This window comes from Centropristis striata, chromosome 13 (genome assembly GCF_030273125.1).
Source record: "Centropristis striata isolate RG_2023a ecotype Rhode Island chromosome 13, C.striata_1.0, whole genome shotgun sequence".
NCBI lineage: Eukaryota > Metazoa > Chordata > Actinopteri > Perciformes > Serranidae > Centropristis > Centropristis striata.
The window spans coordinates 4,759,714-4,831,618 of NC_081529.1; the positions used below are offsets into that span (position 1 = coordinate 4,759,714).

Consider the following 71,905-nt stretch of genomic DNA (forward strand, 5'->3'; position numbering starts at 1 on the left):
AATCAAAAGGTTACAATTTACTTTCATAAACTTCAAGCACACAGTCACAGTGAAAGGGTCAAAAACTCCAAGATGAAAACACACAGATCAAGACTTTATTGCCTATTTTACTCTAAATGGGACCAAATGCACACCATGTTGTATTGAAGAAGACATGAAATTAGTGATTGAGACCATAAAGTCACTAGGAAAATTCACTGGGGTGATAAATCAAGAGAGAAAATGGGTTCAATCGAACTTATTTTTGCAGCCAGTAGTCGCCCCCTGCTGGCGATTAGACAGAATTCAGGTTTATTGCGCTTCACATTGACTTAACTTTTAAGACTGTTTAGTTTGTCTAAGCAGAAATCTTAAGGTGTTAAATGGTTTGTTGCGGGTGTTAAAACTGTGGGTAGCTATTCTGACAATCCAGCCGTGCAAGAGAATCCCACTGGGACGTTCCTGGTGGTCCCTGTTGAGTTACCACTTACAGCTCTGCTCTTCAATGGGGTTGAGATTCTCATCATCCTTTGTTTGCTCCCATCAGTGCCTGATGGACATGCTGCATCTCCTCCTCTCCATCCTCTTTCATAGATGTTCTGCTGTGTATAAGAGGATCCTCAAAGCTGATCCTTTATGTTAATAATAGTGATTAGAGATAAAGGCATTTGGCTATTTAAGAGTCTTAATGCTGCTTATTTCACCAGATCACAGTTTCGAGAAATCCTCATCCTGTTCACAGGTGAATCTTGATGTGTGAGTTGATGTTATCAATGTGTTAAAAGTCAATACTGAAGCAGTGCACTTTGGTGAAAGTGTCATCCACATACTGGTTCCAGATGTCAGGCAGAGTGGAAACCATTGAGAGGCCATCTGTTTAAAATGTTCCATGTACAAGTTAGCGACAGTGAGAGCTTGTAAAAAATTCCCTTTGAACATGAAATAAGTGGTATCAGGACACAACCCCAGATGATCTGATCCAAGTTGAGCTTTGTTCTAACTTTCCAGCTAAGATTCGCTGTCTGATTGCCTTCACTGTTTCCTCAGCAGGGGGTAAAAAGTGCATGACATCAAAGGATATCCGATTCTGTAAGGGAGCGCTTTCAAGTCCTTGAGCGTATTGACAAAATCCATATTATTCATAATGTGGTTATTAGTGCATCCAACAAAAGGTCCCCATACACTCTTGAGAAATGTAACTGTGTGAAAGGTGATGCTGCCAATACCAGGGTGGACTTTTTTTATGTCTCGGCAGTCTATAAAACTTAACTCTTCACTTTGTTAAAAAGACTTTATTCCTGGTTTAATGTTAACATAAAGACAAGGTTGAGTTAAGGTAAGCTCAAGGTTCCTATTTCAACTCTAGAGTTTAAGGTGAGGGCCTCAGGTGTGTTTTTAACAGCAGAAAACATAACAAAAATCTGCTGTTATCTGCTGTTTCACCTGTGCTACACTGAACAGTGTGTGTGTGCGTGTGTATGTGCGTACAATTTTGTTTTTTCATTTGTGAAGTAAAGTGGGATCAAGGCCAGAGCTTTAACAGCCTGTGTGCACGCCAACACGTAAAAAACGTGTAACTCATAATGGCTTCTCAGGAACAGAGTGTGGTGCAGGAGGCATTACTGAAGCAAATCCTCTGTGTTTCTCTACCTCAAGGCCATGCTTTTTTCTTCTTCCTCTTCTTCTTCTGTTTTTTTTCCAAGCTCCACTTTCAATTCAGCTTTTTCCTCCATGGATTTATCTTTCAAAGACATTTTAATCAGTGTGCTTCACACTTTCACTTAAAAATTTCAGTGGTATATGAAATTAAACATCTAAAAAAGATGTCTTGTAAAGAATGCATTGTGGTATTGAGTAAGAACACTCTACTCCTTACCACTTTATTCCTGTACTAAATCCTACCTTTATCACCCCTATAAAGTTCAGTTTTTGATGAAAATTGGACCTATTTAAACGATCAGCCCGAGGACTAAAGTGCATTTATGGCATGTCTAACACTTTCCTAGTTATCCCATTTGTGCCCAAATACTATACTTAGTATGATAATGGAAATGCCATAATATTTGTGTCTGTGTGGTCTTCTGTCTAGACATCTAGTATGGACATACTTCAAGTACAAAAACATTTTTGGATCAAAAGAACCACACTTTTACGAAGATATTTAGACAGTAATGTAGAAAAAAAACTTAACATGGTGTTTATTTAATGTTTTCCATTTAATTTTTTATTACATATGTTTGATATTCAACTTGTTATAAGTTATTACCAAAAATCTGTGAAACCTGAAGTCTGAATATAAGTTAAAAATTAATAAATTAAAAAATAATAAATATTCACTGAACTTGTTTAAGTATATAACTATAAATGCAAAAATACACTTTTATTTAAATTTTTACTGGATGTTTTATATTCTGTGTCTATTGTGCTGAACCAACATAAACCCTCATCGCTGCATACTTCTGTACATGCTTAAAATGTCTATTTCGCACCTCTTATTTGTAAAAGGTGCACTTCTCTTGTGTTTTTAGTGTCTTTACTGCTATTATACACTTTTGTACAGCACTTTGGTCAATATGACTTGCTTTTAAATGTGCTTTGGACATAAGTTTGACTTTACTTGACTTCACAAATAAAGGGGACTTAAAAAAAAAAGAAAAGAAAAATAAATCCTCTTTTTAGCCATATTGCACATCGTAAGAGGATTTCTGTCCTCGGATCTGCAGTGGTGTCTACGTTTGATTGCTAAAGGGCCACTGGATGGTAGGAAATCTTCAGGCAGGTGTAGTGCAACAAAAATGTAATGAGAAAGGTGCAGCTCATTACGTGAAAGCCCCTGAAGCTGAATGAACCCAATAGATAATGACAGTTTTGGTCAATAAAAGTGACCAAACAGTTGCATGTTGAACACATTATCACACCATAATCAGAAAGAATCAATACACACTTAACCTCTAATGACCTTTGACACAGGAACAACCAGTTCTTTCAATCAGTTCTTTGCCACGTGTGAGACACAATTCCAATCATTATGCACTGTATTTGAGGTACCAAATGTATTGTGAATGCAATCCACGGATATTCTCCATCCTTTGTGGTGGAATCTTCCTCTCTCCTCCGCTTTCTCCTCCTCCTCCTCGCCGTACCCTCTCCTCGTCTCCTCCCCTCCCTCTGTGAACAAGGAGAACACACTTCACAAGCCTGTCGCTGCACCTGTCAGCTGAATGCATCTGTGTGTAAACGTGTAGGCAGGTGTGCATGCGTTCGGGTGTTGCACATGTAGATGTGTGGGTGTGCTTGCTTTGGCTTACGTAAATGTGTGTGTGTGTGTGTGTGTGTGTGGTAGTGCATGTGGGTGTGACACACACAGCGGTCGCTGTCTGATGCATCTTTAGCCTGGCTCCAAATCAAAAACACTTGTACTGTATCCCCTCGGGGAGCTAGACAGACAGCGGCAGACTGGCAGCAGCAGAGAGTAGGAGAGAGGGGAGAGGAAAAGAGAGCGAGGAGGGAGAAGAAAGAACAGATGCAAAGGTGAGAACATGCAAGGACAGGGAGATGCTTGTAAAGAAAGGGGAGGGAAGGAGGGATTGAATGTATAAATGTAGGAGGATGAAAGAAAAGACGTCAGATGTAAAGAGTATAGAAGAAAAGAGGAGGAGAAGAAAAGACATAGGAGACTCTGAAGGAGGAGAGGAAAGCGTATTCAAAGAGGTGACAGTATTAAGGGTAAGAGGTGAAACTGAGTCATGTTGGTGTTGATGTCTGACATCCCCACTGTGCTGGTTCCTCTCTTCCCTTCACATACACCACAGGTGAAATGGATTGTGGGTGCATGTGTGTGTTCACCTTTTTCTCCTTTTTTGGCCTTCAGTTGACACTAAGTTTCTGTTCTTTGGCACCAGATGTCAGAGATTATTGATAATGATTTTTAAAATGGGTGAATCTGGGAATAGAGGAACTTTTAAAGGCTTTGGAGAGCTGTAATGGTCAGATGCTGTGTGATGAAAAAGTGATCTCTCTAAAGGCACTATTTACTTCAACAGAAGTGCTTTTTGGATGATTGAACAGTGTCTGAAATCCCCTCCTCCCACAACTTTTCAATGTCAAAATCATGGGGGCTGCGCTAGGCAATTTTTTAACTTTCCACAAAAAAGAAAAGAAAAGATGATCCAACATTTACACATGGCTATGAGAAAGCAGGGTTTGAACCAGTTTGAAAATGCAACACTGTTAATTCAAATTATATATTAGAATATACCTTTATACCCATATTCAAACAATTATTGGTTATTGCATCTCTTTTGAGACTGAACTTAGGTTAAAATTTCCCCTTTTTTTTTCATTTAATGGTGCTGGCAACAAAGTTAACAAGCTATAGAAGCAACTTGCTAATCACAAGGTAGGCACGCCCCCTAAAGTATAACCTCATTTTTAAAATCTATTTTCCTCTAAATGGGACCATCATTTTCAAACACAACACTATGCTTTATAGAAGAAGAGTTGAATCTAGTTATTGTAACCATAACCTTATAATGAAAATGTTAAGTTGTATAATTTTGAATAATAAATCAAGTAGGGTCCCTCTATATAATCTGACTTCTTTTTGCAACCAGAGGCCTGTCCCCCTGCTGGCCATTAGAAAGAATGCAGGTTTAAGGCACTTCTACATTAGCTTCACTTTTCAGACATACCAGGCAATGCCACTTCTTGTTTTTAGAGTCTATGCTGTAAACACACACACACACACACACACACACACACACAGACGTAGACATTACATGGTGGATGATGATCTTTTACGAACTTCACTGTAAATGCATATTGATTTCACACATGTACAACATTTTTAGCCAGCGTGCTGTTGACATATTCTCACATCATTCCCTGCTGTTCATTAATGGGTGCTGATATAATGTTTAACAACTCATATAAACACACAGCTGTCAAATCCTCTGCATTTACCCAACAAACACAAACAAACACAACCCCATAGCCAAATATCTCTGGCCAAGGGGCAGATTGTCCACATCTGCAAATAAGTAATTGCATGCCCAAAAAAAGAACTTATTTTCTCTCTGCCCTCTCCTCCCGCCTTTCTCTTCCTCCATTCCTCCAGTCATCTAAATTTATATTTTTCTAATTAATTCTCTTGATTCATTAGGGATCGTGGAGAGCAGAGGGGGAAAATGGGTAGGAAAGTGAGGGATGAGGGAGGAGTGGAGCATCTTGCCATCTGCATTTCTTCCCTGCAGGGCAAAATGATGAGTCTCCAAACTGCAGCAAAAGTACTCTGTACTGAAATAATAAAGAGTGGAAACTAAAACAAGACGAATCAAAGGAGCAAAATAACTAGAGTGAACTGTGCTCAAGGCGGCCTGACCCTCCCCTGCGTCTCCTCTAACCCTTACTGTTCTCTTCTACCTCTTTGTGTTTTCTTTCCCCACTTCCTTCCCCTTCTTGCTTCCACAACATTTTGCATGTGTCATGTTTTATTTTGAGAGGCAGCAATGGAAATGCAAGCGTTCAGACAAAGGCTGAAAAGCTAAGAGAAGTGCATGGAGAGACATGGTGGGATGGACAGAGACATGCAGCAGACGGAGAGAGAGATATAAAGAGAAGAAAGGCATTAAAGATTCAAACTCTCAGATGGAGACAGACAAAAACTATGGTGACATAAAAAGAGAGGGCACTTCATAAAGCTTCTTGGCTTCCTCCATTTGCAGAGAGTTCAAAGAGAAATTTAATGTAATGATGCAAACAGCATACCCCGAGCTCTTTATTCTGTATGCTCTTATTTGTGAAAGCCTGACAAAAGGGCATATTGGCACTGCTTTATGATCTTACCACTGGAGACAGTGAGGCAGGCATTTACCCTGTTTACTATTCTCTTAGATTTCTCCAATGTGTTAGTTTCATTTTCAAAGTAACAGCCAAAGCCCTCTATTTATTTGACTATTCAGATGTATTCATGAGCAAGATATTGAAAATAGTATAAATAGCTTATCTAAATATGACCATTACCAGGATATATATTCAGAATGCTGCTGTCGATTGATGTTCACAAAGTAATTATTCTAATCATTATTGTCATATTTACATTTTTTTAAATTATGCTTAAGTTTAATCCAGCCTTGATTACATAGTTTTCCTTAATAATCATTCATTTGAAAATGTATTTTAGTTCAGTTTTGTTTTTTATAAAGGACACAATGAAAATCACTCACAGAACTTATCTTGGAAGGGAGAAGTGTCCAAACTACACAACCTTTCCACTGGGGTGCCTCAAGGATCAGTGCTAGGCCCCCTACTCTTCTCAATTTACACCACCTCACTGGGCAAAATCATCCGCCATCATGGCTTCTCAAACCATTTTTATGCCGATGATACCCAGCTGTTCTTTTCCTTCCCACCAAACGACCCCACAGTCTCGGCCCGCATCTCTGCTTGTCTAGTGGTCCCACCCCGTCCCACATTATATCAGCCAATCAATCTTCAGCTTGGATCCATGCAACTTGTACCCACAAGCTCTGCATGAAACTTGGGTGTCATGATTGACAACCAACTGACCTTCAAGGTTCCTGTATCCTCAATTGCCCAATCTTGTCGATTCGCCCTGTACAACATCAGGAAAATCAGACCAAGCAATCGACACAACTCCTGGTTCAGGCCCTTGTGTTATCCCGCTTAGACTACTGCAACTCGCTACTGGCGGGTCTTCCTGCTGCACCACCAAGCCTCTGCAGATGATCCAGAACGCGGCTGCATGTCTGGTCTTCAACCAGCCCAGGAGAGCACATGTCACTCTCTGCACTGGCCCCCGGTCGCAGCCCGCATCAAATTCAAAGCCTTGTCTCTTGCCTACAAAATAGCAACGGGCACAGCCCCTTGTTATCTGAACTCCTTTGTTCAGATTCACAAACTCTCCCGTCCACTAAGCTCCTCGAGTGAAAGACGTCTGGCTCCTCCACCACTGAAGGCCTCTGCGTCTCAAACCAGACTCCTCTGTAGTGCCCCGGTGGTGGAACCAACTTCCAAACTCCATCCGTTCCACTGAGTCCTTCTCAATCTTTAAGAAGAGACTGAAGACCCAACTCTTTACTGAACACCTTCACTCTTGATCTACACTGATGACTACGACAAGTATCGCACTGACCGATCTTGCGACCTATAAAGCTCTTGAGTCCTAATGGACTCAAACTGAACCCACGGCTCTTACTCTTGCTATGTTTCTTGACTTCATCCTTGCTTGTGTTGTATTACTCTCATTTGTACGTCGCTTTGGATAAAAGCGTCTGCTAAATGACATTGTAGAATTGTAGAAAATCTAATATCCCAACCGTATAAAGTTGGCTATTTAACCGCACATTCAGAATTAAATTCAAATAAACAAGCCTGTGTGGACAAAACATATAATTATATTATTATAATTATAAAAATCTCTTACAGAAATAATGCCATAGTAAGATTAATTTGTTTTCAAAATCAAAAATACTGTCATGATATCAAGTTCAGATGAAAGTAACACTTGGTTCAAAATAGGATCCTGTCTCAACCTCAACAAAACTGAAACGTAAATGAGTCGGATGAGGCCAGTTTTTTTCTCTCTTTTTGACCCCTGAATCCATGGCAACCTCCTCCAAGCAAAGGAAACATAATGACGATGCAGTTTAGTTGCATCGGAACATCATTTATAGGACACCAGGCTGCCTGTCTTTGAGTGGGCAAAAAGCCAATCATAGTTTAGTAAAATGAAATGGCAGCAAGGGTCAGATGGATTTCAGAGGTGTGCCACCCCAGACCCCTCTATGGACTCTCCCCTGGTGTTTACATGATTGTGTGACTAATAGCAGCATTATTGAAACAACAGATGTGAACATTTGTTTCAGTAATTAACTTAAAATATCTGTTTGTATTCAGGTAGGACCCTTTATGTGCATTGACTACTGTTTTCTTGTTGTGCAGCCCTGTATGAATAAATAAACCTAAACATGTCTCAGTTGAATAATCTTTTATTTCAATTTTAGCTTAAAAATATCTGGGATATAAAGACTTTCCTAAAAGAAAAAAAAACTTGACTTTTGCCCTTCAAACCTTGAATTAAAATGTCTTTTCATGTTAGAGATCTAAAATAGGAAAGTGTTTACAGCAGTAAATTGAGTAATTCAACTACCTTTTTTTATGCTTGAATGTGCAATCTCCTCTCTAGGGACAAACAGCGGAAGACAATGCCCAGGTCTTACACAAACCACAGTGTCTCTTAAGTAATAACTTCCACATTCACTTGAGGGGAATTTGTCAATAGGTCTTTGGTGAGCAGCAAGCCATATTAGGATGAACGTTAGTTGGCTTTTCCACCAATATAAATTGGAACACTTCTTTATTTGACAATTATTGTTGTCCTTTCCTGACTCATAGGGGCTATGCGATTGAAAGCTGAACAAAGAGAATATATTTTATGTTCAACTTGATGCAACTTTGTTGTTTATTGGAAATATATACTAATTTTGAATATGTTACCTTCAACACATTTGAGAAAAGTTGGGACAGGTGCATGTACATCACCATTTCTTTTACTGAGGACACTAATCGTTCAAGTTTTGAAAGTGAAATTCTTTCCCATTATTTTTTGGTATAGACTTAAGTTACTCAACAGTCTAGGATCTCACTTTTCGTATTTTGCCATTCAAAATGTGCAACACGTTTTCAATAGGAGACAGGTCTGGACTATTTTCCTTTGAAGCCATTGAGTTGTAACTTGTTCCACACAGAATATGTAAACAGGGACATAACTGAAAAAGATGTTGTCTGAATGGCAGCATGTGTTGTTCCAAAACTTGAATGTATCTTTCAGCATTAATGGTGACTTCATAGATGTGCAAATGACCCATAATGCCATGGGCACTAACACACCCCAATACCATCACAGATGTTGGCTTCTGAACAATCTGAATGGTCCTTTTCCTCTTTAGCCAAGAGCACCGAAAGTAATCCTGAGGGGTCGAAGGTCATCCACTGTTGGTATTCAGTCTTGTCCCTTATGTGCAAAGATTTTCTCCTGATTCTCTGAACCTCTTAATAATGTTCTGGATGAAAGATGGTGAAATCCACAAATTCCTTGCAATTGTTGGTTAGGAAAAGTTGTTCTTCAAATGTTGGATTATTTGCCCATGCAGTTTTTACACAGTGGTGAACCTTCCACCCCATCCCTGCTTGTGAACAACTGAGACTTTTCAAGGACATTAATTTTATTCCCAATCATGGTGGATGGGTCGAATAAACATTGAGTTTCACCCAGGAGAAAGGGGTTCATGTCCCATGGACAAATGCTCATGTGGGTCGTTATGAGTGGTATTGACAAACAACCTATTCTGCCATTTAGGTTGGAGATCTTGTTACACGTAGACACTATAGGTTGGACTGGAGGAGCAGTGGATGAGGCATTCATCCCCCACAGAAATTTTGCAGTAAAAGCCTAAATGTGGTGGCCTTTCATACACTGATCGTAATCATTGCATATTTTATTCACGCTGTGGTGGATTCTGTTAACACAGCCATGTGCTCTTATTTTGAAAGCTACATGTGTTTAGCGACAGAAAGTAATTCATAGGTTAGTAATTAATACTTACAGTGTACAGAGTTTAGCTTTTTGGGATTTAAACAACTTTTTATTGATAAAGACAATGCCCAGGTCTTACACAAACCACAGTGTCTCTTGAGTAATAACTTCCACATTTACTTGAATTCTATCAATAGATCTTTGGTGAGCAGAATGCCATATTAGGATGAATGTTAGTTGGCTTTCCCTCCTATATAAGTAGGAACACTTCTTTAGTTCTTCAGGAATTTCCTGGTCTGCTGCAACCAGCCATGATGCTCCAGGCTGCTGTGTTCAGTGTCCTATTCTGCTCTGTCCACAGTTTTACTAGACAGGTAGGCATTGAGCAGACACTTTAAATCAATGCGACACATCTCTGCTCAAACTCTACTCTGTCTACACTTACATAAAAGCAAATTTTAAAAATGTTCTGTAATTTAGTGTTTCCATTCAAACGTATCTAACTAACTTTTACTTTGTGTGTTATTACAGGCTTCCTTTGAAAAGAGTGAGGAGTCCTCCTGTAAGACATGGCTGCTTCTCAGAAAGGGAAATTTTGCAAATATATTGTCGTACATTATGTAAGTGATAGTTGAACAAACTGTTTCTATTCCACAGGCAACTCCACTGAGGACGATGCTTTCAGTGTCTCTACGCTGATAGAGAAGGCCAACATCAATGTTGGTATGTTCATTTCCATTGCAACTCATGCTTTTCCTTTGGGTTATCATTCCAGCCGCAAATGTAGAGTAAAATATAGAACAAAAATATTCATTAAAACATTGGAAATGGGCGTTCCCGGTGGCGCACCTGGTAGAGCGCGTACCACAGAGGCCCAGTCCTCGTGAGCGGGCGGCCCGGGTTTGAATCCGGCTCAGCGCCCTTTCCCGCATGTCTTCCCCTCTGTCTCCCCCTTTCACTCTCTGTATTCTCAGTAAAAAAATAAAAAAAAAACATTGGAAATGATAGGCTGATAATGCTGGTGTTACAGTACATGCATGGAAGTATTCAGCAGAAATATTGTATTTTTAACAGGACCATCAGTGTGGAAGCAGAGCTTCTATCAGATTGAGATGCCATCAACAGAGCAGTTAAATTAAGAAAATAAAGGCAGTAGGCTCTACAATAAAAATGGAAACATTTTCTTAACATTCTCATAACATTTTTCAGGAAAGAACTTTGATGACCCCCTGGTGATGTTTGGAGACATAGCAGTGCCAACCGGTCTTGAGAATGCTGATCCCTGCACAGCAAGAGGTTGCAAGTGGCCTAGACTCAGTGATGGCAAGGTCTACGTACCCTACCGCATCTCCAACGACTACTGTAAGTCCCAAAGCCAGGACTTTATTAGTGTCCTAAGTGTATTAAGGTTCAGAATTAATCATAAATCATATTTTATTTTACGAGCAGTGGCATTAGAAGTAGTATAATTTGCTGCTTTTTGTAGCAGCAGCAGTAGTAGTATAGTAGCTAGTACTAGTATGAGTAGTAAAATTACTAGTAAAGTGGGAGCACACTTGTAATGATACTAAACCCCTTAATTATGATGGCAGAGTGCATTTGAAGATAAAAGTAAACTAATAGCGTATAATAAACAATACTAAAAAAATGTTTTGTTTTGTTTTGTTTTTAACTGTTAAGCCCAAAGACAGAGACAGGAGATTCGAAAAGCCATGCAGTCCTTTGCTGAGTGTACGTGCATCCGCTTCTTCCCTGTGAAGAGACAGGAAGACTTTCTGGACATCCTGCCTCGCACAGGGTATGGAATGTGCAATGCTCATACTGCATATGTCTGCATAAATATACTCATAGACCTTATACATCAGGTTTCAGAGCAAACACTGTGTCCCAGATCTTGTGAAGCAACGTGGGATACTATCATGGGGCTGCTTTAGCAATTTGACTGTTTGGTGTTTTTTACTGCTCTCTTTCAGGTGTTGGTCATTTGTTGGGCGTCGTGGTGGACGCCAGGAAGTGTCTTTGGAGCGTCCTGGTTGCATTTACGGGCACGTCATCCTACATGTGCTGCTCCATGCCCTGGGCTTCGACCATGAACAGACACGGTCCGACAGGGACCTGCACGTTCGCATCCTGCTGCAGAACGTCAAGTCCGGTGGGTCTGGTTACATAATTATAGCAGAAAAAACTATGGTGCTTTGCTATGTAGTTTGCCATGTCAAGATATACAGACGTAATGGCATCCTTACCAGACAACAAAGTCACACTCTGCACATGCATGTTAGTGCATGTGAGTACCCAGTGTATTAAAAAGTGATGCCAAGGGGTTGTGACTAAGCGTATATATGTGAAAAGTAGGAATGAGAATAAGAGACATGTGAAAACAATCCAGGCCCAGACTCAGAAACCATAGATAGGAGCTGTAAGGCACCTTTAAGCTCTCAAGTCAAAAGGGTTCATTACAAATAAATAGATAAAAAATATGACTTGCCTAAATTAGAAGATTGTGTGAAGTATACAGTAGCTAAGAATGATGTGCTTCAGGATTTCTAGAATGTGAAACCAGATGTACAGATATGTACATGTATGTTTCCAGCAGATAGAAAAATGACCAAATTAGAGCTGTGTGTTTCCCTGCAGGAAAGGAGCACAATTTCGACAAGTTCCAGACCAACAACCTCTGCACTCCTTATGACTACAACTCTGTCATGCACTATGGAAGGTAGCATCTCAGTTCACACTCTAGATCTAATGTACTATAACAATATAATTATAGAATTATGAAATTGTGTAATAAGTAAACACAACTATTTATTTGTAAAGTATAGGTTCATATTTTTCAAGTTTTCAAGAAATGTGAATTTCTCCTTTAATATGTATTCTTTTGGGCCACATGGAGGCAGTGCAAAACCTGTAAACATGTAAACAAGCTGCATACACCATATACATCAGGTGGACACAAAAATGACTATGATAATGGTTTTTCTATGTCTGTCGGATGTGTCAATAGACAACAGTTGGCTGAAGCTGTCCCCACACTAGAGGACGACTGGGTTGATTTTGGTTCAGATTTGTCCCTCCAAACAATCATGGGGTGTTCCATGTTTGAGGCTGGTCTGAACCAATGATCTGTCCAAACCATCCTGTACTGTGAGAGGTCTACAGACATAGTGTTAATGTCATGTAAGCATGTAGCCCTGTTTGAGAGGAACAATAACGTAACATAAATGTGTAAGCTGTTTGAGACCTTCAGTGTGCACCAGACTTATCACATGTAAGCCATAACATATAATACGGTGATATAATTATATCACATTACATCTTTTCAGCTTGGAGTTAATCTGCCCCCAAGTGGCCAAAAGATTCTTACTGCAGCTTTAACCTTGCAGACTGTCAGTACGTCAGTTTTCAGTGGTCATCAAAAGTACAGGTGTACACTTTAGACCTCTCATCACTGCTGTGCATTTGCACCATAGGTATGACTTCTCTGGGAACGGGCAGCCAACCATCATCCCCATCCCTGACGAGAACGTATGCATTGGTAGGGCCAGAAAGATGAGTCCAAATGACATCCTTCGGGTGAACCGCCTTTACTGCAGTAAGGACCATTTTACCATGAAATCTACAATCTCCTCAACTAAACTGCCTTCTTGTATGTACATCTATCTGCCACCTACTGCATATTCTCACCTGTCTTTCTTCATGACTTCCACCTACCAACAGTACTCACTTATACATTTCCTACTAAAAATTGACACCCTAAGTCATGATCATGACCTATGGAGGCTCATGTTGTAACAGTACCATAAAGACATCGAGCAGCTTTTACAGATTTTGCCATCTTTTTGTATTCATGTCAGAGTGGACTGCTGCCAGATCACACCTGGACCCTGTGCAAAGAAACCATTTCCTCTAAATCAAAGTAAGTTGTGGCTTTGGGGATTTTTCAGAACTTGTTATGTACACACTATCATGTAATCTAATAAAAATATAATATTTGGTTCAGCCAAGCTGTGCCTTCTTGTTGTTGTTTTTTAGTAGCTCTTGATTGATTTAAAAAAAAAACTGTTTTTTTTTTTTTCAGCATTTGAATGGATGATTTATAAAGTGTAATTCAAGGCAATATAGGTTGTGAGCAAACCCCGGTGGTGACCGGCATAAGAATTACTCAAAACAATTATGGTTGTGTGCACTGTGTGTGTGTGCACTGTGTGTGTGTGTAGGCCGCGTGCACATTTTTTTTTTGCATATTTTTTCAATATTATTAACAAATTCCCTCTTATTCCAACAGGAAGCCAAAAGGAATTGATGTGATGCTTTATCTTCAAGCAAAAGTTGAAATGCATCTTATGCTTCATGAATGTGCTTTGATCCAGAATTGCATCAAATTAAACTTGTGTGCTATCCTAATTAGAAATGAAAAGTGCCCGATGACCTCATCGCAAATGTACAGTCCCAGTCAAAAGTTCGGGCACACCCTCTCATTCAATTGTTTTTCTTTTTCCCCCCTCAATATTCTTCATTGTATATTAATACTAAAGACATTAAAACTATGATGGGACACATATGGAATTATGTAGTAAAGAAAAAAACAGAATGTTTTATTTTATTCTTCAAAGTAGCCACCAAACCTATTTGGTTTGCCTAAAACTTTTTTACTACATCATTTCATATTTGTTCTCTCATAGTTTTGATGTCTTCAGTATTAATCTACAATGTTGAAAATAATAAAAAAAATAAACAAAAACCATTGAATAGGAAGGTGTGTCCAAACATTTGACTGGTGCTGTATGCTTACATGAATAACTGCTTTTGAGCTTGATTGAATACTCATCATGAATAAAATGCTATTTCACACATCTTGACCTCAGCCTGTGTCTATTTGCTACATATGTACATGTGACTACCTGAAGAGATGTATGTTGTTTAAAAAAATATTTTAGGAAAAACAAGGTGGACATTCATCGAGAAGAACTCAGTGTAAATCTAAACTCAGGTGTTCAGTAATATTTACATTATCTGTCATTCTCACCTTGCCACCTGCTATTGCGATTGACTACAATTAATTTTACACCCCTCTTCACTTCAAATCAATAGCAGCATGGAGATAGAGAAATGAGCCTTTCTGTCTGTATCAGAAAGAAAGAAAAAAAACTGCTGTGTGCAAGTGCAGATAAAAGTAACACAAAATAGTTCAAAATAGGATCCTGTTTCGAAAAATTCAGTTCCTATATAACAAAACTGAAACATAAATGAGTCTATGTTTTGTTCGACGTATGAGGCCAGTTTTTCTTTTCTCTTTTTTACGCCTGCATCCTCCAAGCAAAGGAAACATAATGACCATGCAGTTTAGTTGCATCAGAACATCATTTATAGGGCACCAGGCTGCCTGCCTTTGAGTGAAAAGTAACAGTAATTAACTTAAAAATATCTGTTTGTATTCAGGTAGGACCCTTTACGTGCATTGGCTACTGTTTTCTTGTTGTGCAGCCCTGTGTGAATAAATAAACCTAAACATGCCTCAGTTTATATTGAATTGATAATAAATAATCCTGCATAATTTATAGAATAATGAGGTGACAATGGTGAGCCCACCTGTGTCGTAAGAGCAGTAATTCTCATTCTGCATGGGAAACTATCTGGTGAAGTTTTCATTTTACAAGTCACCCCTTAGATCCAACTGAAGGACCCCTAAAAGGTATCTAGAGCACTGGTGTGCTGTGGGAAAAGTCGCCCTTTTGCACCTTTGCACAATCCATGAATCCATCCTCTGATTTATAAAATGTGCTCCTGTTTATAAATCTGATGCTGTAGAATCTGATGGTTGAATATTCATAACAACCAATAAAACGTGCATAACATTTAAGAGACTTGCTGGTAAATCTAAGACAAGTTTGTCTGTGAATTTTACAAAGCAGAACATGCAATATTGAGACATTTGACATGTCACAAGACAAGGCCGCATTACCTCTATGGACAAATGTTGCTCTCATTGTGAGAAGTTGTTGCAGCAGACTGGATTAAATGAATTTATAACCTGCCTGCAGAAAAAGAAATAAACAAGCTGACAATTCAGAACTGGATTTATTAATTTCCATAACTTAAATATCAAGTGGCTTTTTACAGTGGTTATCACTTTTAATACTTTCTATATACATTAGAAGGCACGTGATATAAACATAGTTTTAAAAGACTTCATTTTCTGTCTTTTTTTATTCTTCATAGTTGTCCTGCAAAGTGTTTTTAATGTGATTTTTATGATTTGTTTATTAATTTAAACAGATGATGGACACATTCATTTACATACTTATGATTGCTATTGTGTGATTTTAAGGTAACAGCGAATATATGAAAAACAATTTGTGATGTGAGTGCAATTCTACAATGCCATGAGGCTTCAGAGAGTTCACACAACACAAGTAAAGATCAAGTCAAAAGACAACACATGAGTTTCCCAAAGTGCTATCAGGCAGTGCATAAGGACAGTGCAAACAGCACATTGTATATGTCAATTGTATATATCTATGTATATATATGTTGAGGAATGAGTCGGATTAAAGATCCAGATCATGTTAGTATGTGATGGTGGTTGAAGTACTTATATATCTCACATACTTAATTAAAAGTAGCAATATTACAGTGAAAAATATTAGTTATAAAAGTTTTATAACTAAATTCAGGAACAAGGACCACGCCTTAACCACACCCAATTTCCACCACCAGTATACTTAAGCAGACCTCATCCGTTCCCTTCCTCTTGGTCTCCGTTTGTTACTTCGCCAGACAGACGACTACCGCACTATGCTAACGGTTAACGATTTCCCCTGCGCCCGCGGCTTTCGCCTCCCGGCAACCCCACCGCCACCAGCTCTCTGTCTCCAGTGGTCCAAGGTGTGCACGCTGTCAGAGACTTTGGAAAGACGCCACCTCTCCCTCGCGCTCACCTCCATCCCACTTGAGATTTACCCGCTCCCACGCCGGCAGCCATGATCGCCTTACCCACACAGCATACCGTCACTCCAACCGTCTCCCGTCTTCCAACCATAGACTGCATAGTCTCCAACATGTCCCTCCAGACCGTAGCCGGTTTAAAGAAAGCCCTCATGGAACATAACATCCCATTCCAACAGCCGGAAAGGAAGGCAAAACTTTTCAACATCTTCTACAACAAATCGCATCCAACCCCCTCCAGCTACCTCAGCTCCACCAAAAACGTTACCCCACGGCCCACTGGTCGCTCCCACCATGGCAAACCAGAGTTACAACAGCAACCAAAATCCTCGATTTCCTACCGCGAGTGGTTTTCCCCCACCTTTTCCCCTCCCTACCCAACCTTACCCCATCACCCAACGGTGGCACAGTTGGTAGTGCTCTCTCCTCACAGCTAGAAGGTCCTGGGTTCGATTCCCGCCAGGACGCTCTGGGCGTTGGAGGCGTGTCCCCACCTCCAAGTCTCCGGTGGCCGTAGCGCTGGTCGGTGTCGGCTAAAGGGCCTTTCTGTGTGGAGTTTGCATGTTCTCCCCGTGTCAGGGGAGACTAACAGGGACCTCTAACAAAAACATGCATTGATCCTCTGGTCGGTTGGGGCACCTGATGGGGGAGAGGAACCGGTGGGAATAACATGATCCTCCCACGCGCTACGTCCCACCGGGGAATCTCCCCCTGTCAGGTGTCAAGAAGTCGTCTGCTAACTCTGCATGTATCGGAGGAAGCATGTGGCCAGTTAAGGGCTCTCCCCCACCCAGGATCATGAAATAGGACAAACTGGGTGATAAATAAAATGGGTTACAAAACATTACATTTACATTTACATAACATTACATTATTTATTAACGTTACATTATCACCATCATATCAGAAAACAGTCCTACCTAAACAGAGCCATGCGTCATCGGACATCCTGATTCGTTCGACGTCAACACCGCTACCCGTGAGTATCCAATCCTCAGAGGATCTGCTTTCCGATCCCCAATCACTGCATTTTACATCCGAGCCATCTCCTCTGCCTCTAGGCCTCTAGGCCTGACCATACCATCAAGATTCTCGGTCACTGGTCTTCTCTTGAATACCTTAATTACATCCGCCAGTCTGATATCAAAATGCCCGTAAGTGCCTTTCGGGTTGAGGCACCTTTTTGGGGTTCCGTGCCAAGGCTTGCCCCACCCACCCAGGTAATCTCCAAGTTATACCTTTGCATCCAACCCTCGGAGGATCCCGGTCCATCATACCGCTTTCTGATCTCAAACATACCCATTCATCCTTCTCAAACATCCTATCCCCCATCACTCCCATCATCCCCATGACCCTTCCCCTGCTTCCCCTCTACTCTCATCTGCTCATCCTCTTCATCTAACATCTCATCCCTTCCCCCTACCCTCCTACTCATTTAGAGTGAGGCCATCTCTATCTCACATAAAACAATTCAAATTCAAAAATCTATTGGTGTGGTTCTTGTTAATGAAACACAAGTGAAGTCCTGCATTAAAAGGCTTACTTAAATAAAAGTACAAAAGTTTTGACATCAAAATATACTCATACCAGAAGTAAAAAGACTTATTATGCAGAATAACCATTTTCATACATATGCTATATCTCATCAATTTAATTTGCAGCTGGTGAAGGTGGGGAAAGCTACAGATACTTAATATAACTGGAGCTATATTAGCCTAACTAGACTTATAGCTTGCCTTACTATCTAAATCTGCAAAGTAACTAGCTTGGCAAAAGGCATGTTGTGGAGGAAAAAGTACAACATTCGCTTCCAAAATGTTGGGGAGTAGAAGTATTATGTAGCATACAATGTTCCTCAATATTAAACTTAAGTCCAGAACTTGAATAAATGTACTTTCAACAACTGATTTTTGATGGATATACCTATTACATGTATGTCATTAAGACCATCTCAGACAATTTTCTTTCTTTTCAATTTTTTCCTATAGTGACAGTCACAGTTCTTGTTTTTGCAAAAAAACAATATGCAACATGCTTCTGCTTTTTACATCAGAAGCATATTGCATATTGCATAAACAAGAACTTCTTTTTTTGCAAGAACAAGAACCCACATTTCACTGGCCTTGGGTAAACATGTGGCCAAGGCTTTTGTAATGCTGCATCTTGCAGGGCTTGCTTTTTTACTTTAATGGCATAAGGATACAAAAAGAATATACACATGATACAAACTCAATTACAAAATGGTTTGGAATAGTTTGTGCATAAAACAAGAGTATGATCATTCCTTTCCTGACACCTGGGCATAGGGGCTATGCGATTGAAAGCTGAACAAAGACAAGATATTTTATGGTTAGATTGATGAAACTTTTGTTGTTTATTAGAAATAAATACTCATTTTTAATATGTTACCTTCAACACATTTGAGAAAAGTTGGGACAGGTGCATGTACATCACCATTTCTTTCATCAACTCTCAGAGAGTGTTTAGGAACTGAGGACACTAATTGTTAAAGTTTTGAAAGTGAAATTCCTTCCCATTATTTTTTGGAATAGACTTAAGTTACTCAACAGTCTGGGATCTCACTTTTCGTATTTTGCCATTCAAAATGCAACACGTTTTCAATGGGAGACAGGTCTGGACCATTTTCCTTTGAAGCCATTGAGTTGTAACTTGTGCCACACAGAATGTGTAAACAGGGACATAACTGAAAAAGATGTTGTCTGGATGGCAGCATGTGTTTTTCCAAAACTTTAATGTATCTTTCAGCATTAATGGTGACTTCACAGATGTGTAAATTACCCATGATGCCATGGGCACTACCACACCGCAATACCATCACAGATTTTGGCTTCTGAACAATCTGGATGGTCCTTTTCCACTTTAGCCAAGAGCACAGAAAGTAATCCTGAGGGGTCGAAGGTCATCCACTGTTGGTTTTCAGTCTTGTCCCTTATGTGCAGAGATTTTCTCCTGATTCTCTGAATCTCTTAATAATATTCTGGATGAAAGTTTTTTACACAGTGGTGAACCTTGCCCCATCCCTGCTTGTGAACAACTGAGACTTTTCAAGGATATCTCTTTTATTCCCAATCATGATGGATGGGTCGATCAAACATCGAGTTTCACCCAGGAGAACAGGGTTCATGTCCCATGTGAAAACGAAAGTAAACAATGTGACCTAGGCACTATTGGTCAAACCACAGTGTCTCTTGAGTAATAACTTCCACATTCACTTGAGTTCTTTCAATAGGTCTTTGGAGAGCAGTATGCCATATTAGGATGAACCTTAGCTGGCTTTCCCACCTATATAAGTAGGAACACTTCTTTAGTTCTTCAGGCATTTGCTGGTCTGCTGCACCTGTCCTATAACCAGACATGATGCTCCAGGCTGCTGTGTTCAGTGTCCTATTCTGCTCTGTTCACAGTTTTACTATACAGGTAGGCATTGAGCAGACACTTTAAATCAATGTCGACACATCTCTGCTCAAACTCTACTCTGTCTACACTTACATAAAAACATTTTTTTCAAATGTTTCTGTAATTCAGTGGTTTTCATTCAAACGTATCTAACTAACTTTTACTTTGTGTCTTATTACAGGCTTCCCTTGAAAAGAGTGAGGAGTCCTCCTGTAAGACATGGCTGCTTCTCAGAAAGGGAAATTCTGTAAATATATTGTTGTACATTATGTAAGTGATAGTTGAACTAACTGTTTCTATTAAACAGGCAACACCATTGAGGACGATGCTTTCAGTGTCTCCACGCTGATAGAGAAGGCCAACATCAATGTTGGTATGTTCATTTCCATTGCAACTCATGCTTTTCCTTTGGGTTATCATTCCAACCACAAATGTAGAGTAAAATATAGAAGAAAAATATTCATTAAAACATTGGAAATGATAGGCTGATAATGCTGGTGTTACAGTACATGCATGAAAGTATTTAGCAGAAATATTGTATTTTTAACAGGACCATCAATGTGGAAGCAGAGCTTCTATCAGATTGAGATGCCATCAACAGAGCAGTTAAATTAAGAAAATAAAAGGCAGTAGGCTCTACAATAAAAATGGAAACATTTTCTTAAAATTCTCAAAATATTTTTCAGGAAAGAACTTTGATGACCCCCTGGTGATGTTTGGAGACATAGCAGTGCCAACCGGTCTTGAGAATGCTGATCCCTGCACAGCAAGACGTTGCAAGTGGCAAAAATACAATGATGGCAAGGTCTACGTACCCTACCGCATCTCCGACGACTACTGTAAGTCCCAAAGCCAGGACTTTATTAGCTTCCTAAGTGTGTTAGTGTTCAGAATCAATCATAAATCATATTATTTTTTACGAGCAGTAGTAGAAGGCTAATAGTAGCATTAAATAGTAGCCTTGTATGTTGTAGCAGTAGTTGTAGTGGTGTTAATTACCATCAGTAGAAGTATTCTAGAAGTAGTAGTGGAAGTAAAGGTAAAAGTTACAAAAGCTGTAGCAATATAGTAGTAGTAGTATAGTAGGGCAGTCGAAGTAATAGTAGTGGTACGTTTAGTATTAGCAGGAGTAATAACACCAGTATAGCAATAGCAGCAGCAGTAGTAATTATAGTAACACAATATCTAGCAAAATAGCATTAGCAATTGTAGTTGTAGTGGTGATAAATTGCAGTATAATAGTAGTGGTAGTATTAAAGGTAGTAACAATACTAGAAAAAGCATTAGCAAGTAGTTAGCAGTATAATAGAGCGCCACAGGAATGGGTTCTTTAACCCGGAAGTTCTAGCATCATGGGGTCTAAACGTCTAAAAACTCAAATCTAATGAGGATTTTGAATGGGTTTTTGGTTAGATGCCTGAAATAACGTCTGTGGTTAACACAAGCTTAAGAGATGTTTGCGTTTTCTTGTATGAAATAAAATATATTAGTAAATAACCCCACAAAGTTTTTACATGTCCTTAAAAAGGCGGTTGCTACCAAGTGGCTAAATGAGACTACAATGGTTGTCAGGGACATTAAACATCATCATGCAGCACATGGATGGGATCTCTCTCACTAGTCCGCCTCACAGCCTCTATTCATGTTTTTCAGTGCTCTTGCCAACTCTTGTAGATTGTAAATTATGTTAATAAACAACTTATTAGGCTCCGGATTCGCTAGCTTGTTAAAACCACTGGTTAGCGTGTATGAGATAACGAATGTGACGTTCCAAGTCATGCAACCGTGGTGTAGTTAACTGAAGCATAACGTTAGCTTTTTACTTTCATCGGCTGCATTACGGATATAAACATAAAAGAAGTTGTGTTAAATTGTGAAGATCATCCTGCTGAAAAAAGCGCGTCAGCATCAGAAATGTGTGTTTGCCACAGATATTATTTCTGCAATGATCCAAAATCCAATGTAAAAATATGTCATTTCATTTGCTCTCTATTGTAGTGGTAACTATTATAAAAATTTGGAACAAAACTAGCAATAGCATTAGCAATAGTTGTAGTGGTAGTACTTAACAAGATAGTAGTAGTAATAGCTATAGTAGTAGTAGCATTTGAAGATAAAAGTAAACTAATATATTAAATAATACTTAAAAATGTTTTGTTTTGGTTTTTAACTGTTAAGCCCAAAGACAGAGACAGGAGATTATGCAAGGCATGCAGTCCTTTGCTGAGTGTACCTGCATCCGCTTCTTCCCTGTGAACAGAGAGGAAGACTTTCTGGACATCCTGCCTCGCACAGGGTATGGAATGTGCAATGCTCATACTGCATATGTCTGCATAAATATACTCATAGACCTTCTACATCAGGTTTCAGAGCAAACACTGTGTCCCAGATCTTGTGAAGCAATGTGGGATACTATCATGGGGCTGCTTTAGCAGTTTGACTGTTTGGTGTTTTTTTACTGCTCTCTTTCAGGTGTTGGTCATTTGTTGGGCGTCGTGGTGGACGCCAGGAAGTGTCTTTGGAGCGTCCTGGTTGCATTCACCGGCACGTCATCCAACACGAGCTGCTCCATGCCCTGGGCTTCCAACATGAACAGTCACGGTCCGACAGGGACCAGCATGTTCGCATCCTGCTGCAGAACGTCGAGTCCGGTGGGTCTGGTTACATAATTATGGCAGAAAAAACTATGATGCTTTGCTATGCAGTTTGCCATGTCAAGATATACAGACGTAAAAGCATCCTTACCAGACAACAAAGTCACACTCTGCACATGCATGTTAGTGCATGTGAGTACCCAGTGTATTAAAATGTGAAGCTGTTAAGCACCTTTAAGCTCTCAAGTCAAAAAGTTTAATTACAAATAAATAAATAAACAATATGACTTGCCTAAATCAGAAGATTGTGTGAAGTTTACAGTAGCTAAGAATGATGTGCTTCAGGATTTCCAGAATGAGAAACCAGATGTTCAGATATAGTGACATGTTTGTTTCCAGCAGATAGAAAATTACCTTGTTTTGACTGACAATAACTGTAATAAAACAGAGACCAAATTAGAGCTGTGTGTTTCCCTGCAGGAAAGGAGCACGCTTTCGACAAGGTCCAGACCAACAACCTCAACACTCCCTATGACTACAACTCTGTCATGCACTATGGAAGGTAGCATCTCAGTTCACACTCTAGATCTAATGTACTATAACAATATAATTATAGAATTATGAAATTGTGTAATATTCGTTCATATTTTTCAAGTTTTAAAGAGATGTGAATTTCTCCTTTAATATGTATTCTTTTGGGCCACATGGAGGCAGTGCACCATCTGTAAACATGTAAACAAGCTGCATACACCATATACATCAGGTGGACACAAAAATGACTATGATAATGTTTTTTCTATGTCTGTCGGATGTGTCAATAGACAACAGTTGGCTGAAGCTGTCCCCACACTAGAGGACGACTGGGTCGATTTTGGTTCAGATTTGTCCCTCCAAACAATCATGGGGTGTTCCATGTTTGAGGCTCGTCTGAACCAATGATCTGTCCAAACCATCCTGTACTGTGAGAGGTCTACAGACATAGTGTTAATGTCATGTAAGCATGTAGCCCTGTTTGAGACGAACAATAACGTAACAAATAAATGTATAAGCTGTTTGAGACCTTCAGTGTGCACCAGACTTATCACATGTAACCCAGAACATATAATAAGGTGATATAATTATTTCACATTACATCTTTTCAGCTTGGAGTTAATCTGCTCCCAAGTGGCCAAAAGATTCTTACTGCAGCTTTAACCTTGCAGACTGTCAGTACGTCAGTTTTCAGTGGTCATCAAAAGTACAGGTGTACACTTTAGACCTCTCATCACTGCTGTGCATTTGCACCATAGGGATGCATTCTCTCGGAACGGGCAGCCAACCATCATCCCCATCCCTGACGAGAACGTATGCATTGGTAGGGCCACAAAGATGAGTCCAAATGACATCCTTCGGGTGAACCGCCTTTACTGCAGTAAGTACCATTTTACCATGAAATCTACAATCTCCTCAACTAAACTGCCTTCTTGTCTGTACATCTATCAGCCGCCTACTGCATATTCTCACCTGTCATGACTTCCACCTACCAACAGTACTCACTTATACTCTTCCTACTAAAAATTGACACCCTAAGTCATGATCATGACCCATGGAGGCTCATGTTGTAACAGTACCATAGAGACATCAAGCAGCTTTTACAGATTTTTCCATCTTTTTGTATTCATGTCAGGTTCGACTGCTGCCAGATCACACCTGGACCCTGTGCAAAGAAACCATTTCCTCTAAATCAAAGTAGGTTGTGGTTTTGGGGATTTTTTAGAACTTGTTATGTACACACTATCATGTAATCTAATAAAAATACTAGGCCTGTAAACAGGACTGAACGGGACCGAGCCGAGTGGAGCCGTCGGGGGAGGCCAAGTCGGCGGAGGCCACGTCGGGCGCGGCGATGTGGGCTCAGTCCCTATGCGTACCAAATGGCGTGTCTCCTAACACTGTGCTCGGGGTAGGGGTAAAACATTTTACTTGCTGTAGCCAGCAGGGGGCGCTATGACTGTGTGTCAATATATACATGTGGGTGTGTTTTGGGCTGGCCCCTAATCACATGTGTGAAATTTGGGACAGATTGGAGAATGTATGGTCAAGTTATCCAGTCTGGTGTTAGATGGCGAGACGCCATATTTTGCCGGCATGCCACGCCCACATAGTGTGACCATCGGTAAAGCTTTGAATAACTTTTGATCCTAAAGGCCTTGTGATGGTACTGACCAAGTTTGAAGTCGATCGGGTAAAATCTGTAGGAGTAGTTCGTTAAAGTATGCGACGTCGAAAAACGCTGAATGATGCGATATTCAAACCAAGATGGCGGACTTCCTGTTGGGTTTGAGGTATGGCTCCAAGAGGCTTTTTGGTGCGTCTCCACCTGATTCATGTGTGTACCAAATGTCGTGTCTCTACGTGAAACCTAGTGCTGGGGCTAGGTGTAATACATGTAAGTTCCTGTAGCCAGCGGGGGGCGCTGTGTCTGTGGGTCAATATTGACACGTGGGTGTGTTCAAGGCTAGCCCCTCATCACGTGTGAGAAATTTGAGACGGATTGGACAATGTATGGTCAAGTTATCCAGTCTGGTGTTAGATGGCGAGACGGCATATTTTGCCGCCATGTCACGGCCACACATTGTGAATGTCAGTAAAGGTCTTGATATGTTGTGTTCCCCAAGGCCTTGTGATGGTACTGACCAAGTTTGAAGTCAATGTGATTAAATCTGTTGGAGGAGTTATGTAAAGTATGCAAGGTGGCCATTTTATGAAAGGGGGCGTGGATTAAGCATAAGGGGCGGGGTTTTATGAAAAATTGTTATGTAGAAGTGTTACGGGCTGGACTGTGATAAAGCATGAGAAATTTGGAGCAGATGGGACAAAGTATGTAAAAGTTATAAAGATCTGTTGTTTTATGGCGAGACGCCATATTTTGCCGCCATGCCACGCCCACATAGTGTGACTGGCGGTAACGTTTTCAATAACTTTTGATCCCAAAGGCCTTGTGATGGTACTGACCAAGTTTGAAGAGAATTGGGTAAAATCTGTAGGAGGAGTTCATTAAAGTATGCGACCTGGAAATGGCAAAAATTCCATATTCGATCCAAGATGGCCAACTTCCTGTACGTTTTAGGACATGGCTTTCACTGACTTTTTGGTGCGTCTTCCCATGATACACGTATGTACCAAATTTCGTGCGTCTCCGACAAACCAGTGGGAGGATATGAAATGTAGGGGGCGCTAGTGAGTCATTTTGCCACGCCCATTCCCGCGAATACTAGAATACGTAAATTTACTGGGAGATTGACGTATATTCCAAAAACGGTGAGTTTTTGAATATGATAAAGCCCCCAAAAAGGCGATTTACTTTTGGTATGAATAATAATAGACGGACCAATTACAATAGGGTCCTCGCACCTTCGGTGCTCGGTCCCTAATAATATTTGGTTCAGCCAAGCTGTGCATTCTGTCTTTAGATGGAAATGTCCCTCTGTTTGTTTTTTAGTAGCTCTTATTCATTGATTTTTAAAACAATTATGGTTATGTCAAAGTAGTCTTAAGCACTGTGTGTGTGTGTGTGTGTGTGTGTGTGTGTGTGTGTGTGTGTGTATGTAGGCCGCGTGCACATTTTTGCATATTTTTTCAATATTATTAACAAATTCCCTCTTATTCCAACAGGAAGCCAAAAGGAATTGATGCGATGCTTTATCTTCAAGCAAAACTTGAAATGCATCTTATGCTTAATGAATGTGCTTTGATCCAGAATTTGATTAAATTAGCTTGTGTGCTATCCTAATTAGAAATGAAAAGTGCCCGATGACCTCATCGCAAATGTACAGTCCCAGTCAAAAGTTGGGCACACCCTCTCATTCAATGGTTTTTCTTTTTTTACCTAAATATTCTACATTGTATATTAATACTGAAGACATTAAAACTATGATGGGACACATATGGAATTATGTAGTAAAGAAAAAAACAGAATGTTTTATTTTATTCTTCAAAGTAGCCACCAAACCTATTTGGTTTGCCTAAAACTTTTTTACTACATCATTTCATATTTGTTCTCTCATAGTTTTGATGTCTTTTGTATTAATTTACAATGTTGAAAATAATAAAAAATAAACAAAAACCACTGAATGAGAAGGTGTGTCCAAACATTTGACTGGTGCTGTATACTTACATGAATAACTGCTTTTGAGCTTGATTGAATACTCATCATGAATAAAATGCTATTTCATGCATCTTGACCTCAGCCTGTGTCTATTTGCTACATATGTACATGTGTCTACCTGAAGAGATGTATGTTGTACCAGCATTCACCACAACAAAATGTTTTAGGAAAAACAAGGTGGACATTCATCGAGAAGAACTCAGTGTAAATCTAAACTCAGGTGTTTTAACAAGTTGCGATAGACCCCTCTTCACTTCAAATCAATAGCAGCATGGAGATAGAGAAATGAGCCTTTCTGTCTGTATCAGAAAGAAAGAAAAAAAACTGCTGTGTGCAAGTGCAAATAAAAGTAACACTTGGTTCAAAATAGGATCCTGTTTCAACCTTCTAAAAATTCAGTTCCTATATAACAAAACTGAAACATAAATGAGTCTATGTTTTGTTCGACGTATGAGGCCAGTTTTTCTTTTCTCTTTTTGACGCCTGCATCCTCCAAGCAAAGGAAACATAATGACCATGCAGTTTAGTTGCATCGGAACATCATTTATAGGACACCAGGCTGCCTGTCTTTGAGTGAAAAGTAACAGTAATTAACTTAAAAATATCTGTTTGTATTCAGGTAGGACCCTTTACGTGCATTGGCTACTGTTTTCTTGTTGTGCAGCCCTGTGTGAATAAATAAACCTAAACATGCCTCAGTTTATATTGAATTGATAATAAATAATCCTGCATAATTGACAGAATAATGAGGTGACAATGGTGAGCCCACCTGTGTCGTAAGAGCAGTAATTCTCATTCTGCATGGGAAACTATCTGGTGAAGTTTTCATTTTACAAGTCACCCCTTAGATCCAACTGAAGGACCCCTAAAAGGTATCTAGAGCACTGGTGTGCTGTGGGAAAAGTCGCCCTTTTGCACCTTTGCACAATCCATGAATCCATCTTCTGATTTATAAAATGTGCTCCTGTTTATAAATCTGATGCTGGAGAATCTGATGGTTGAATATTCATAACAACCAATAAAACGTGCATAACATTTAAGAGACTTGCTGGTAAATCTCAGACAAGTTTGTCTGTGAATTCTACAAAGCAGAACATGCAATATTGAGACATTTGACATGTCACAAGACAAGGCCGCATTACCTCTATGGACAAATGTTGCTCTCATTGTGAGAAGTTGTTGCAGCAGACTGGATTAAATGAATTTATAACCTGCCTGCAAAAAAAAACACATAAACAAGCTGACAATTCAGAACTGGATCTATTAATTTAACTTAAATATCAAGTGGCTTTTTATAGTGGTTGTCACTTTAAATACTTTCTATATACATTAGAAGGCACGTGATATAAACATAGTTTTAAAAGACTTCATTTTCTGTCTTTTTTTATTCTTCATAGTTGTCTTGCAAAGTGTTTTTAATGTGATTTTTATGATTTGTTTATTAATTTAAACAGATGATGGACACATTCATTTACATACTTATGATTGCTATTGTGTGATTTTAAGATAACAGCGAATATATGAAAAACAATTTGTGATGTGAGTACAATTCTACAATGCCATGACGCTTCAGAGAGTTCACACAACACAAGTAAAGATCAAGTCAAAAGACAACACATGAGTTTCCCAAAGTGCTATCAGGCAGTGCATAAGGACAGTGCAAACAGCACATTGTATATGTCAATTGTATATATATATATATATATATATATATTATGGCATGCCGTTCAGGAAATTAATCTTTGAATATATTGAATGAACTCTCGAATATATGGAATGAACCTTGAATATATATAATGAATTCTCGAATATATGGAATGAACCTTGAATATATATAATGAATTCTGGAATATATGGAATGAACCTTGAATATATATAATGAATTCTCGAATATATGGAATGAACCTTGAATATATATAATGAATTCTCGAATATATGGAATGAACCTTGAATATATATAATGAATTCTCGAATATATGGAATGAACCTTGAATATATGGAATGAACCTTGAATATATATAATGAATTCTCGAATATATGGAATGAACCATGAATATATATAATGAATTCTCGAATATATGGAATGAACCTTGAATATATATAATGAATTCTCGAATATATGGAATGAACCTTGAATATATATAATGAAACTTGACTGACGTCATCAAGGCACTGCCATCTTGTATTTTGCTGCCGCAATAAGTGAGCATGAGTCAGTCTGGGAACTTTGTGGCAGCAACACTGACCAATGAGGACATTATCAACTTATTGTCAAGTGCTTGTATGGGCCACAATCCTCCCGATAGTACCCGTACCCAATACAGTTCTCCTGACGAAGAAGTTCGCTCCCTTTTTAATCTTTTTAATTAGTTCCTCACTCATTAATATGACGGCGGACAGACGGGAAAATAAAAGTCCCGTCAAAATAAAAGTAGCGTTATCAAGCACAATAAAGAAAAGAAAAAAACACTTATCATCATGCACTAGTATAGGCTACTGTTCTCTTTCTACACCCAGGCATGGTTCACATTTATTTTAGTCAGTCAGTTTAGTCATACATAATTATTATTGATTATTAATTATAATCATAACTAATGCCATGGAAGCTATAGCTATGAAAGAGTTTGTTTACTTAACTTTTTTTTTTTTTTCAATATAAATGAAGTAGGACATCAAAAGATTCCCTTTGATTAGATAGGCTAAAGCACACTCAGAACATTGTCATATCATTTAATTACAGCAATAAGCGGCGGGTGAGCCTGACGTTTGGGAAGGCTATCTGACCACATATTATACAGAGCAACGGGTCGCCGGTGCTGCTGATCGCTTCTGAAGTACTTTTACGTTGCTTATCTCATCACCATGGCAACGCAGCAGCTGCATCATAATAAATCCCTGGAATATGGGGGAAGCTTGCTCGCGATCGCAGCTCCTTTGATGAGAAGGTGTACAGAGCACAAAGCTCAGAGCCGGACAATAACCGGACAATAACACCAGTTAACTCCGACCGGGGCAAAAGGTTTTGTTGAGCCGGAACATGAACACAGAGCCTGGTTGAGTCTCCTCCGATCAACTTTTTATGTAATAACTGCGCCAGCCTGTGGCTAAACATCAGCACTGAAGCGATAACTTCACAAGTTCTCATTTTCAATTAATATTAACAGTAACACTATTATTATGATTTGAAGCCGTGTCAGTTTTGACTGTGCGTGATGGGGACCTCTGCTTGTGACTTTATAGATGCTCTTTATTTAGGCAGGGAACGTAATTCAAGTGGAAGTTTATTTTAATCAAGTGAAACTATAAGAGCTGGTTCTTTGGGAGAACGTGATACATAATTAGGCTATTATTATTTTAGTGTGTGAATGCACATAGAGCTATTGACAACGCGTTGCCATGGTGATGAGATAAGCAACGTAAAAGTACTTCAGAAGCGATCAGCAGCACCGGCCACCCGTTGCTCTGTATAATATGTGGTCAGATAGCCTTCCCAAACGTCAGGCTCACCCGCCGCCTATTGCTGTAATTAAATGATATGACAATGTTCTGAGTGTGCTTTAGCCTATCTAATCAAAGGGAATCTTTTGATGTCCTACTTCATTTATATTGAAAAAAAAAAAAAAGTTAAGTAAACAAACTCTTTCATAGCGATAGCTTCCATGGCATTAGTTATGATTATAATTAATAATCAATAATAATTATGTATGACTAAACTGACTGACTAAAATAAATGTGAACCATGCCTGGGTGTAGAAAGAGAACAGTAGCCTATACTAGTGCATGATGATAAGTGTTTTTTTTCTTTTCTTTATTGTGCTTGATAACGCTACTTTTATTTTGACGGGACTTTTATTTTCCCGTCTGTCCGCCGTCATATTAATGAGTGAGGAACTAATTAAAAAGATTAAAAAGGGAGCGAACTTCTTCGTCAGGAGAACTGTATTGGGTACGGGTACTATCGGGAGGATTGTGGCCCATACAAGCACTTGACAATAAGTTGATAATGTCCTCATTGGTCAGTGTTGCTGCCACAAAGTTCCCAGACTGACTCATGCTCACTTATTGCGGCAGCAAAATACAAGATGGCAGTGCCTTGATGACGTCAGTCAAGTTTCATTATATATATTCAAGGTTCATTCCATATATTCGAGAATTCATTATATATATTCAAGGTTCATTCCATATATTCAAGGTTCATTCCATATATTCGAGAATTCATTATATATATTCATGGTTCATTCCATATATTCGAGAATTCATTATATATATTCAAGGTTCATTCCATATATTCGAGAATTCATTATATATATTCATGGTTCATTCCATATATTCGAGAATTCATTATATATATTCATGGTTCATTCCATATATTCGAGAATTCATTATATATATTCATGGTTCATTCCATATATTCGAGAATTCATTATATATATTCAAGGTTCATTCCATATATTCGAGAATTCATTATATATATTCAAGGTTCATTCCATATATTCGAGAGTTCATTCCATATATTCAAGAGCTCATTCCATATATTCAAGAATTCATTCAATATATTCAAAGATTAATTTCCTGAACGGCATGCCATAATATATATATATATATATATATATATATATATATGTATATGTATATATATATATATATATATATATATATATGTCGGATTAAAGATCCAGATCATGTTAGTATGTGATGGTGGTTGAAGTACTTATATATCTCACATACTTTATTAAAAGTAGCAATATAACAGTGAAAAATATTAGTTATAAAAGTTTTATAACTAAATTCAGGAACAAGGACTATGCCTTAACCACACCCAATTTCCACCAATTTGGTGGCCTTTCATACACAGATCTTAATCATTGCATATGTTATTCATGTTGGGGGGGGGTTTGTTAACACAGCCACGTGCTCTTATTTTGAAAGCTACATGTGTTTAGCGACAGAAAGTAATTCATAGGTTAGTTATTAATACTGACAGTGTACAGAGTTTAGCTTTTTGGAAATAAAACAACGCCCAGGTCTTACACAAACCACATTGTCTCTTGAGTAATAACTGCCATATTCACTTGAATTTCGTCAATAGGTCTTTGGAGAGCAGTATGCCATATTAGGATGAACATTAGTTGGCTTTCCCACCTATATAAGTAGGAACACTTCTTTAGTTCTTCAGGCATTTGCTGGTCTGCTGCACCTGTCCTATAACCAGACATGATGCTCCAGGCTGCTGTGTTCAGTGTCCTATTCTGCTCTGTTCACAGTTTTACTATACAGGTAGGCATTGAGCAGACACTTTAAATCAATGTCGACACATCTCTGCTCAAACTCTACTCTGTCTACACTTACATAAAAACTTTTTTTTCAAATTTTTCTGTAATTCAGTGGTTTTCATTCAAACGTATCTAACTTACTTTTACTTTGTGTCTTATTACAGGCTTCCCTTGAAAAGAGTGAGGAGTCCTCCTGTAAGACATGGCTGCTTCTCAGAAAGGGAAATTCTGTAAATATATTGTCGTACATTATGTAAGTGATAGTTGAACTAACTGTTTCTATTCAACAGGCAACACCATTGAAGACAATGCTTTCAGTGTCTCCACGCTGATAGAGAAGGCCAACATCAATGTTGGTATGTTCATTTCCATTGCAACTCATGCTTTTCCTTTGGGTTATCATTCCAACCACAAATGTAGAGTAAAATATAGAAGAAAAATATTCATTAAAACATTGGAAATGATAGGCTGATAATGCTGGTGTTACAGTACATGCATGAAAGTATTTAGCAGAAATATTGTATTTTTAACAGGACCATCAGTGTGGAAGCAGAGCTTCTATCAGATTGAGATGCCATCAACAGAGCAGTTAAATTAAGAAAATAAAAGGCAGTAGGCTCTACAATAAAAATGGAAACATTTTCTTAACATTCTCATAATATTTTTCAGGAAAGAACTTCGATGACCCCCTGGTGATGTTTGGAGACATAGCAGTGCCAACCGGTCTTGAGAATGCTGATCCCTGCACAGCAAGACGTTGCAAGTGGCAAAAATACAATGATGGCAAGGTCTACGTACCCTACCGCATCTCCGACGACTACTGTAAGTCCCAAAGCCAGTACTTTATTAGCTTCCTAAGTGTATTAGTGTTCAGAATCAATCATAAATCATATTTTTTTTTTACGAGCAGTAGTAGAGGGCTAATAGTAGCATTAAATAGTAGCCTTGTATGTTGTAGCAGTAGTTGTAGTGGTGTTAATTACCATCAGTAGAAGTATTCTAGAAGTAGTAGTGGAAGTAAAGGTAAAAGTAACAAAAGCTGTAGCAATATAGTAGTAGTAGTATAGTAGGGCAGTCGAAGTAATAGTAGTGGTACGTTTAGTATTAGCAGGAGTAATAACACCAGTATAGCAATAGCAGCAGCAGTAGTAATTATAGTAACACAATATCTAGCAAAATAGCATTAGCAATTGTAGTTGTAGTGGTAATAAATTGCAGTATAATAGTAGTGGTAGTATTAAAGGTAGTAACAATACTAGAAAAAGCATTAGCAAGTAGTTAGCAGTATAATAGAGCGCCACAGGAATGGGTTCTTTAACCCGGAAGTTCTAGCATCATGGGGTCTAAACGTCTAAAAACTCAAATCTAATGAGGATTTTGAATGGGTTTTTGGTTAGATGCCTGAAATAACGTCTGTGGTTAACACAAGCTTAAGAGATGTTTGCGTTTTCTTGTATGAAATAAAATATATTAGTAAATAACCCCACAAAGTTTTTACATGTCCTTAAAAAGGCGGTTGCTACCAAGTGGCTAAATGAGACTACAATGGTTGTCAGGGACATTAAACATCATCATGCAGCACATGGATGGGATCTCTCTCACTAGTCCGCCTCACAGCCTCTATTCATGTTTTTCAGTGCTCTTGCCAACTCTTGTAGATTGTAAATTATGTTAATAAACAACTTATTAGGCTCCGGATTCGCTAGCTTGTTAAAACCACTGGTTAGCGTGTATGAGATAACGAATGTGACGTTCCAAGTCATGCAACCGTGGTGTAGTTAACTGAAGCATAACGTTAGCTTTTTACTTTCATCGGCTGAATTACGGATATAAACATAATAGAAGTTTTGTTAAATTGTGAAGATCACCCTGCTGAAAAAAACGCGTCAGCATCAGAAATGTGTGTTTGCCACAGATCTCTATTGTAGGGGTAGCTATTATAAAAAATATGGAACAATACTAGCAATAGCATTAGCAATAGTAGTAGTGGTAATAGTTTACAGTATAATAGTAGTAGTAGTATTAAAAGTAGTAACAATACTAGAAATAGCATTAGCAATAGTAGTAGTGGTAATAGTTTACAGTATAATATTAGTAGTAGTATTTAAAGTAGTAACAATACTAGAAATAGCATTAGCAATAGGCCTAGTTGTAATGGTACTAGTTAGCAGTATAATATTGTGCCGCAGGAATGATGTCATTAACCCTGAAGTAAGCATTTTAGCATCATGGGGTCTAAACATTCAAATCTAATAAGGAATTTGAATGGGTTTTTGGTTAGATGCCTGAAATAAGGTCTGTGGTTTACATAAGCTTAAGAGATGTTTGCGTTTTCTTGTACGTTATAAAATATATTAGTAAATGACCCCACTCGTGAATTTTGGAGATTTTACGTGTCCTTCAAAAGGCGGTTGCTAACAAGTGGCTAAATGAGACTACAATGGTTGTCGGGACATTAAACGTCATCACACAGCACATAGACAGGAACTCTCTCACTAGTCCGCCTCACAGCCTCTATTCGTGTTTTTCAGTGCTCTTGCCAACTCTAGATTGTAGATTGTAAATTATGTTAAGAAACAATTTATTAGGTTACGGATTCACTAGCTTGTTAAGACCACTGGTTAGCTTGTCGGAGATTGCCTTATGGATAATGGCTGTGACATTCCAAGTCATGTAACTGGTGTAGTTCACTAAAGCATAACGTTAGCTTTTTACTTTCGTCGGCTGCATTGACGATTTAAACATAATAGAAGTGGTGTTAAATCGTGAAGATTATCCTGATGAAGAAAACGCGTCAGCATCAGAAATGTGCGTTTGCCACAGAGATTATTTCTGCAGTGATCCAAAATCTAATGCAAAAATATGTCATTTTGTTTGCTCTCTATTGTAGTGGTAGCTATTATGAAAAATTGTAACAATACTAGCAATAGCATTAGCAATAGTTGTAGTGGTAGTACTTAACAAAATAGTAGTAGTAATAGCTAGTGTTACAATTTATAACACTAGTAGCAGTGGCATTAGAAGTAGTATAATGTGTGCTTTTTGTAGCAGCAGCAGTAGTCGTATAGTAGCTAGTACTAGTATAAGTAGTAAAATTACTAGTAAAGTGGTAGTACACTTGTAAAGATACTAAACCCCTTAGTTATGATGACAGAGTGCATTTGAAGATAAAAGTAAACTAATATTATATAATAAACAATACTAAAAAAATGTTTTGTTTTGGTTTTTAACTGTTAAGCCCGAAGACAGAGACAGGAGATTATACAAGCCATGGATTCCTTTGCTGAGTCTACCTGCATCCGCTTCTTCCCTGTGAACAGACAGCAAGACTTTCTGGACATCCTGCCTCTCACAGGGTATGGAATGTGCAATGCTCATACTGCATATGTCTGCATAAATATACTCATAGACCGTATACATCGGGTTTCAGAGCGAAGCTTGCAGGCTTTCATCAAACACTGTCCCAGATCTTGTGAAGTAATGTGGGATACTATCATGGGGCTGCTTTAGCAGTTTGACTGTTTTTTTTACTGCTCTCTTTCAGGTGTTGGTCATATGTTGGGCGTCTTGGTGGACGCCAGGAAGTGTCTTTGGACCGTGACGGTTGCATTGACCTGGGCACCATCCAACACGAGCTGCTCCATGCCCTGGGCTTCCATCATGAACAGTCACGGTCCGACAGGGACCAGCACGTTCGCATCCTGCTGCAGAACGTCGAGTCCGGTGGGTCTGGTTACATAATTATAGCAGAAAAAAACTATGATGCTTTGCTATGTAGTTTGCCATGTCAAGATGTACAGACATAAAAGCATCCTTACCAGACAACAAAGTCACACTCTAGACATGCATGTTAGTGCATGTGAGTACCCAGTGTATTAAAACGTGATGCTGTAAAGCACCTTTAACCTCTCAAGTCAAAAGGGTTCATTACAAATAAATAGATAAAAAATATGACTTGCCTAAATCAGAAGATTGTGTGAAGTATGCAGTAGCTAAGAATGATGTGCTTCAGGATTTCTACAATGAGAAACCAGATGTTCAGATATAGTGACATGTTTCTTTCCAGCAGATAGAAAATGACGTTGTTTTGATTGACAATAACTGTAATAAAACAGAGACCAAATTAGAGCTGTGTGTTTCCCTGCAGAGGATAAGGACAATTTCAACAAGGTCCAGACCAACAACCTCAACACTCCCTATGACTACAACTCTGTCATGCACTATGGAAGGTAGCATCTCAGTTCACACTCTAGATCTAATGTACTATAACAATATAATTATAGAATTATGAAATTGTGTAATATTCGTTCATATTTTGAAGTTTTAAAGAGATGTGAATTTCTCCTTTAATATGTATTCTTTTGGGCCACATGGAGGCAGTGCAACACCTGTAAACAAGCTGCATACACCATATACATCAGGTGGACACAAAAATGACTATGATAATGGTTTTTCTATGTCTGTCGGATGTGTCAATAGACAACAGTTGGCTGAAGCTGTCCCCACACTAGAGGACGACTGGGTCGATTTTGGTTCAGATTTGTCCCTCCAAACAATCATGGGGTGTTCCATGTTTGAGGCTCGTCTGAACCAATGATCTGTCCAAACCATCCTGTACTGTGAGAGGTCTACAGACATAGTGTTAATGTCATGTAAGCATGTAGCCCTGTTTGAGACGAACAATAACGTAACAAATAAATGTATAAACTGTTTGAGACCTTCAGTGTGCACCAGACTTATCATATGTTAGCCATAACATATAATAAGGTGATATAATTATTTCACATTACATCTTTTCAGCTTGGAGTTAATCTGCTCCCAAGTGGCCAAAAGATTCTTACTGCAGCTTTAACCTTGCAGACTGTCAGTACGTCAGTTTTCAGTGGTCATCAAAAGTACAGGTGTACACTTTAGACCTCTCATCACTGCTGTGCATTTGCACCATAGGTATGACTTCTCTAAGAACAGGCAGCCAACCATCATCCCCATCCCTGACGAGAACGTATGCATTGGTAGGGCCACAAAGATGAGTCCAAATGACATCCTTCGGGTGAACCGCCTTTACTGCAGTAAGTACCATTTTACCATGAAATCTACAATCTCCTCAACTAAACTGCCTTCTTGTCTGTACATCTATCTGCCACCTACTGCATATTCTCACCTGTCTTTCTTCATTACTTCCACCTGCCAACAGTATTCACTTATACTCTTCCTACTAAAAATTGACACCCTAAGTCATGATCATGACCTATGGAGGCTCATGTTGTAACAGTACCATAGAGACATCAAGCAGTTTTTACAGATTTTGCCATCTTTTTGTATTCATGTCAGGTTCGACTGCTGCCAGATCACACCTGGACCCTGTGCAAAGAAACCGTTTCCTCTAAATCAAAGTAGGTTGTGGTTTTGGGGATTTTTTAGAACTTGTCATGTACACACTATCATGTAATCTAATAAAAATATAATATTTGGTTCAGCCAAGCTGTGCATTCTGTCTTTAGATGGAAATGTCCCTCTGTTTGTTTGTTTTTAGCAGCTCTTATTCATTGATTTAAAAAAATTAAATCAGAATTTATTTTTGGTTTTTTTGGCATTTGAGTGGATGATTTATAAAGTGTAATTCAAGGCAATATAGGTTGTGAGCAAAACCCCAGTGGTGACAGGCATAAGAATTACTCAAAACAATTATGGTTATGTGAAAGTAGTCTTAATGTGTGTGTGTGTGTGTGTGTAGGCGGCGTGCACATTTTTGCATATTTTTTCAAAATTATTAACAAATTCCCTCTTATTCCAACAGGAAGCCAAAAGGAATTGATGCGATGCTTTATCTTCAAGCAAAAGTTGAAATGCATCTTATGCTTAATGAATGTGCTTTGATCCAGAATTGCATCAAATTAGCTTGTGTGCTATCCTAATTAGAAATGAAAAGTGCCAGATGACCTCATCGCAAATGTACAGTCCCAGTCAAAAGTTCGGGAACACCCTCTCATTCAATGGTCTTTCTTTTTTCACCTAAATATTCTTCATTGTATATTAATACTGAAGACATTAAAACTATGATGGGACACATATGGAATTATGTAGTAAAGAAAAAAACAGAATGTTTTATTTTATTCTTCAGAGTAGCCACCAAACCTATTTGGTTTGCCTAAAACTTTTTTACTACATCATTTCATATTTGTTCTCTCATAGTTTTGATGTCTTCAGTATTAATCTACAATGTTGAAAATAATAAAAAATAAAGAAAACCATTGAATGAGAAGGTGTGTCCAAACATTTGACTGGTGCTGTATACTTACATGAATAACTGCTTTTGAGCTTGATTGAATACTCATCATGAATAAAATGCTATTTCACACATCTTGACCTTAGCCTGTGTCTATTTGCTACATATGTACATGTGACTACCTGAAGAGATGTATGTTGTACCAGCATTCACCATAACAAAAGATTTTAGGAAAAACAAGGTGGACATTCATCGAGAAGAACTCAGTGTAAATCTAAACTCAGGTGTTCAGTAATATTTACATTATCTGTCATTCTCACCTTGCCACCTGCTATATGAGGCAATAATATTTTAAATTCTGATTAAATCGTTTTGATTAACAAGTTGCGATAGACCCCTCTTCACTTCGAATCAATAGCAGCATGGAGATAGAGAAATGTTCCTCTCTGTCTGTATCAGAGAGAAAGAAAAAAAACTGCTGTGCGCAAGTGCAAATGAAGGTAACACTTGGTTCAAAATAGGATCCTGTTTCAACCTTCTAAAAATTCAGTTCCTATACAACAAAACTGAAACATAAATGAGTCTATGTTTTGTTCGACGTATGAGGCAAGTTTTTCTTTTCACTTTTTGACGCCTGCATCCTCCAAGCAAAGGAAACATAATGACCATGCAGTTTAGTTGCATGGGAACATCATTTATAGGACACCAGGCTGCCTGCCTTTGAGTGGGCAAATAGCCAACCATAGTTTAGTAAAATGAAATGGCAGCAAGGGTCAGATGGATTTCAGGGGTGTGCCACCCCAGACCCCTCTATGGACTCTCCCCTGGTGTTTACATGATTGTGTGACTAATAGCAGCATTATTGAAACAACAGATGTGAACTTTTGTTTCAGTAATTAACTTAAAAACATCGGTTTGTATTCAGGTAGAACCCTTTACGTGCATTGGCTGCTGTTTTCTTATTGTGCAGCCCTGTGTGAATAAATAAACCTAAACATGCCTCAGTTTATATTGAATTGATAATAAATAATCCTAGCCTGGGTATACCCAGACTGCCTTGCGCGCTCAAATTTAATTTCGAACTGCAAAAGGGTCTGGAATCCATGAAGGATTCCTAGCCCTGTTTTAGGGATCCAATCACAGAGCGGGGAGGGACGGCAAGACGATGACGCGTACTACTCGGCACTTGGAAGCTTGTAGTTTTCCGGATCCAACATGTCTGCAGCAGACGCGAAACTCTCTTTAGCTGTAGATGGTGTTTTAAATAGTTTAGAGTGAAAGTTGAAAGGCGAAAGGTCTCTCGGCGGCTCCGCTGAGATCACCGGCGTTGTGGTAGCGGGGCTATTAGCGTCACTAGCGGCTATTAGCGCTGTTAGCGGCTAATAGCTAATAACCGCTAATAGCTAATAGCCCCGCTACCGCGGACAGCGGAGCCGCCGAGAGGCCCGCAGCAGCTTGATTATTGCCCATAAAATCAGTGGATGTGTGTGGCTGAATGACATGAGGGGGAATAAAGCGTGAAAATAAATAATCTTGCAGAAAGCGAGAACTGGAGAAGCAAAGCAGCAAGCAACACTCTCTCACAGACACACACACAACAAACATCTATTTCTGTTGCTCTACTACGTCATCTGGTATAACTGATCTGATTGGCTAAGAGCTACCTACAGACGCTTTTGATAGACATTCTAAGCGTCCAATAAACGGCTCTGGAGGATCGTAAACCACACCTCCTCTACGGAAAAATACATTGCTCGTTGCCAGACTAGCCCTCATTTGAGAATAGTCTGGTGTTAGCCAGGCTAAAATAATCCTGCATAATTTACAGAATAATGAGGTGACAATGGTGAGCCCACCTGTGTCGTAAGAGCAGTAATTCTCATTCTGCATGGGAAACTATCTGGTGAAGTTTTCATTTTACAAGTCACCCCTTAGATCCAACTGAAGGACCCCTAAAAGGTATCTAGAGCAGTGGTAGTGCCGAGGCACACTGGTGTGCTGTGCAAAAGTCGCCCTTTTGCACCTTTGCACAATCAATGAATCCATCTTCTGATTTATAAAATGTGTTCCTGTTTATAAATCTGATGCTGTAGAATCTGATGGTTGAATATTCATAACAACCAATAAAACATGCATAACATTTAAGAGATTTGCTGGTAAATCTAAGACAAGTTTGTCTGTGAATTGTACAAAGCAGAACATGCAATATTGAGACATTTTCCTCACTGGCTCTTACAAGAGTAGACATGTCACAAGACAAGGCCGCATTACCTCTATGGACAAATGTTGCTCTCATTGTGAGAAGTTGCTGCAGCAGACTGGATTAAATGAACTTATAACCTGCCTGCAGAAAAAGACATAAACAAGCTGACAATTCAGAACTGGGTCAATTAATTTCCATAACTTAAATATCAACTGGCTTTTTATATTGGTTATCAGGGTGGGAATTTCACGGTGGCCACGACGGCCATGGCCATCTTTGCCCCGCACTTTGGCCTTGATGCCCTGTGAAAAAATGTTCAATTTAGGGCCAAGGTGGCTTTTGCTTCCCTGTCAAAGTTCCAGTATAAATACAACGCTAGTGACGCGTGGTGGGCTTATGGAGTTATACCCCGACCCACTCTCTGTCCATCAGATGTGCGCATCAACACATGGCTAATTTAAACATTCAAATGAGCCATGTGTTGATGCGCAGCACTGGTAAGCTAGCAGGACAAGCTGTTTTGATATGTTGTAACTGAAGTATGTGTAGCCTAGTATTTGACAGGACTAAACATTTACGTTTTTATAGAAAGTACTATTGATAGGTAATTACCATTGTATTAGCCTATTTTTGCATCATGAAAACTAGTGATAGCTAGCTAGTTGGGACAGCGCTAACGTCTTCCCTAGCTCAGGGACAAGGGGTCGACATTTAGCTGATGTAGATTTCACCTCAGCAGGTTCCTTTTTTATGGCAGGAGGAGGCATTTCTCTTTCTTTACTCTTAGATGAACTCAGGCAGGGGATTCATTATGCCATCTTTTCAAAATATATGCATTTGCCATCTTTTCAAAACAGGTTCATTTGTCATTTTCCAAAAAGGTTCTTTCTAATATATTTCATATATTGTGCACAGAGTGTATCTCTGATACTTGTTTAGGTCACACTGGTGGCTGTTGTCTTTCTCTAACAGTATTTGTCTCTTCCTTCTCACTTCTATGGCCAGGCTTTGCAAACTGTTTCAGTCTCTCTCTCTCACTCACATTCTCTCTCACATTCTCTCTCTCTCTCTCTCTCTCACACACACACACACACACACACACACACACACACACATTCTATTTATCTCTCTCTCTCTCACACACACACACATACACACACACATTCTATTTCTCTGTCTCTCTCTCTCCCATACTCACAGCCTCTCTTAATGCAATGTTTTACAATATGATATGTTTTTCAATGTTTTTAAATTAAAACAAATGTTTCTTTGTGAATGAGAATATTAAGGTATTAATCTGAAAGGTAAAACCAGCGTAATTTATCCAAATGGCCTTTGTGCCGTGTCATGTGGCCTTTGTGCCCTTAAAAAAAATGTGAACGGGGAGGCCAAATGGCCTTGCAACTTCAGAGAGTTCACACAACACAAGTAAAGATCAAGTCAAAAGACAGCACAAGTTTCCCAAAGTGCTATCAGGCAGTGCATAAGGACAGTGCAAACAGTACATTGTATATGTCAATTGTATATATATATATACAGTATATGTGTGTGTGTGTGTGTGTGTTGAGGAATGAGGCTGATTAAAGATCCAGATCATGTTAGTATGTGATGGTGGTTGAAGTACTCATATATCTCACATACTTAAAAGTAGCAATACTACAGTGAAAAATATTAAATTGTGTCTTAGTTATAAAAGTTTTATAACTAAATTCAGGAACAAGGACCACGCCTTAAACACACCCAATTTCCACCACCAGTATACTTAAGCAGACCTCATCCGTTCCCTTCCTCTTGGTCTCCGTTTGTTACTTCGCGTGCCAGACGACTACCGCACTATGCTAACGGTTAACGATTTCCCCTGCGCCCGCGGCTTTCGCCTCCCAGCAACCCCACCGCCACCAGCTCTCTGCCACCAGTGGTCCAAGGTGTGCACGCTGTCAGAGACTTTGGAAAGACGCCACCTCTCCCTCGCACTCACCTCCATCCCAGTTGAGATTTACCCGCTCCCACGCCGGCAGCCATGATCGCCTTACCCACACAGCATGCCGTCACTCCAACCGTCTCCCGTCTTCCAACCATAGACTGCATAGTCTCCAACATGTCCCTCCAGACCGTAGCCGGTTTAAAGAAAGCCCTCATGGAACATAACATCCCATTCCAACAGCCGGAAAGGAAGGCAAAACTTTTCAACATCTTCTACAACAAATCGCATCCAACCCCCTCCAGCTACCTCAGCTCCACCAAAAACGTTACCCCACGGCCCACTGGTCGCTCCCACCATGGCAAACCAGAGTTACAACAGCAACCAAAATCCTCGATTTCCTACCGCAAGTGGTTTTCCCCCACCTTTTGCCCTCCCTACCCAACCTTACCCCATCACCCAAATGTCTTTAACCATGTTGTTTATCCTAACTATAATGAAACCTTTTTCTCCACAGCTCTAGCACCAGCCTGATCAAACGTTTTCCCCCGCCCCGTCCTGCAGCCTTTCTCTAGTCACGAAGATACACGATGATCTGCGAAAACTGCACGTTTCGTCAGATTTTCAGTTAACATTCGTCTCAGCAGATTCAATCATGGCTTCACAGTGTAACTGGTCAGGTTATTCCAAACCGTTTACACAAGACATAGAATAAAATAACCTTGACTATCTTGAAGTATCATGTCCAAGCTTTATCTCAGTTAATTTTTCTAACTGGAACATACATACATAGCCTTCAGCTTCTTGTGCTGCTCAGAGTTTATGAGTGAGGCCATCTCTATCTCACATAAAAGATTTCAAATTCAAAAATCTATTGGTGTGGTTCTTGTTAGTGAAACACAAGTGAAGTCCTGCATTAAAAGGCATCAAAATATACTCATACCAGACGTAAAAAGACTTATTATGCAGAATACCCGTTTTCATACATATGCTATATCTCATCAATTTAATTTGCAGCTGGTGAAGGTGGGGAAAGCTACAGATACTTAATATACTGGAGCTATATTAGCCTAACTAGACTTATAGCTTGCATTACTATCTAAATCTGCAAAGTAACTAGCTTGGCAAAAGGCATGTTGTGGAGGAAAAAGTACAACATTCGCTACCAAAATGTTGAGGAGTAGAAGTATTATGTAGCATACAATGTTCCTCAATATTAAACTTAAGTCTAGAACTTAATGTAACTTAATAAATGTACTTTCAACCACAGATTTTTGATGAATATACCTGTTACATTTATGTCATTAAGACCATCTCAGACAATTTTCTTTCTTTTCAATTTTTTCCCACAGTCACTGTTCTTGTTTTTGCAAAAAAACAATATGCAACACGCGTCTGGTGTAAAAAGCAGAAGCATGTTGCAACTGTCTACACATTTCACTGGCCTTGGGTAAACATGTGGCCAAGGCTTTTGTACTGCTACATCTTTCAGGGCTTGGTATATTAATTTAAAGGATACAAAAAGAATATACACAAATGATACAAACTCAATTACAAAATAGTTTGGACGCTGTCTAAAATGTGCGTAAAACAAGAGTGTGATTATTTGCCAGTCATTCCTTTCCTGACACCTGGGCATAGGGGCTATGCGATTGAAAGCTGAACAAAGACAATATATTTTATGTTCAGATTGATGAAACTTTGTTGTTTATTGCAAATGTACAGTCATTTTTAATATGTTACCTTCAACACATTTGAGAAAAGTTGGGACAGGTGCATGTACATCACCATTTCTTTTATCAACTCTCAGAGAGTGTTTAGGAACTGAGGACACTAATCGTTCAAGTTTTGAAAGTGAAATTCTTTCCCATTATTTTTTGGTATAGACTTAAGTTACTCAACAGTCTAGGATCTCACTTTTCATATTTTGGGATTCAAAATGTGCAACACGTTTTCAATGGGAGACAGGTCTGGACTATTTTCCTTTGAAGCCATTGAGTTGTAACTTGTGCCATACAGAATGTGTAAACAGGGACATAACTGAAAAAGATGTCGTCTGGATGGCAGCATGTGTTGTTCCAAAACTTGAACGTATCTTTCAGCATTAATGGTGACTTCACAGATGTGCAAATTACCCATGATGCCATTGGCACTAATACACCGCAATACCATCACAGATGTTGGCTTCTGAACAATCTGAATGGTCCTTTTCCTCTTTAGCCAAGAGCACAGAAAGTAATCCTGAGGGGTCGAAGGTCATCCACTGTTGGTTTTCAGTCTTGTCCCTTATGTGCAAAGATTTTCTCCTGATTCTCTGAACCTCTTAATAATGTTCTGGATGAAAGATGGTGAAATCCACAAATTCCTTGCAATTCTTGTTCTTCAAATGTTGGATTATTTGCCCATGCAGTTTTTACACAGTGGTGAACCTTCCACCACATCCCTGCTTGTGAACAACTGAGACTTTTCAACGACATCCATTTTATTCCCAATCATGGTGGATGGGTCGAACAAACATTGAGTTTCACCCAGGAGAACGGGGTTCATGTCCCATGTGAAAACGAAAGTAAACAATGTGATCTAAACATCACAGAACTTCTGTGAATCACATTTTACTGAACTAAACAGACTGAAATGGACAAATGCTGTGGGTCGTAATGAGTTGTATTGACAAACAACCTATTATGCCATTTAGGTTGGAGATCTTGTTACACGTAGACACTACAGGTCGGACTGGAGGAGCAGTGGATGAGGCATTCATCCCCCACAGAAATTTTTGCAGTAAAAGCCTAAATTTGGTAGCCTTTCATACACAGATCGTAATCATTGCATATTTTATTCATGCTGTGGTGGATTCTGTTAACACAGCTATGTGCTCCTTTTTTGAAAGCTACATGTGTTTAGCGACAGAAAGTAATTCATAGGTTAGTTATTAATACTGGCAGTGTACAGAGTTTAGCTTTTTGGGATTTAAACAACTTTTTATTGATAAAGACAATGCCCAGGTCTTACACAAACCACAGTGTCTCTTGAGTAATAACTTCCACATTCACTTGAATTCTTTCAATAGATCTTTGGTGAGCAGTATGCCATATTAGGATGAACATTAGTTGGCTTTCCCACATATATAAGTAGGAACACTTCTTTAGTTCTTCAGGCATTTGCTGGTCTGCTGCACCTGTCCTATAACCAGCCATGATGCTCCAGGCTGCTGTGTTCAGTGCCCTATTCTGCTCTGTTCACAGTTTTACTAGACAGGTAGGCATTGAGCAGACACTTTAAATCAATGTCGACACATCTCTGCTCAAACTCTACTCTGTCTACACTTACATAAAAGCAAATTTTAAAAATGTTCTGTAATTCAGTGGTTCCATTCAAATGTATCTAACTAACTTTTACTTTGTGTCTTATTACAGGCGTCCTTTGAAAAGAGTGAGGAGTCCTCCTGTAAGACATGGCTGCTTCTCAGAAAGGGAAATTCTGCAAATATTTTGTCGTGCATTATGTAAGTGATAGTTGAACTAACTTCTATTCCACAGGCAACACCATTGAGGACGATGCTTTCAGTGTCTCCACGCTGATAGAGAAGGCCAACATCAATGTTGGTATGTTCATTTCCATTGCAACTCATGCTTTTCCTTTGGGTTATCATTCTAGCCGCAAATGTAGAGTAAAATATAGAAGAAAAATATTCATTAAAACATTGGAAATAATTGGCTGATAATTCTGGTGTTACAGTACATGCATGAAAGTATACAGCAGAAATTATGTATTTTTAACAGGACCATCAGTGTGGAAGCAGAGCTTCTATCAGATTGAGATGCCATCAACAGAGCAGTTAAATTAAGAAAATAAAAGGCAGTAGGCCCTACAATAAAAATCGAAAAATTTTCTTGACATTCTCATAATATTTTTCAGGAAAGAACTTCGATGACCCCCTGGTGATGTTTGGAGACATAGCAGTGCCAACCGGTCTTGAGAATGCTGATCCCTGCACAGCAAGAGGTTGCAAGTGGCCTAGATACAGAAATGGCAAGGTCTACGTACCCTACCGCATCACCCGCGGCTACTGTAAGTCCCAAAGCCAGGACTTTATTAGTGTCCTAATTGTATTAGTATTCAGAATTAATCATAAATCATATTTTATTTTACGAGCAGTGGCATTAGAAGTAGTATAATTTGCTGCTTTTTGTAGCAGCATCAGTAGTAGTAGTATAGTAGCTCTAGTATAAGTAGTACAATTACTAGTAAAGTGGGAGTACACGTGTAATGATACTAAACCCCTTAATTATGATGACAGAGTGCATTTGAAGATAAAAGTAAACGAATAGTGCATAATAAACAATACTAAAAAAATGTTTTTTGTTTTTGCTTTTAACTGTTAAGCCCGAAGACAGAGACTGGAGATTCAAAAAGCCATGCGTTCCTTTAGATATTGTTCCTGCATCCGCTTCGTCCCTGTGAAGAAACGGAAAGACTTTCTGGACATCCAGCCTCTCACAGGGTATGGAATGTGCAATGCTCATACTGCATATGTCTGCATAAATATGCTCATACACCTTATACATCAGGTTTCAGAGCAAACACTGTGTCCCAGATCTTGTGAAGCAATGTGGGATACTGTCATGGGGCTGCTTTAGCAATTTGACTGTTTGGTGTTTTTTTACTGCTCTCTTTCAGGTGTTGGTCATTTATTGGGCGTCGTGGTGGAGGCCAGCTTTTGTCTTTGGCGCGTCCTGGTTGCATTCACTTTGGCACCATCCAACACGAGCTGCTCCATGCCCTGGGCTTCAACCATGAACTGTCACGGTCCGACAGGGACCAGCACGTTCGCATCCTGCTGCAGAACGTCATCTCCGGTGGGTCTGGTTACATAATTATAGCAGAAAAAAACTATGGTGCTTTGCTATGTAGTTTGCCATGTCAAGATATACAGACGTAATGGCATCCTAACCAGACAACAAAGTCACACTCAACACATGCATGTTAGTGCATGTGAGTACCCAGTGTATTAAAAAGTGATGCCAAGGGGTTGTGACTAAGCGTATGTATGTGAAAAGTGGGAATGAGAATAAGAGACATGTGAAAACAATCCAGGCCCAGACTCAGAAACCATAGATAGGAGCTGTAAAGCACCTTTAAGCTCTCAAGTCAAAAGGGTTCATTACAAATAAATAGATAAACAATATGACTTGCCTAAATTAGAAGATTGTGTGAAGTATACAGTAGCTAAGAATGATGTGCTTCAGGATTTCTACAATGAGAAACCAGATGTTCAGATATAGTGACATGTTTGTTTCCAGCAGATAGAAAATGACCTTGTTTCGACTGACAATAACTGTAATAAAACAGAGACCAAATTAGAGCTGTGTGTTTCCCTGCAGGAGAGGAGAACAATTTCAACAAGGTCCAGACCAACAACCTCAACACTCCCTATGACTACAACTCTGTCATGCACTTTGGAAGGTAGCATCTCAGTTCACACAATTATGAAATTGTGTAATAAGTAAACACAACTATTTATTTGTAAAGTATAGGTTCATATTTTTCAAGTTTTAAAGAGATGTGAATTTCTCCTTTAATATGTATTCTTTTGGGCCACATGGAGGCAGTGCAAAACCTGTAAAAATGTAAACAAGCTGCATACACCATATACATCAGGTGGACACAAAAATGACTATGATAATGTTTTTTCTATGTCTGTCGGATGTGTCAATAGACAACAGTTGGCTGAAGCTGTCCCCACACTAGAGGACGACTGGGTTGATTTTGGTTCAGATTTGTCCCTCCAAACAATCATGGGGTGTTCCATGTTTGAGGCTCGTCTGAACCAATGATCTGTCCAAACCATCCTGTACTGTGAGAGGTCTACAGACATAGTGTTAATGTCATGTAAGCATGTAGCCCTGTTTGAGAGGAACAATAACGTAACATAGATGTGTAAGCTGTTTAGGACTTTCAGTGTGCACCAGACTTATCATATGTTAGCCATAACATATAATAAGGTGATATAATTATATCACATTACATCTTTTCAGCTTGGAGTTAATCTGCTCCCAAGTGGCCAAAAGATTCTTACTGCAGCTTTAACCTTGCAGACTGTCAGTACGTCAGTTTTCAGTGGTCATCAAAAGTACAGGTGTACACTTTAGACCTCTCATCACTGCTGTGCATTTGCACCATAGGTATGCATACTCTTGGAACAGGCAGCCAACCATCATCCCCATCCCTAACAAGAACGTATCCATTGGTAGGGCCAGAAAGATGAGTCCAAATGACATCCTTCGGGTGAACCGCCTTTATTGCGGTAAGTACCATTTTACCATGAAATCTACAATCTTCTCAACTAAACTGCCTTCTTGTCTGTACATCTATCTGCCACCTACTGCATATTCTCACCTGTCTTTCTTCATGACTTCCACCTACCAAAAGTACTCACTTATACAAAAATTGACACCCTAAGTCATGATCATGACCCATGGAGGCTCATGTTGTAACAGTACCATAGAGACATCAAGCAGTTTTTACAGATTTTGCCATCTTTTTGTATTCATGTCAGGTTCGACTGCTGCCAGTTCACACCTGGACCCTGTGCAAAGAAACCATTTCCTCTAAATCAAAGTAGGTTGTGGCTTTGGGGATTTTTTAGAACTTGTTATGTACACACTATCATGTAATCTAATAAAAATATAATATTTGGTTCAGCCAAGCTGTGCATTCTGTCTTTAGATGGAAATGTCCCTCTGTTGTTTTTTTTGAGTAGCTCTTATTCATTGATTTAAAAAAATTAAATCAGAATTTATTTTAGTTTTTTTGGCATTTAAATGGATGATTTATAAAGTGTAATTCAAGGCAATATTGGTTGTGAGCAAAACCCCAGTGGTGACAGGCATACGAATTACTCAAAACAATTATGGATGTGAAAGTAGTCTTAATGTGTGTGTGTGTGTGTGTGTGTGTGTAGGCGGCGTGCACATTTTTGCATATTTTTTCAAAATTATTAACAAATTCCTTCTTATTCCAACAGGAAGCCAAGAGGAATTGATGCGATGCTTTATCTTCAAGCAAACTTGAAATGCATCTTATGCTTAATGAATGTGCTTTGATCCAGAATTTGATTAAATTAGCTTGTGTGCTATCCTAGTTAGAAATGAAAAGTGCCCGATGACCTCATCGCAAATGTACAGTCCCAGTCAAAAGTTCGGGCACACCTTCTCATTCAATGGTTTTTCTTTTTTCCCCTAAATATTCTACATTTTTATATTAAAGACATCAAAACTATGATGGGACACATATGAAATTATGTAGTAAAGAAAAAAACAGAAAGTTTTATTTTTTAGATTCTTCAAAGTAGACACCATTTGTTTTGATGGTCTTAAACCATCAAAACAAAAGCCATGAAATTACAGAAAATTACCTCTTGACAACTGAAAACCATTCCAGGTGAGCGCCCCATGAAGCTGACTGAGAGAATAAAAGAAGTATGCAAAGCTGTCATCAAAACAAGAGGTGGCTGCTTCAAAGAATCTAAAATATAAAACCTATATTGGTTTGCCTAAAACATTTTTACTACATCATTTCATATTTGTTCTCTCATAGTTTTGATGTCTTCAGTATTAATCTACAATGTTGAAAATAATAAAAAATAAAGAAAAACCATTGAATAGGAAGGTGTGTCCAAACATTTGACTGGTGCTGTATTGATTGAATACTCATCATGAATAAAATGCTATTTCACACATCTTGACCTCAGCCTGTGTCTATTTGCTACATATGTACATGTGTCTACCTGAAGAGTTGTATGTTGTACCAGCATTCACCATAACAAAATGTTTAGGAAAAACAAGGTGGACATTCATCGAGAAGAACTCAGTGTAAATCTAAACTCAGGTGTTCAGTAATATTTACATTATCTGTCATTCTCACCTCGCCACCTGCTATATGAGGCTATAATATTTTTAATTCTAATGAAATTGTTTTGATTAAAAAGTTGTGATTCACTACATCATGTAAAATTTACACCCCTCTTCACTTTGAATTAGTAGCAGCATGGTAATAGAGAAACGACATTGACAACATTGAATATAAAGTTCATCTTTATGGATTAAATTAATGTTGAATTTATCGTGTTGTGGGTTGTGGATTCATGGAACAGATATCAATAGCGTTTATCGTCTTTATTTCTGATGAGTGCCATAGACAAGTTTATGAACATCACTGTAAACAGGAAGCATACTGTTGCTAAACACATGTAGCTTTCAAAATAAAAGCACATTGAAGTGCGAACAGAATTCACCACAGAATTTAAGACTGTAAAAATATGATGCCTGAAATAAAAACTGACAAGAAGCCTTTTTCTCCTTAACAATAATTCCCTACATGTTTACAATCATGTAGGCAATCAATAAAATATGCAATCATTCGGATCAGTGTATATGATGGAACAGGGGCATTAGAATGTGCGAGAGGCCACCAAATATGGGCGTCCCCGGACCCCCCAGCGGGCTACCTCTCTCCAATGGCTGGCTGCTCCATGAGATAAACATTGACAGTGATAAGTGTAATAACCACAGACTGTATATAAATAATGGACGTAGTGACCGTGATGTCACCCATTGGTTTGTGGCCCGTTGGAAGCATCAAGTTCAGCGTTACACTCGTCGCCATCTTGTGTCGCCATCTTGTTTCCAATACGGGGAGCAGACCATATTTGGACTGTGGAGGAGGAGAGGGATCTGATCACTGACTACAGCCTCTCTACACCTCAACCTGACTGAGAGAAGCTGCTGCTAATTCATGTTAGCATTAACTGTAGCATTAACTGGTATGTTCATTTTGGCTAGCAAAAACAAAAACTACATGTATGTTACTTACCTCAGAAAAATGAACAGCGACTCCTTGGAGTGTCTGTTAGTCCAACCAAACGCTGAACAAGACATTTTTACTGAACAAAACGTTGAAATAAACTGTCATTAAGTGAAAATACAGTAAAAGGGTCAAAGTTATGAGACCAAACTGGTAAACGTCCTTTTTTATTTCTATATAATGTTATATCGTTAGCCTCATAGCATAATTGCCTAAGTCATTTTTTGGCCAAATTGTGATATCTGCCTAACTTTACTCTCCTACTACTGCTGCATCTTTCTGCCTCATTGCCTATGTTCCCAGCCTATCAGAACACATGTTAGAGTCCAAAATCACTTTCTGCCTTAGTCATCTCTTTGACATTGTGTGGCATTTTTGCCACTGCATACAAACATGGCCAACCGCATGAGGAAGAGGGCTCTGCTGACCACAAGTGAAGTATTAAGTCTTCTCTTTGAATCATCTGGTAAGGTAGTTCATGTTTCTTCAACTTTCTAGACTTTCTGTACTTTCAGTCAATCAAAGGGATAAGGAGAAGTGTGTTTTTACTTTTAATCACATTTCTGCGACAAGGTATAATGAAGTGATGTAAACGCTAGCAAAACACTTTTAAAGAGAGACTTGTAAAGAGATTTGTTTTGGCTAGAAATTAGACATTTTGTCAAGATATAAGATAAGTATTCTTGGTGACATTTTTAATTTTTAGTAAGGCAAATATGCTACGAGGCTAACGATATATAACTTTATTGACATGTTGCCATGGATACGCATTGTTCTGCTGAGACAGCTCGCCTTGTTAGTGACCTGTCAATCAAAGGTTATACGAAATACGATTCTTTATCTTCTATTTTCTTCTAAATGGGGCCATTATTAGAACTATTAACATCAAATTGTCTTGAAGAAGATACCATAGTGTTGGCCTAAAAAAATTCTGAGGTAATAAATAAAGTGACAAGTTTTCTCATTTTGCACTGAAATGAATGGACAGAATTTTTTTGCAGCCACACTTAGCACCCCCTGCTGGAGTTTTTGGTAGAATGCAGCTTAAGGCACTTCCTGGTTTGCCTCCCTGCTCAGACCCGGAGGTTGCAGCCTGGTAATAACATGCATTATAGAGGCTATTTTGCACGGATATGAATTCAGATATGTTGAGATTTTGGCTTGTACTTTGGGCATGAAAAGTTTGAAAAACACTGATCTTGAGTCTCTGTGTCATAGATAACACTGACAGACACGGAGGCTGTGCAGCTGCTGCTAAAACTGTGGTCACACAAGGACAGGGAAGGAGAAAGGTAGGCAGAACAGATTGGGAATGCACAGATTGGTATTCATTGTTCGATTGTGGTTCAATCAGTGCTGTCATACCCCTCTAACACTTGTGCGCACACACACAAAGTGATGTTACCTAAAACAGAATGCCAAGTAGGGCTGGGTGGCATTTTATTTGTGCGTGTGTATTTGTTGTGAAGCAGCTGTCAGGGACCTGAAGCTGCAGTCAGCTAACAGGACATCCAAAGAGCTGCTCGTCTCAGTGGTTCGGGTTGGAGGCCTTTTAATAAACACATTTTGGCAAAGAAACCAGAAGAAGTCCCGGGTGAGTGACAGGGAAACAGCTGATTAGCAGATAAGGAAAATTGATCTTGTGTCAACTGGGGTCATCATCCATTAACATTCATCAGTGTGATTTATGTTCTGGCACTTGCAATATGTGCAATAAGTTAATTACAGCTTTGAATAGCTTCCAGAATTAATGACTTTAGGAAATACACATGAAAATATTCTCCTATGAGAAGTGTGTGAGGCTTTACGGTATGCACAACCAACCATGTCTCTATTGTTGGTGAAACCAGATCATATTTTATGGAGAAAATATTTCCTGGTTTTCCCTCTGATGTCTGACAGCTGCTGCCAGCTAGTTAGCTCTGTAAGCTGTGATGCTAAGACTGGGAGTTTGGAGCATCAGGGGACTGTTGGTGTGTACACCGCTAGCACAGGAGGTCAGGACTGCTGGGGGAAAGAGGTTTTAAAGCTTGGTACAAGAAGCACTTGGTTAGGATTTGAGGAAAAATCACTTTTTTCAGATTATTGGGCTGTTGGGCCAATGGGATTTCAGAACAATGGCATGGAACCCAATTTGGTTAGGTTTCGGCACCAAAACTACATGGTTGGATTTAGGATAAAAGATTGGATTAAAATAAGTGGATTTGTTACTTTAGTTCACTTCCATACGTAATAATAATAATAATAATACATTTCATTTATAGGCGCCTTTCATGTCACCCAAGGTCACCTGAACGTAAGTTCATGTTGCGCTGTGTGCGGTGTAGGTACCAGATCGGCTCGGGGTCCTTCTTCTGTTGATTATGTCACACAATATGATTGGCTGTAAGCTTGAACGGGAGTACAATGTACAGCGGACAGTTGTGATTGGCTGTATGTCATGGCAACCGGCTATTGTCATAGCAATGCTTGCCTGTGGCGAGACCAACGTTCAAGTTTTGTGTATTTGTGTGCTAAGCAGCAAAAAACTGCTTTTTATTTTGACTATAAGTGTGTGGTGTGTGGACTCATGTAAATGTGTTTCTGCTGGATATGTGTGTGTGTGTGTGTGTATATATATATATATATATATATATATATATATATATATGTACACGCACACACACACACATATATCTGTCTGTCTTTCTGTCTGTCTATCTATTTATTCATAAGTCGAATGCTTGGGACTTACTTTGTCCCAGTCGCGTTGCTGTAGATAACGTTTTGTGTGACGTCATCAGCAGCAGACGAAGGACCCTGAGCAGATCTGACCACCGGGCCGATCTGGTACCTACAGCATTAGTTACTTTTGTTTTCACATGGGACACAAACAGCGGTGTCCTAGATCAAAGTCTTATATATTTTTGATCCACTATGAGCTCTTTTCTTTGTGGACTTTGTCACTCTTTATACTATATCACCTGAGTTCTTTCTTTGCTCTTATCATAACTACAACCACTAGAGGTCACTGCCTAACAATAAACGTAAATATGTGTTGTAAAAAGCTACTTGTACATGCGCCTATAGCAGTGGTTCCCAAACTGGGGGGCGTGACCCCTAGGAGGGGCACAGGGTTATAAAAGGGGGGCGTGGCAAGGTTAAATTGAAATAATTTCATTGTTCTCCAATGCTGGTAAAAGCTAAATCAGATCATGACTCTACTCCAAATACAAAAAACAAAGATGAATAAATATGACAAGACCATTCTTGGGTGTTGTGTAAGTAAACTAAAGATATATAATGTACAGTAAATAGTACAATATTTCTCTCTGAAACATAATGTAAAGTATAAAGTAGCATAAAATGGAAGTACTCAAGTAATATGCCTCAAACTTGTGCCTCAAGTACAGTACTTGAGTAAATCTACTTTACTTTCCACCACTGCTAATATAAATGGACATGTGGAATTAAAACCTTGAGATATTGACTAAATTATGCTCCTTCTGTTGACAGACAGTTACATGTCTGAGTCTAATTCATGTCTAAAGCTGGGAGATGCAGCTAAAAATTGGTTTTACCACTTCTACATATTGCTGAGAACTTAATTGAAGGGCTGTATTTAAAGGCTGTGGGGGTCGGATGAGGCCCATGGCCGCTGATTGACCTTCGGCGTCCTGGATGTTGCTGAGACATGGCATTGCTGAGGGTATTACTCACAGTGTAGTCACAAAAGGACAGAGAGGTGGCTGGACAAGACACAAAGGGACAGACAAAAAAGTGTGAAGGACAATGAGTGAGTGGTGGTCAGTGATGGAAACTTGGTTAAGGTTTAAATAAACTATAGATATTGATTGTTGGATCTGTGTTTTCTCCCTTATGTCTCACTATTTGTTTTGTGCATCGCCTCTATGAAAATGTATATCCTGATTTGAATTGAAGTATTTGTGTGTGTGTGTGTGTGTGTGTGGGGGGGTGTGGGTGTGTGTGTGTGCATGTGATGACAGCAGTGACAGTGGGTCCTAACATGATAATCGCCTGCTGTATAAGTAGAGAGGCAACCATCTGCAAGCTCCAGCTTTCTCCGAAACACTCGCTGTTTAAGATGCAGAAAGCCTTTGTCTTTCGGAAGGTCAACGCTCTCTACCTCTCTCTCACTTCTCTGCAGAGCAGCAAACTAATGTGACAAACTGTTCTTGATGCTCGATGACGCAAAAATGGCTCTTAGTGTGGGCGTAAAGGAAGGGATGGGGAAGGAAGGAGGGACATGAGAGGAAAAAGAAATAAAAGGGGGAAATCGGGAGAATAAAGGAGGTTGAAAGAAAGGATCAAGAGACGACAAAATAGAGGGGAAAGAACAAGGGATGGCTGACACAAATAAGTGTTTCAGCTGTTCATGCGATCGACACATGGCTTTCATCATGTAAGTGCACATGCTCACTGATGATGTCCCATCAATGGCTGCTAGTGGAGACACTGACCTGGAAAGAGGTGATCTGACCAGGCGCTAATTCCCAAGAGAGTACCCTGCTTAGTGTGTGTGTGTGTGTGTGTGTGTGTGTGTGTGTGTGTGTTATCAATCTCTTTTTCTCAATGGCTTCACCTGTAAGGCACAAGTAGGAATGCAGGACTTCCCATATGGTATAAATATGATTTTCTGTAGCCCTGTGATTGACCTGTTTCTTGCCTCAATGCACACTTGACGGTCGTATAAAATCACATGTTTCATTTCATTTTATTCCGCTTCCCAGCTCACCTGCTTCTGGTCTTTGCTTCTTTTTTTCACATTTCATTTGCCTTTACATTTCACGTGAACTCGCTCCCTGAAGCAGGCCTAGCTCAAATGGATTCGCTGCTGAAAGAACTGGTAAAGATGGAAAGAAGGGGGAAAAAACAAAGATTGGAAGGAGATATAATTAGCAGCACAAAAGAAAGAAGTTGTGGAATGCCTCAGGTGATTGCTTGCGTGGCAGTGCCTGCACTCATGTGCAGTTTTCATCTCTGCATTTGTTTGTTTGTTTTGTTTGTGGAAGCTACCTCCCAAGATAATATAGAGATGCAACATAATATGGCTTTGACTGTCTTTCTTTTCACGCAGCTACAAATTCATACACACTCTCACACACATGTTCACCCATCAATACGTTCAACAACTTTTGACCCAAGTTTTCACTGTGACTATTGTTGATTTTCATTGGATATTTAATCCCTCTGCTCTGACAGCAAAGCAGCATCCTCCTGGTCTGCAGAGTGAAGCCAAGGTAGGACTGCCTTAAACCTGCATTCTTTCTAATGGCCAGCAGGGGGCGACTCAACAGGTTGAAAAAAAAAGAAGTCCAATTCTATAGAAAATAGAGACAATTACCCTACTTCTCACATGATTTATTACCCTGGTAAACATTTTCCATGAGTTTATGGTCTCAATTGCTAATTTTAAGTCTTCTTATATACAACATAATGTTAATTTTGAGTAAAATAAATGATAAAGTAGGGTATGCTTCAGGAAGGGGGGCTACTATGATGCACTGTGTTTTCATCTTACAGTTTGATCCTTTCACAGTGAAAATTGTGACATTCTGGTCGCCTATAAATTGACAAATTACAGATGCACCTTACGGACCAGGCTAGCTAGGTATGAGCTGCCTATACCTATATGGTCACTTCTGGCTCCAAAAAAATCTAAATGCAGACAGCCATAATGCCAAATTCAAGCCGTAGTCCACAAAGCAATGGTTACTTCATGCTGGTTACGCCCACTTCTTTCATACAGTCTGTGCTGATGGCCAACACATAAAATCCACTTGATGAAAACTAAACTCAAATCCTCAAACTCATTTTTCCTAAGTCCTTTTTCTGTTACTCAAGAGCAAAGCTCTGATCAGTCAAAATAAAGCACATTTTAAAAGGTAAACTTTATTTCTTGTTAATGCTTATAGGATTTTAAAGAAAAAGTTTTATTTATTTAGAAAAATGGCTCTCTAAAACTTCTGTGAAAGAATGCATCAATGCCATATACTTTGAAGTCCCTGTTTTCCAGCCGTATTCTTGATAAGCCCTGTCATCAAGAAGAATAACTTTCAAAATTAATATTGATCAGCTCGGAGCGTGTAGAAGGACAAAATGAAATAAGTTCTGAGAAAGTAAACAAAATCCTAAAAGGCATTAAAATTCAAAACTGTGGCAATGATTGAAGGAGCCTTCCAGACATCATTGGTCACATTTAATGAGAAAATCAATTTGTGGATATGTCATCTTAAATTAAATATGACTTTCTGAGAGCTTTGGCCTTTTCTGGATTTGGGAAATAACAAGCCTAATTTGCTTAAATTATTGCTCTGATTGCATGATTGGATCTCAGAAAAAAGGAATCATTCTATCACATAGCTTCTGACTCAGACCTGTTGGAAGGTAGATTGTGCGCTTCTATCTTTTTCTTCTGCTTCCTGTGTTCCTGTGCATTTCATTTACCATCTATGTTCTGTGTCATACTCCTTTACTGAATGCCTTTGTGTTTGGACAGACTTCAGACCCTATTGGCTTTGCTGTTTATGTTGTGATATACCCTCCAACCATCTTTGCTGATCCGGAGGGAGGACGCAAGTGTGCTTGTCCATGTTTATTTATGTGTGTATATTTGTGTGTGCGTGCCTCTCTGTGTGGTGTTAGCTCTCGAGAGCTAAAAGAAGATGCTGATTGGCGATAACCAGTGTGAATGACTAATTAGAGCTGGTGGCAGGCAGAGAGACTGCCTCTGCCACTTCACTGTGAATGGGCCTTTGATGCTGAATCCAAGCCCTCTGTGTTCAAATAACACATGTGCAGCCACACACACACACACACACACGGATACTCGTGCAAATCAGAATGAGGAGGACGCACATTCAGCCACACACACTGACCCACATTCGTACAAACACATGTCCAAGAACTGGCATACTTTTGTCCATATCAAGCCTATTGAATTGGCAGGGCCTATTTAGTCTCAGTGGTAATCAGGCATATTCTTTTCTATTCTATTCTATTCTATGTTCTGTCATCCAGATTCCTTTGCTGTGCCTGAAATCTTTCCCTGTTTACTACACTAAATGTGTTGCTGATTTATTTGAGTGGCCAAATTCTGAGTGTGAAATGTATGCACTATGTTGTGCCACCTAAAATAAAATATTGTTTCCATAACATGTATGCAACTTTTAGTTATTAATGCAGCAATGCAATGTGCCACATTTAAAGGGGACCTGTTATCCAGTGTCTTGAAAGAAGAAAAGCTTCATGACCTCTCTATCCACTTTCCTCACTCTGATTTTCTTAATCAATTCAAATATTTGTATCCGTAATCACAAGACTTTGAGGGTGACCATGTGTCTGTCATTGTTGTGCTGAAGGGAAATGACAGCGTATCAGCAGAAACAAATAATGCCTCTTTAAATATATGATCGCTGATAAATTTTGCCTCAGGGCGTCTTGTATGACTTCTCTGACATTCTTGTCTACATTAATCATTCATGTATTGATTGATTGTGACAATAAACCCATGCTATGTGGGCAGTGGCTGAAGGCAGAGCAGATATGTTACACTGTGTGGGGCTAGAGGGGAGAGCTGCCAAGTCTCATGTGGAGCCCGGAGGTAGCAGAGGTGGGACCAAGTCAAGACAGATAAGTCCAGAAATCGAGTCTTTGGTCAACAAGTCCCAAGTCAAAACAGACAAGTCCTGAGTCAAGTCCCAAGTTCTGAAGTTTTTGAGTCCTAAACACATCATAATGCACCTTCACTAAGTATTTATATTACTATGTATTATATGTTAGTTCACAGAAAGGTGTCTGTGGCTCAGTTGGTAGAGCGGTTGTCCACTGATTGAAAGCTGGGCGGTTCGATCCCTGACCATAGCAGCCTACAGGTCAAAGTACCCTTGGGCAAGATACTGACACTGTTTAGGGTAGCCTCAGCCACCAGTGTGAGTGGGTGAATGAGCGCAGTCTGTAGTGCAAAGCGATTTGAGTGTTCGCAAAGCTATTAGAAAAGCGATATATAAGTGCAGGTCCATTTACTATGATAAAATTTGTATTTATTTGTTCCTTGTGGTTTCGTCCAACAACGTAAATAGAAGCCGCCAGATTGGTCCAATCAAAGCCAATTTGGAAATTAAGTCTGAACTTGCTGGAGATGAAAAGTGTTAACGTTCTGATTCAGGAACTGAAAGGAAATGAAGTGATTACTGGAACACTGAGAGACTGGCACTTTAACATTTTTAGTGTTTGTGCTTGGGAGAAGGTATCAAGTATTGAAGTCAAAAGGCCAAGTGAGGTCACACATTATTGGTGTTACTGTAAAGTAACAAGTTGAGTTGCAGCTCTTAAGATATCAAATGTGAGACAACAGCCTTAGACTGACTCGATTTTTAAGTCATGTGACTCGAGTCATGTTCACATCTCTGCTCTATTATTTTTAGGGTTGCATTTATATACAATAAATACATACATGGATGCTACTCTGATATTTATTCATTCATTAATTATCCCTAACCGCTTATCCGCATTCGGGTCGTGGAGGGCTGGAGCTGATCCCAGCTGACATTGGGCGAGAGGCGAGGTACACCCTGGACAGGTCTCCAGAATATCACAGGACAGACACATAGAGACAGACAATCACACTCTCATTCACTCCTATGGGCAATTTAGAGTCACCATAAACCTAAGTGCGTGTTTTTGGACTATGGGAGGAAGCCGGAGTAGCTGGTGAGAACCCACACTGACACGGGGAGAACACGCAAACCCTCTTGCTGTGACGCAAGAGTGGTAACCACTACACCACCGTGCAGCCCCAGTACACTGATGTGCTCACTATAAAGCAATCCAAGTAAATATCATGTATTAGCATGTCAGTTCCTTTAAATCTTGTTTTGCAGATGTAATATTCAGCATTTTTGACGAATCAGCACTATGGAGAAATATTAGAACTATTAATATAAACAATGAGATTTTATTATCACGACAAACATAAATTTGGCAATGCTGTGAGGATTCCAAACAGAGGAAAAGTGGGTGATTAACAGCTATAGCATGAAAGCAATTGCACCTTTTTACCTATTCTGAATCTCTCTTTCTCCATCCTTTTGCGCTATGCCCTGCTGAACACACACACGCATACACACACACTGCACTGCAAAACCCAGCTGTTACTTTGCTGCTGCTTCTGCTGTTCCACTTTGATAGCAGGATGCAATGTATGGCTCACACTGCCCCCAGTAGGCTGCAGCGAGTAGTGCGTCTCAACCTGACAAGGCCAGCTGCAGCAGCAGCACTCGTGACTTCCCTGCTGTGAGATGACGCACTGTAAGGCTAGACAATAGATATTCATACAATATACAACGTCTCCTCACAACATAGATGTGATATGAGACACAGAGATATGATGATAAATAGCTGACACAGACAATATAGTTGATTTAAGATCAGTGGCAGAAAAAAAGGTGGCTGATGGGTGGATCGATGAATAAACACAGATAGACAGGAAGATATCTATTTGAATGAATAACATTGAATACATTTTTCGATTCATAAACTACTGCATATTTGCATATATCCAGTCACCATGCACACACACACACACACACAGTTACACATAAAATATGACAGAGGAATGAAATTACCCTCACTAGACTACTTTCCAATTATTCTTTATCATCCGAGCCTTCATTCATTCATCCATTCATGAGAGGGCATGTGTGTGTCTGTGTGTGTGTGTGTGTGTGTTAATGTGATATGACTTGGCTGGGCTGGCAAACCACAATGCAATCCAACAGCCATGATCTGTGGCATCCATCAAACCACACTCACATGCACCTGCGTGCACACACACTACACACATTCAGAGTACTTGCCATCTTGATATGAGCCCAATCCAGGAGAGGTTGCCAGAAGGAAAGGTCGAACCGCAATCACTCATAAGGCACACATGCACACACACACACACACACACACACACACTCACACACATATGCACACACAATTACACAGGCATGCACCTGCTCCTCAGCATGTATTAGAAAGGTAAATGTAAATCTGGGCTTCCAGGACAAAGTAAATTTTCAGCAGAGCTGAGATTAAAAAACACACAGAAATTCCACCACTGTCCAAACATACTCTAATCTGCCTCATAAGATATTGTCTTAAATATAAATTTTCATGTTTATCCTATAAAAATGGTACAATGATTAGATGTCATGCATCCATTTAAAGTGTAATCTGGTGAATTCAAAGTTTGAACAAATGAATCTTCTTATATTGGTGTGAACTTTTTGGAACCCCTTTCAGGAACCACAGAGCCGTTACAACCACTGCACTGGGGTTCAGGGAGAGCAAGTAGAAACTAAGAGCTGTCGGTCAGCTGATCCCATTTCTAAAACCATAAAACCACAACCCTCTCAAAGGATTTTCTCTGGTGTTTTTATGCATCTTGGATATCCAAAACATTCTAAACCATTGGAAAAATAATTGTACAGTGGAAACCGCTTAAAGTGATCACGTGTGCAGGTCAAATTGATCACTATAAGCAGATGATTATTAAATACTTTCCAATTACTGCATTATAGAGAGAGTAAATTTTGCATTATTTTTGTTGATGCTTCCTTTAGTGTTGCTTTGGCACAGTGTGGGTCAAATTTTACCAACATTGGCCCCATTGTCACTCTGATGAAAGTAAGTATTGGAATAACAAAACACAACATTTTTAAGTTTTTTAAGAGCTGAATTAGATCTTCTCAGCTTACACACTGTGGAGCAGACAGGCACCAGTTGAAGGCAAGCCTTTGCTGTTTGGATGGAGTAGCAGCGGCAGCTCCTTCATTTTCAGCTGTTAGTGTCTTTAGCGACTAGCCTCATGGTCAGCCGTTAGAGTCTTTAAAGACTAGCCTCATGGTCAGCCGTTAGTCTTTAGCGACTAGCCTTATGGTCAGCTGTTGGAGTCTTTAGCGACTAGCCTCATGGTCAGCTGTTAGAGTCTTTAGCGACTAGCCTCATGGTCAGCTGTTAGAGTCTTTAACGACTAGCTTAATGGTCAACCATTAGAGTCATTAGTGACTAGCCTCATGGTCAGCTGTTATAGTCTTTAGCGACTAGCTTCATGGTCAGCCGTTAGAGTCTTTAGCAACTAGCTTAATGGTCAGCCATTAGAGTCTTTAGTGACTAGCCTCATGGTCAGCTGTTATAGTCTTTAGCGACTAGCTTCATGGTTAGCCGTTATAGTCATTAGCGACTAGCTTCATGGTCAGCCGTTAGAGTCTTTAGCTACTAGCTTCATGGTCAGCTGTTAGAGTCTTTAGCGACTAGCTTCATGGTCAGCCGTCAGAGTCTTTAGCGACTAGCTTTATGGTCAGCCGTTAGAGTCTTTAGCGACTAGCTTAATGGTCAGCCGTTAGAGTCTTTAGTGACTAGCCTCATGGTCAGCTGTTATAGTCTTTAGCGACTAGCTTCATGGTCAGCCGTTAGAGCCTTTAGCGACTAGCCTCATGGTCAGCCGTTAGAGTCTTTAGCGACTAGCTTCATGGTCAGCCGTTAGAGTCTTTAGCGACTAGCTTCATGGTCAGCCGTTAGAGTCTTTAGCGACTAGCCTCATGGTCAGCCGTTAGAGTCTTTAACGACTAGCTTCATGGTAGTATATTGTTCTGCAAGGTGCTTCTGAAGATAAGAATTGCTATCCGTTGATGTGGATAAAGTTTTTGCATCTTTACATAGACAACGTCGTACCACTATATTCTTATCCTTAATTAAGCAGCTCACACTAACGTTACAGTATATACAAGCCCATTAAGTTGTCTGTTCATTTCAAATAGGCTAAGGAGTAACAAACCTATTTAAATTCAAGTAATTGTAACGCCATTACTGAATATCAGAAGGTAATCAACTAAATTACTTGTTACAGCTAAAAGTAACATCAGTCATTAGAAACAGCATCAGTAATGGCATTACATGATACTTCCACCACCGATTATAACCCAATTTTCTTTTCTTTATTTCAAATGTGTATAACTATCTAATCACTTGGCCATGGTGGCCAAAGGGGCTTTGTCCAAGCACATTTGTTCTGAAAGTTTCCAGGAAACCTTCCCGATACTTCCCCCCCTTAGAGCTGCAGGCACAGAGCTCTGCGCTAAACCCGCCAGACAAGCATTGAGCTCTGGGAGTAAGGAGATTTTTGCAGCTTGTTGCAAGCTTTGAGAAGATTTTCATTGAGAGAAAATTACTGTTTTTCCTGTTTTAATGTCCACTCAGCTCCAGCCTTACTGGGGATTTCCACCGGACGCGTTACTGCAGCAGCACGTCTCCACAGCGTTTTTGCTGCGTCTTGTCAATTCACACCGGACGCGTTACTGCAGCAGCACGTCAGTTTAGCGAGCCGGCCGTATACACGCGAGATAACGAGATCACGCGATAATCCTGACCATACGGGAGACCGCAAGCTCCCGTGATAAACTTTAAACTCTATTTATACAGTCTATGGATAAACTGTGTGTATAAAGTAAACAACAACAACAAAAACCAACTTACTTTGCTTCTCTGAGGTGAAAGATATGTTGATCTGACCATCTATCCTTATAAAAACAATATGTTATGTCATAAATGATTGTATGATGTTCCACTTCAACAATCAGTCTCTTGTCTTCCGTGTCGCCGATCCTCTGAGACCCTTTGATTGATTGATTGCCGATCTGGTGCCCCGGTCATAACATAACGTTGATGTGAAGTAGTTTTAGGCTGCATGAACTGCGTATTGTGTTTTATTTTGAAAGGGGCGGAAGTGTTTTACGCTGAATCTGAGTCGGACTTCCTTTCTGGTGCGATCTGCTCTGTTGAGATTCACGCGAGTTGGCAGCGTCTCGCGGAGAAATAGAAGTCCTACCTAATGCTCGCGTAGAGACGATGACGCGACGCTGCAGTAACGTTACGCTACGCGCCCGGTGGAAATGCTCTCATTGATTAGAGTGTTACCTATTTGCAACGTCATACGCGACGCTGACGTTACGCTGCAGTAACGCGCCCGGTGGAAATCAGGCTTTAGGTAGCCAGCCAAAGGCAAATCCTGCTTTATCATATGGTTCACCCTAATAAAAATTTACAAAACTAACATACTGTAATGAAGGAGAAGTAGGGTAATTTTGTCATAGATTTTCTAAACAATTGGACTTCTTTTTGCAACCACTGGAGTCAGCCTCTTCTGGCCATTACCAAGAATGCAGTTTTAAGGCACATTGTCCTCACTTTTTATACTCAGAGGCTATGTCCACTTGTTCTGGGGACAGATCGTTCGCAGTCAGGGCTCCGAGGCTCTGGAACAACCTGCCCGAGGAAATCAGGTCGGCTGAGTCAGTGATCTCTTTTAAATCTCTTCTTAAATCATACTTTTGTTGGAGAGCCTTTTCTGATTTTACTTGAACTTTACCTTCCCTTGAACTGTCTTTTAATTGCACAGCACTATGTCATTAACATTACTTCTATCTGTTGTTTTATGTCTGTTTTTAACTTGTCTTTGTAAAATACTTTGTAACATGTTTTTCAAAAAGTTCTCTATAAATAAAGATTGTTATTCCATACAATCTATGAGCAACAGCCAGGAGATGGTTAGCTTAGGAAAAAAAACTGAAACAGGTGGCAACAGTATTATAAAAGCTGTAAAGATTACATTTTGCAGTTTTACAGAGGTTATGTGCTTGGCCATTTCTTGGCCATACACAGTGACTGCCGGGTGGGGGTGTGGGATTTCCCTATTCTGAACAAAACAAATTGTCTGTAGTTATGAGGAAGAAGGCACCGTTGCTGTCCTTTTTCATGATAACAAAGAAAGTTCTGTGACCTGTCCTCTGACCTTTTGTGAGCTTTGTCATGTATTGTCTTCCTCCCAACTTTCTAACAAACTTTTTAGTTTTTAGCTGGTAAACAGACACAAGAATTCAGGGAACAGAAGAAGAGTCACATATAGAGCGAGAAACTAAAGCAAAAGGGAATATGTTGGCGCTGAGAGACAGATGGCAAACAGTTGGGAAGGCAGAGAAAAGAAGATAGATGTATTGAAAGCATGACAGAGACAGCAATAGATGAAGAGATGGGGGGTGGACATAGGAAAAGACGTATATGGTGTGAATATGTGCATGTGTGTCCATGTTAGTGTGTGTGTGCGTGTGTGTGTGTGTGTGTGCGTGTGTGTGTGTGTGTGCGCAATGTTCGCTGAGTCCTGTTTTTTTAGAGTGATTAGTCAAAGCCCAGAGTTTGACACAATGAGATCAACGCAGCTGAGGAGAAGGCATACATTACTGTTCTAGGCCATCACCGACACATGCACGCACAATGAGACACACACACACACACAAAGAGACACGAAGGGAGAAATGCAACAGTGGCAGCCACGTGCACGAGGGCATGCAGGTGTTTCGTCAATCACATATGCACAAAATAGTGTGTTGAAACACCCACTGTCTGTTTTGTGGTTCTTTGTTTCAACAGCTCTACTTCTCTGATACCTGTAGTCTCCCAGCACTATCACTGTTTGTTTTCCCTCAACCACTTCCTCTTCTTCTATCTCACCTTTTCCTCTCTCTCTCTCCTATCTTTGCGTTTATCTGCTCATTTCCCCCGCTTCCCCTTAACCTCCTCTGCACCCGCTCTGTTTCCTCCTTGTCGTTTACCTGCATAAGCTGCCTCCTCCAATCTCATGTCATCCTTTCGTTTTCATCTGGGAGCAACATTTATCCTCTTCACCCTCCCTCTTTCGATCAACACTTTCTCCTCCTTCACATTCCAAACCCCTTGTCATCCCCCACTCACACACTCCCTCCTCCTCCTCTTCCTCCCTCTCATCTTGCTGCCCAGTGGTTATCCAAGTCAGTTTACCTAACTGCCTGCCTTTCTGTATTACCCTGAGAAATGAAATATCTGCCAGTTTCTGCTTTTCCCTGCTTCTTTTTTTTCTTCTAGTTTGTTTGTCTGCTTCGACGCCTCCTCCTCTCTGCCTGTCTCTGCATCTCTCTTTTCTCTTATGTAAAGGTCACCATAGTGTGTTAAGTTCAAATTAAGTTCAAACCCCGCGGGATGCATGTGGTGTGAGGAATCGTGTGCAATGGCATGTATCCTGCATTTTAATGATGATGTAAATGAAATTCTGGAAGCTGTCAAAACTTTTGACTATAAGTAATTTATATTTAGCAAAAAATGATTTTGACCTTCATCTGTCTTATTTTCAACCTTAATTATAGCTCACGCTCTCAGCCTTTAATTCTCACTGATATTCTTTCTTCTTCTTTTTTTTTACTGGTGCTCTTTATTAGCCGTTTTCATGGATGGATTACTGAACAGGCTGACCCCAAACACCCCAACCTCCACCTACAACATGACATTTAAAGAGTTACTGTATGTATTGACCAGGAAGAGACACAAAAAGAGGCCAAAATAGGGGCTAAACAAACTCAAAGAGATGCAAAGATCACATCAACTATGATACAAAGGAAAAAAATTCCACAAAAAAAACACTAAATGACAACAATCAGAACCGAAACAACTACAAAGAGACTCAAAATGACTAAAAAGACACATCAAACAACTTCAAAGAGACACAAAAAGACAACAATGAGACAAAACGCATCCAAAGAGATGCAAGACAGCTGCAAAGACACACAGAGAGACCAAAAGGAGACTCATAATGACTATGTAAATGGTAGAAAACAACCACAAAGACACACAAAATGACAACAAAGGGAACAAAGCAACTACAAAGAGACTCAAAACGACTCCAAAGGTATGCAAAAAAGCTACGAGACACAAAGAGACAACAAAGAAATAAAAACGACTCCAAAGAGATAAAAAAAAACAACAACTGCAAAGACACACAGAGAGACCACAAAGAGACTCAAAAAACCTTTGAAAAGGAAAAAAACAACCAGAATGACACACAAAACTACAACAAAGAGATTAAAAATAACCCAGAGATGCAAAACAGGCACAAAAAGACACAAAGAGACAACAAAGAGGCAAAAACGACAACAAAGAGAAACAAAGAACCTACAAAGAGACCCCAAACGACTCCAAAGAGATGTAAAGCAGCTACAGAGACACAAACAACTCAACAGAAATGCAAAGCAGTTGCAAAGATCCATAAAGAGACCACAAAGAGACCTACAATGACTATGTTAATGGAGGAAAACAACCACAAAAGACACACAAAACGACAACAAACTAGACTGCGAAGAAGACAAAAAAGAGAGAGAGACAATGACTATTAAAAAAAAAAAAAGCAAAACAAAAGACCACTAAATGGGGTAAAACACTGGTGGACTTGGGATGTTTGAGGGGGCTTTTCATGTCTGTGGCCAGGGGCCCATTGTTTCAAAATCTGCCCATGGCCATTTTCTGCGCTTTAATTTCCCCTGTGACCTTGATTGGGTGGAAGACTGTGTAAAAGACTATTTCAAATAACTAATTTTAGTGCAATGCATGCTGGAAAAAACACAATGCTATAATGAACCATAGCAGTAAAGCGCCTTGAGGAAGTCATAGAAGGTCAAACAGGTTCTTTGATGGTCAGACATTATCAATCACTGCATCATTTGATTTAGAGAAATTGACTTATTGACAGAACTGAAATGGAAACAAAAGGCTCATCTGAAAAAAGACCTTAATGAGTGTGTGAGCCTGCAAAATTTGCGCATGTGTTTGTGTCTCAGTGCCACAGAAGGATGTATGGATTTTAGCTGCCTCACTGCTTAAGTGGGACACTCAAAATAGCTCCTCAGGCCTCGCATCAAGGACACGGCCTACTGTAAATTACCATGTCCGTGTCTGTGTTCGTACATGCACAATTGTATGTTACCTTGTGTGCAGTACATACGTATGGTTGTGCAATGGGGCATGTGTGCATTAACGCTAGTGCACCTGATATTATTTTGCGTCAGGTGTTCCTCACTCATCTCATATCGCTGCAGTCGGGCTGAAGTAATGCCGCCTGGGTGTTCAACAAGCAGAAGCTACTTAATCAGACATAAATCAAGTGGATAACAGATTGTCTGAATAGTTCCTCATGGCGTAACAGTACTGAAAGCTGGAACATCGCTGCAGCAAGCATGTGGAAAAAAGGCGAATGAGAACAATCTTCATTATTTATAGCTGTGGCCTGAGGTCTAGTTGCACAGGGAGTGAGGGTTACATATAGTACACACAGTCACACCTGGGAGAGGCCCTGGTTGGTTGCAGTTTGTCCTGTAGGTTACAGACTAAAGCCAATGGAGACAGTTGGACATTATACATTATTCTAATCAGCCCAAGAATTTAACCTTCTGTTGAACCTTCATGGTTCAACAGAGTTTGTTTCTCCAAACTAATGTCAAACTAATGTTGCAATCTTTTTCACTGTTCGCCAGCCAGTTATATTGACTGTCTGCACTAATTTGTACAATGGTTCAATTAACACTAAAGGCCATACTGTGGTTTCAATAGGCTCTGTGATTTGTATTCACAATGAAGTCAGTGTGCAATCTGTTCTTGTTCAGCAGATTTGCCTATTGGTCCGACACTGGAGGACAGACTGTCCAGTCAGATGTATATTCAGACATTTTTAATGCAAGTTGTAATTAACAGATTTAGTTTCTAAAATATTTGTTTTGTATCCTGTTAATCTGCTACATAAATCGGAGACGAATCAATAGTTTAAGGCCTTACATTACAGAGGACATTATTATGTCCATTTTAAGGCTCATATTTGTATTTTGGGGGTTTCTAGTACAACATTTTGCATGCTTTAATGTTCAAAAAACCCATTATTTTTCTCATACTGTCCATTTGAATATATATCTGTATTCATGCTGTGTTTTAGGCCCAGGTTTTAGGCCCATTATTGGTCAGTGTTTTTTGTTATTCCGCATATTGGCTCTTGGCGTCTCTGCACCTTCATTGCAGCTGGGGAATGACTGTACCAGCACTGTAGCCACATTTTCCGATATACAGTATAGTTTTGCATCACAACCTTACAGACGTCAAGACAGCTCATTTAAAGGCACAGTACAGGCTGGGGAGCATGAAACACAGTGGTAATACAATGTTACTGTTATACAGCTCTGATACAGTGAAAATACAGTGAAGAGAAAACAGGCTGATATCAATTGCATTCAATTAAATGTTATGTATATTGCCCAGAATCCGGGCGCAGTAATGTGAGAATAAAAAAGAAGATGGGTTGAATGTAGAGGTTGAATTTCCCCATTGTGGGTTTAATAATGGATAAATCTTAAATCTTAAGAGTCTTAAATCACAAATTCTAGATTTGCCTCAAAGGGCTTTACAGACTCCTGTGTATTCCTTTGATTTGATCACAGGAATGTTGACTCAACCAAAAAAAAATAAAACTACAATAAAGAAAAATTATTTCAGAATGTAAATACATTCTCCCTCATTTATCAAACGAGCGTACGACAGAAAGTGAGCGTAAAGTGGGCGGACCATCATTTCTACTCAAGCCTCGGCATTTATCAATTTGGACGTGTGCGGAGGGTACGATCAGATGTCATGTCTGCTCTCAGCTCGTGTACGCAAATTTGAGGCAGAAGTCTGAGACGGAGAATTGATCTTAGACTATTGTATCGATGCCTGGAGCTGATAAAACTCTGCCGTGGTTAGTTTTTAATGGTGACAAACCAAAGCATGTTTAGGCTACATCATTTATCATTAAAACATCATCAAACATAAATACACCCTGCAACAGTGAAATTCTTAAAACAGAATACTAGCCGAGGATATTAAATGTTATACTGTACTTTTATCCTGCTGAACACCGGAGCATCTCCTTCACCAGCGGTTCTGACCCAGTAGAAACATTTCCAATCAGCGCTGCCACACGCTCCTCTGACTGGGATAGAATTATTACTAAATGTAAAGAAGTGAATAATATATCTCCAACATATAATAACAATATTTGGATATTATATAGGCTAGTAGGCTTTATATATCACAAAGCATAAATTAAATATTCCAACCTCACCGGGAGTTGAATGCTCCACTGCTACTCTGCTGACAGCACCACTGATTTCCTTCCTATTCACTTTTTATGCTGCCAAACAAAACCAGTTTGTTGTTTTTGCAGCTGTTGGACCACAGCGTTCCACTTTCTGCGTCTGAGAAATTCCTCTTCTTTTGGATTAAAACTTACTTCAAAACATTGTTTATCTCCAACAAAACGCTGTGAAAACTTTTAAGTCTGTGCTTCAAATGTAAAATATTCACCAAACTTGTTTGAGTTTGTAACTATAAGTACTTTTTTTTAAAGAAAACCTTCGTTGCTGCGTATTTCTGTAACATGTCTATTTCGCTCCTGTTGTTATTTGTGACGGTGCACATTGCTCATAAAGGTGACTTTAGGGGGGAAAAATACTCTTTTTGGCCGTATTGCGCCCTTCGGTGTCGTAAACTCTTATTATATTATTATATTATATATAAATATTATATATATTAGGGCGTGGTATTTAAATTACGCTTGTTTCAATCCGCCACATTTATCAACAGCCGATCATTCTTACGTTGTGATTGGTGAGATACGAACGTTTCATAAATCACACGTGAACCCTGTCATAAGACGAAATATACACTCAGATCTGCGCTCGTTTCCACGCTCGTTTGATAAATGAGGACCGTTGTATTATAACCATAACTAGTTGCTTTTTTCAGGATTTTACTAAATTAAATTTCCTCAATGGAATCTACAGTGCATCCATCTCCACCCCATGTCATAAATGTTTTGCTGTTGATATCCATCCTGTGTATATTCCAAAATGTGCACTCGAAGAAGAGGTTTTCTTTTCATTGCTTACATATCGAGAACCTTGGACAGCTTCCATTGTCCCAAACTCTCAGTATACAATTGTAATTTGTCCACTTTGGCTGGCAGCGCAGCCCAAACAAAATGCTTGGCTCTTGTATTCATCCTACCTCCAACAAATCACACTGATTTATGTCCTCTATTGCTTATCTGAGCACTCTAGACCATTGCTTGTGTGTGTGTGTGTTGGTCTCTATCTGACAATATGTGTGGAAAAGTTTTTAGTTCTGACGTCAATGAAAGCTTACAAAAAACACACACAAAAAAAAAATTCAGAGTTTGAAGGCTGAGGGCTTGTGTGCATTATGTGAAAGTAATGTGAGTGTGCGTGTGTGTTTAAAATTAGTGATTTAGAATACACACAATGTACATGAGTTTGCAAAGTAGGCATGACTGAGCAGCTAGCTCACCCACTCTCTCTCTCCGACTGGCCTGAATTTGTTTCTGTTTCTCTCACACTTCACCTCCCCACATCTGTCTATTTGTGCTTGTTTGTGTGTGCGTGCAGCTCTTCTCTACCCAACAAATAGAGGACAAGTATTTAAAAATTCATAAAGTAGTGAAGGATTTTGGTCGCAGTGTTTTGTTATGAATGTAGAAGCTAATGTGGGTGGATGAAGGCCAGTTTCCAACAAATCCCTGCTCACTACAATAAAAAGCCAGCCAGTTCAGAGAAGTAAGCCTACGTCTCATCGCTCCCCCCTCATGGGTAAGGGACTGGAGACAATTAATCAATGCCCACTCATCTTTCTGGCAAACTCAAATGTCCTGGCTAGGCTTTTTATTGTGAACTGCTTCATCCTCATTTTATTGGTGACGACTTGGATTACGAAGTCGCTAAAGTCAGTGCTGATGTGTGCCTGGGTCCCCTAATTCTCTCTACATGTTGCCAAAACACTCAGAAACACAGATTATCCTCTGTGTTGGAAGGCGATGTTTATCTAACATTTT

The 71,905-nt window shown here is 39.5% G+C and overlaps 4 protein-coding genes across 4 annotated transcripts; all 4 read left to right on the forward strand.

The window, feature by feature from the left end:
- The first annotated feature begins 9,841 nt into the window (after positions 1 to 9,841).
- On the forward strand, positions 9,842 to 13,987 carry LOC131984074 (high choriolytic enzyme 1-like). The gene is made up of 10 exons (XM_059348946.1): positions 9,842 to 9,909; positions 10,067 to 10,097; positions 10,193 to 10,258; positions 10,745 to 10,897; positions 11,216 to 11,333; positions 11,509 to 11,687; positions 12,173 to 12,254; positions 13,009 to 13,130; positions 13,393 to 13,454; positions 13,824 to 13,987. Exons 1-9 carry the CDS (start codon positions 9,847 to 9,849, stop codon positions 13,446 to 13,448), a joined length of 870 nt encoding a protein of 289 aa, XP_059204929.1. The 5' UTR covers positions 9,842 to 9,846; the 3' UTR covers positions 13,449 to 13,454; positions 13,824 to 13,987.
- A 5,871-nt stretch (positions 13,988 to 19,858) lies between these two features.
- LOC131984073 (high choriolytic enzyme 1-like) lies at positions 19,859 to 26,313 on the forward strand. The gene is made up of 10 exons (XM_059348945.1): positions 19,859 to 19,921; positions 20,082 to 20,112; positions 20,208 to 20,273; positions 20,587 to 20,739; positions 22,079 to 22,196; positions 22,373 to 22,551; positions 22,975 to 23,056; positions 23,784 to 23,905; positions 24,161 to 24,222; positions 26,149 to 26,313. Exons 1-9 carry the CDS (start codon positions 19,859 to 19,861, stop codon positions 24,214 to 24,216), a joined length of 870 nt encoding a protein of 289 aa, XP_059204928.1. The 3' UTR covers positions 24,217 to 24,222; positions 26,149 to 26,313.
- Positions 26,314 to 31,299: 4,986 nt separating this feature from the next.
- LOC131984072 (low choriolytic enzyme-like) lies at positions 31,300 to 38,011 on the forward strand. The gene is made up of 11 exons (XM_059348944.1): positions 31,300 to 31,325; positions 31,818 to 31,918; positions 32,079 to 32,109; positions 32,205 to 32,270; positions 32,584 to 32,736; positions 35,153 to 35,270; positions 35,459 to 35,637; positions 36,062 to 36,143; positions 36,862 to 36,983; positions 37,246 to 37,307; positions 37,712 to 38,011. The coding sequence occupies exons 2-10, from the start codon at positions 31,856 to 31,858 to the stop codon at positions 37,299 to 37,301; spliced, it is 870 nt and encodes a 289-aa protein (XP_059204927.1). The 5' UTR covers positions 31,300 to 31,325; positions 31,818 to 31,855; the 3' UTR covers positions 37,302 to 37,307; positions 37,712 to 38,011.
- Positions 38,012 to 45,771: 7,760 nt separating this feature from the next.
- LOC131983537 (high choriolytic enzyme 1-like) lies at positions 45,772 to 49,455 on the forward strand. Its single transcript, XM_059348264.1, has 8 exons — positions 45,772 to 45,869; positions 46,183 to 46,335; positions 46,651 to 46,768; positions 46,945 to 47,123; positions 47,649 to 47,730; positions 48,450 to 48,571; positions 48,824 to 48,885; positions 49,292 to 49,455. The coding sequence occupies exons 2-7, from the start codon at positions 46,209 to 46,211 to the stop codon at positions 48,877 to 48,879; spliced, it is 684 nt and encodes a 227-aa protein (XP_059204247.1). The 5' UTR covers positions 45,772 to 45,869; positions 46,183 to 46,208; the 3' UTR covers positions 48,880 to 48,885; positions 49,292 to 49,455.
- The last annotated feature ends 22,450 nt before the right edge of the window (positions 49,456 to 71,905 follow it).

Excerpts from the sequence above, each read along its gene's own strand:
- LOC131984072 (XM_059348944.1), top strand. The coding sequence starts at position 31,856 with ATGATGCTCCAGGCTGCTGTGTTCAGTGTCCTATTCTGCTCTGTTCAC. Across the intron at positions 35,271-35,458 it reads GACATCCTGCCTCTCACAGG|GTGTTGGTCATATGTTGGGC; the intron begins GTATGGAATGTG and ends GCTCTCTTTCAG. Across the intron at positions 35,638-36,061 it reads GCTGCAGAACGTCGAGTCCG|AGGATAAGGACAATTTCAAC; the intron begins GTGGGTCTGGTT and ends GTTTCCCTGCAG.
- LOC131984074 (XM_059348946.1), top strand. The coding sequence starts at position 9,847 with ATGATGCTCCAGGCTGCTGTGTTCAGTGTCCTATTCTGCTCTGTCCAC. Across the intron at positions 12,255-13,008 it reads TCTGTCATGCACTATGGAAG|GTATGACTTCTCTGGGAACG; the intron begins GTAGCATCTCAG and ends TTTGCACCATAG. Across the intron at positions 13,131-13,392 it reads GGTGAACCGCCTTTACTGCA|AGTGGACTGCTGCCAGATCA; the intron begins GTAAGGACCATT and ends TATTCATGTCAG.
- LOC131983537 (XM_059348264.1), top strand. The coding sequence starts at position 46,209 with ATGTTTGGAGACATAGCAGTGCCAACCGGTCTTGAGAATGCTGATCCC. Across the intron at positions 47,124-47,648 it reads GCTGCAGAACGTCATCTCCG|GAGAGGAGAACAATTTCAAC; the intron begins GTGGGTCTGGTT and ends GTTTCCCTGCAG. Across the intron at positions 48,572-48,823 it reads GGTGAACCGCCTTTATTGCG|GTTCGACTGCTGCCAGTTCA; the intron begins GTAAGTACCATT and ends TATTCATGTCAG.
- LOC131984073 (XM_059348945.1), top strand. The coding sequence starts at position 19,859 with ATGATGCTCCAGGCTGCTGTGTTCAGTGTCCTATTCTGCTCTGTTCAC. Across the intron at positions 20,113-20,207 it reads AAAGAGTGAGGAGTCCTCCT|GCAACACCATTGAGGACGAT; the intron begins GTAAGACATGGC and ends TCTATTAAACAG. Across the intron at positions 22,197-22,372 it reads GACATCCTGCCTCGCACAGG|GTGTTGGTCATTTGTTGGGC; the intron begins GTATGGAATGTG and ends GCTCTCTTTCAG.